The sequence below is a fragment of the Eumetopias jubatus genome, unplaced genomic scaffold (genome assembly GCF_037043125.1).
Source record: "Eumetopias jubatus isolate StellerSeaLion01/CBP00866 unplaced genomic scaffold, mEumJub1_p1.0 scaffold_4, whole genome shotgun sequence".
NCBI lineage: Eukaryota > Metazoa > Chordata > Mammalia > Carnivora > Otariidae > Eumetopias > Eumetopias jubatus.
The window spans coordinates 189,095,847-189,167,935 of record NW_028274810.1 but is presented as its reverse complement, the minus strand read 5'-3'; the positions used below and the strand labels follow the sequence as shown (position 1 = coordinate 189,167,935).

Sequence of the window (72,089 nt, the reverse complement as noted above, 5' to 3'; positions counted from 1 at the left end):
CAGAACAGTCTGGTTAGTAGGAAGCACTGTCTCTTATTATTTGAGTTCTGGATTTTAGGGCTTTCCAATTTTGGTGTTCTAAGAGGGTGTCTGTGAAGAGGATTGCTTTCATATTTCAATTGTATAGTTAAACATTGCTGTACATTATTACTTACAGATCTCTGACTTTCCTTTCTTTATTATTTTTCTACTTTTGAAAATAAGATTTAAAAATATCTAAAGATGAGGATTTCATACTGGCAGGGTCCACTGAGATTACTTGAGATCTCAGTATAGGTGAGGAATTGAAGCTAATTTTCAAAGTTAACAGAGTTGTATGTGTGTATGTATAATATAATGTTTGAGTTGTTGCCTTGTCCCTTTTATGGGTCATATTTACTGAGGCTGTTAAAAATGTGTAAATATTTGTCATGTAATAAAGCTGAATTCAAATGCATGAAATGAAAATGTTATAATATACTGAAGTCTGGGACCGATAAACAGTCAACAAGAAAGAAAATAACTAGAGTTCAGAGTTATAAAACAAACATACAGCAGAAGAATAACCTTTTGAAATGGTGTGAGAGAAACCATTTTGAAAAACATTGTGGTACTTCTGGATCGCATCCCCAAACCTTCTGTCTCCTTGCACCATCTCTATTCAGCACATGTATATCTCTGTGTATAAAAGTATATATGCATAATGTTCCCCAACAGTTTTTTTCTGTAATAAAACTGCATTAAATTTCATCATATTCTAGATCTTTCGTAGGCATACCTACATCTTTCTCTTCAAATTCTTGAAAACTTGTGTATGTTCAAGAACATCTTTGATGGGGCTGTTAGTCTGTTAAGATCTCTCATATTAAAGCAAAAAATTCATCTGAGAAAGGAAGTTTGGATGAAAGGTGAAGCGGGGGCCATTTCCACCTACTATTCATGTTTTCTGACATCTGTGGTCTTATTTTGCAAATGCAAAACTTATGCTGTCTCAGAAACTTCAGGGAAGGGAATATAAGTAGGTTTCAACTTCTGGTTAGGACCCTCCAAAGCCTGAAAACCAAGACAAATTCCTGAAAACACTACAGAAAAATGTGCTCTTCTCTCAGAAACGTGCCCCTCCCTTGGTCTGGGTCTTGCTTTTTCCTCTCTGGACTTATTCCTGCCTTCACTCCTCTTATTGTAGGATTGGTTCATCTCGTTAGCAAGGGAGCTTCGTCTCCTCCTGCCCACCCCATGTTCTCTCTCTGAAGGATTGTCTTGCTATGGCTTTAATTCTCACTTGCAAGATTTCCATATTGCTATCACATATACCTGGAACCCCTCATCCTCATTCACATCTGGTTGAACATTTCTGTTTCAATTATTTTCTGTGCCTCAAATTGAACACATTCAAATTCTGACATTATTGTTCCCACCAAGCTCTTTAGGCTTGAGGATTTGTCTGGATGTTTCAAATGTGCCTTGTTCCTTATCCATGCCAGCCCTACTATTCCATACCCTGCAGTCTCCTGCCCTCTCAGCCAGGCTTCATTGCCTGCAACCTCTCACTCAGCCTGCTGATCACTTGCTCCTCCCTCAGTAAATCTTCCCATTCACCTGTGCATCAGCCCTGTGGGTGCCAGGAATATAGCAGTGGGTTGTCCCTGCCCAGTCATGGAACTTGCTCCTGCAGTACCATTCCCCCAGGGTCTCCTGCCAGACCAACACTGCTGTACCACCCAAGATGACATACCTCACACTTATAGTCGTACTCTGCAGTGTGTGAAATGACAATGTATCTATTGTTTATTTCTTGGTCATGGAAAAATAATTTTTTTTTCAGGAAGGCCTTGACATTTCTTATTTGACTATATGAGCAAATTAATTTTTGTCTTTTATGCCCAAGACTATATTTTTTTTTAGGTAAAGTTTTTAATCAGAGATGATAGTTTGTCTCTTCGCTTTGACACTTGAGACTTGAGAAGTATACACATATTTTTCAAGGATGTAACCATGATAAGAAGACTAGTTAAATGCACAATTAATGCTAGGAAGAAAAAGATAGGAAAACACTATACATTTGTTAATTGTTTTTGGTGACATGGGTCTAATGAGCTCTTTTTAGCCTTGGGTTATTTCATTACATTTGATTTGCTTAAGGTTGAGTTCTTAGCCCAACCCAAACTGAAAGACAAAAAAGCCCAAAACAACCCCCCCTCCAAAAATCACTGCAAAACACAGGATGAAGAAAATCATTTTTTAAAAAGTGGGCTTGAAAAAAATTTTTTTCATTGTAAGAGAAGTTTTAATGCATAATAATTTGTTTTTTACTTTGACCCATAATCTATTAACAATTAAAAAAATATAAAGTGGTTATTCCATTGTATGTTCATAATAAAGAATTCAGAGGCTACCAATGAGTAGAGAATTAACTAGGTCAAACCAAAAAGCAGTCACATGGTTCTGCTTCCCAAGGTCCAGGAAATTTGAGAGAACCACTTATAACAGCTTTCCATTTTGTGGTCTTTCAACTTAACCTTAAATTACAACTCACAATAACATGGAAACTGAAGCAGGAGAAGGCTAGGAAGAGGGTATGGGGAAATCAAGAAAAACAACTATATTCTTGCAATTCATACTACTGAAAATGGTTTCTTTAATAATCTGGGAAACCATGAGAGAATTTGAAAAATTAGCATTTTTTAATATTTCTCAAAATAAGTTTTATTTTATAGATTTAGTTATCATGGCATGTTAGTTTCCCATCATTACTAGGACAAATTGCCACAAACTTAGTGGTTTAAAACAACAGAAATTTATCTTGTATTTCTATTTATCAGAAGTCCAGTGATGGTCTTGTTGGCTAAAATCAAGATTTCAGCAGCACTGTGCTCTTTTCTGAAGGCTCCAGGGGAGAGGCCTGTCTTTTCCAGCCCTTAGAGGATGTCTGCACTCGTTGGCTCATGGCCCTCATCCTCCATCTTCTAAGCCAGCAACAGAATGAGTCCTCCTCACAATGTGTCACTCTTGCATTGGTTCTTTGGCCTCCATCTTTCACATTTAAAGACCTTTGTGATTATGTTGGGACCACTCAGATAATCTGAGATAATCTCCCTATTTTAAGGTCAGCTGACTAACAACCTTGATTCAGTTCCATTTGTTACCTCAATTCCCCATTGCCACATACCATAATGTATTCCTAGGTTCTGGAAATTAGGATGTGGACATCTTTGGGGGCTATTATCCTGCCTACCTCACATGGTATTGTTCGGGCTTTCAATGTGATCTATAATTAAAAATAGAACTACAAAAGATAAATGTATTTCAGAAAACTTTAGGTATTTTTCTTTTTTCAAGATTTTAGATGACATATGTGTTTATGATGTTTTGACAGAAGTATATTATTTCAGAGGTTTTCCACCTGTGACCCAGACTAGCCATTCTATTCTGGTGGGTCTATAGAATAAAGTGAACACCTTTTTTCATTTGATTAGAATGATTAGAAAAACAGACATAATTAGGTTCTATAGAAACTCATCCATAAACAGATGCATTGAGGGTTCCTATCCAGGGGGATAAAGCAGAGGAGAGTTGGAGTCCAAGATTAGGAGACTCCCCAGCTTAGGGAAGCACTGAAAAATATATGCCTGGGACTCTGGAAGAAGCTAGCAGTATGTGCAGTGCTGCCATAGACCTATTTTCTCTCCTGAGCTCATCCTGGATTGAATATCTGATAGTAAAACTACTAGAGAAATGTCATTATTACAAAATCATGGGAAGATACTTGTGTAAGTTGAAGAAAAAAGAATTTCATATTCAAATTCTGCCTGGATCGCCTCCATTCATCAGTAAGATGATTAATTTCCTAGACAGAAGTCTGTGCTTTTTCTTTTTTAAAAAATATTTATTTATTTATTATTTATGGGGGGGGTGCAGAGGGAGAGGGAGAGAATCTCAAGCAGACTCCCTGCTGAGTGTGGAGCTTGATGTAGGGTTTGATCTCACGACCCATGAGATCATGACCTGAGCCAAAACCATGAGTTAGATGCTTAACTGAATGAGCCACCCAGGCACCCCCAAGGTCTGTGTTCTGCTATGAAATCTATCTGAGCTAAGATGGGATTAGTGATTCATTTTTATCCTGCACATTGCTTAAATCTTATTTATTTTTAAAATTCAAATTTTACTTTTTTAAAACATAGTTCACAAAAGGCACGCAGTGACAATACTCCCTTCTTTCCTTATTAAACACCTAGTTTCTCTTCCTACATGTGATCTGTTTCTGTATAATTTCCCAGAAGTATTTTATACATTTACAAACAATATGTACAAAAGATTCCAACCAACACCACTTTATTTTTATGTGTTAGCATATTTAAGATACTGCTCTGCATATTTCTTCTGTCACTTAAGAATATATTTTTGAGATTGTTACATATCAGTAAAATGTTTCCCCATTCTTTTACTTTAAAGAAATTTGAGATAGTTTTTGATTTGCATAACAGTTGAAAAAAAGAATAAAAAAAATTTCCATGCACCTTCCACAGTCCTCTCACATGCCTAATATAGTCAAAGAACAATGATCAAGAACCTGACCTTGACACAATAGTATTAACTAAAGAATTCATTTGATTTCATGAATTTTTGTACTGATGACCTTTCATTCCCTCAGAATCCAGTCCAGAATCCCACATTGTATTAGTCTTCCTGTCTCCTTTTCTTTTCCTTTCTGTCATAGTTTCTTAGTCTTGGTTTTCATGATCTTGAGGAAAGCTAGTCAGTTATTTTGTAAAATATTTTTCAATCTGTTTTTTTCTGGATTTGTTTAAAATTATGCATTTTTGAAAAGTTTACAACAGAGGTGATGTGACCTTTTCAGTGCATCATATTGGGGAATATGATATATTCATATGATGTATTAATGACAATGCTAGTTTTGATTTACCTGGCTAAGGAGGGATCTACTGGAAATCTCCATTGTAAAATTACTATTTTCCACTTTTATTTTATTTTTAAAAAGATTTTATTTATTTATTCAAGAGAGAAAGGAGAAAGCATGAGCAGGGGGAATGGGTAGAGGGAGAAGCACGTTCCCTGCTAAGCAGGGAGCCTGACTTGGGGCTTGACCCCAGAACCCTGGGATCATGACCTGAGCTGAAGACACCTCCCTGACTGAGCCACCCAGGCACCCCTATTTTCCACTTTTTAATTACTAGATATTTTGATATAAATAGTTTGAGATAATATAAATATCACTTTTTTTTTGCTTAAACCTTTTCTCAAAAATTTTAGCACTCATAAGTGGCTCTTGCATATGCATAAATGTATAATCACTATTGTGATGTTCTGGTGGTGATCTTTTATTTTTCACAATTTTGTGTTCATTCATTGAAATTATTTTTGTAGAGAATAGTTTTCCCTTTCCCTCTATTTTATAATTTAGTTATTTATTTATGTATGTGTGTATGGATACTGTATGGTGACTAACATAACATAATAAAAAAATAAAAAAATAATTCTTTGGATTTTAATCCAATAGTATTGTTTATTTTGTCACTTCAAGTTCTAACTTTTGTCTGTGGAAGCCCTTTCAGATTGACTTCTATGACTTTATGACTTTTTGTTTTCTGTTCATTCTTCATTTTTATTCTTTTCTTATTCATCATCGTATCATTGTTTTTTGCACATCTTTACTAGTTCTCATCATCAGATGTCACAGGCTCATCTTTTATTTTTGCTCTCCCAGCCCTGGAACCAACAAGTGTTATCTGATTTCTCTATTGGAAAAGGTATTTAGAAACCAAGATCTGGGTGCTAGGTGTGCTCATTGTTACTGAGGTGTTAATTTTCTTTTCTTTCTTTTTTTTTAAGATTTTATTTATTTATTTGACAGAGAAAGACAGCGAGAGAGGGAACGCAAGCAGGGGGAGAGGGAGAGGGAGAAACAGGCTCTCCCCGGAGCAGGGAGCCCAATGTAGGGCTCAATCCCAGGACCCTGGGATCATGACCTGAGCCGAAGGCAGATGTTTAATGACTGAGCCACCCAGACACCCCTGAGGTGTTACTTTTCTAATCCCTCTCAATAACAGATTATAGCTGGGACCCCTGGGTGGCTCAATTGGTTAAGCATCTGTCTTTGGCTCAGGTCATGATCCCAGAGTTCTGGGATCAAGCCCCACATTGGGCTCTCTGCTCATTTCCCTCTCTCTCTGCCTGCCCCACCCCCGCTTGTGCACTCTCTCTCTCTGACAAATAAATGAATAAAATCTTAAGAAAACCCAGATTATATCTATATCTATACACTTATGCATAGATATTTATATTTTTACATGTTAAAATGCACACATTTATTTTGATACTTTTAACTAATCCAATACTACAGGGATTATTGTAGTCTTTACTCTTTCCTTATTTGTTCAAATGAACCTGATACAGGTCAGGCAGCATTCTTCCATCTGGCTCTGGTGACCTGCAAGTTTGCCATAGTTGGAGAGAAGAGAGGTGGAAGAGGAACGCTGGTTCTTCACTGGCTTGGATTGGAATGGACATATGTCACTTCTAGTCCTAGTAATTTTACCAGAACTGGTCACATAGTCCCAACAAAACCTTGAGTGGGTCATAGAAAAGTAGTGAAGCATTGGGAATAATTAGTGGGTACCCTAACAGTTGTTTCTGCCTTTGTCCTGTTACTTGGATTGTTAATGTGCACTTGTGCTCTTTTTTACTTACTCTCTCGGCTTGTTCAATCATTTGAGATTTCTTGTTGAAAGAAAATTCAAATTTGGATATAGTCAACTTTATTACAACTATATTAACATATTATACTATATAACTTATATTAACTTTTTCTTTAGGATTTCTGCTTACTTTTTTGACTTGAGAGATACATATACCAAGAACCATAGTTTACTGGGAGCAGAAGTCCAGCAACAAAAGGCCACCACTGGAGGTATAAGATTGATGAGGTGATGGAGGTTAAGTATGGAATAGTTTCAGAGTTAAAAAGTCTGAGGCCCAATCATGGGAGGGCCTGTTGTACTTACAAACAGTTGTAAGTTTTACCTCCAAGAGCTCCACCAGGTGCTCAGGATGAAGATTGGATAAAAATCCCTATGCTTCTAGCAGGGGTAAGGGAAAAGTAACCATTTTTAAATACACCCAAAGAATTTTCTTTTCCTTAAAAACACTTTCCATCAAGGGAAAATATTTTACAGAGCCTAAGTAATCTGAGGAAAGGAAAATTTCCAATCCTAGCCCCCTCTAGACTTTAATGCGGAGGAGGAATGTACCTAAATCCAGCCCCCTCTAGCTTTCCTGCCTCATATAAGAAGAAAAAGTTGAGAAGCACTTGTGAATATTTAGGCCAGGGGCACAGACTCACTAAAAAACTGTGGCCTAATTACAGTATTAGAATTCTAATCCCTCTCCCGGGGGATTATAACTGATTAAAAACAGTAAGCCTCAGACTCTACTTAAGAAGGAGTCTCTAAGGAAATCCAAAGATAACAAAGGAGACAAAAACAAATCCACTAGAGGAAATTCCTGCCTCTGACACATAGCTACAGCAAATAGTTAATACAGCATACTTCGTAGCCTGATATACATAAAACCTTACTCTAAAGGCCTACCTACCTCAGTTCCTGTCACCTGATACATCCTCTGGCTTTCAATAAAAAATTACAAGGCTTGCTAGAAGACAAAAAAAATAGTCTCAAGAAGTAAGCTTCAGAAAAGAAAAAAAAGAGAGACAAGTTTCAGAACAAGATTCAGATATAGCAGAGATTTAGGAATTATTGGACCAGGGCTTAAAATAGCTGTGATTAATATGCTAAGTGTTCACATGGAAAAAGTAGACAACATGCAAGAACAGATGAATAATATATGCAGAGAGAAGGAAACACTAAGAAAATAAAAAAAGGAATGTTAGAAATCAGAGACATTTGATCAAAAGTGATTCATTAGGGGCACCTGGGTAGCTCACTTGGTTAAGTCACTGACTTTTGATTTTGGCTCAGGTCATGATCTCAGGGTAGTGGGACTGAGCCCTTCCCTCAGCTGGTATTCTGTTTGAGATTCTTTTCCCATCCTCTCCCTCCCCTTCTGCTTCTCTTTCTCTTTCTCTTAAATAAATATATAAATAAAATCTTAAAAAAAAAGTGATTCATCAGTAGACTGGGCACAATCAAGGAAAGAATCATTAGCTTGATTATATATCAATATTAACTTTTCTCTTTTTAAAAAGATTTTATTTATTTACCTGAGAGAGAGAAAGGGAGAGCAAGTGATAGAGAGAACACGAGGTGGGGAGGGGCAAAGGGAGAGGAAGAAGCAGGCTTCCTACTGAGCAGGGAGCCTGACTCAAGGCTCAATCTCAGGACCCTGAAATCATGACCTGAGCCGAAGGCAGACATTCAACTGACTGAGCCACCAGGCACCCCTCAATATTAACTTTTCAAACTGAAAAAAAAGAAAAAATGAATAAAAATAGCAGAGTATCCAAGAACGATAGGACAGTTACGATAGTTGTAACCTATACATAATGGAGTACTTGTGTGAAATACCAGAAGAGAGAGAGAAAGAAATAGAAGAACTATTGAAGTAATAATGGCTGGGAATTTTCCAAACCATAGATTCAGGAATCTCAGGGAATACCAAGCATGATTAAAAAAAATCAATACATAGGCATATCATAGTCAAACTACAGAAAATCAAAGGGAAAGAGAAAACCTTGAAAGAAGCTACAAAAAAAGATACCTCACTTATAGAGAGATAAGCATAAGAATTACATTAGGCTTTTCCCCAGAAACCCTGAAAGCAAGAAGATAGTGGGATGGAATATTTAAAATATTAAATGGGGAGGAGGAGCAAGATGGCAGAGGAGTAGGAGACCTAAATTTCATCTGATCCCAGGATTCAGCTAGATAGGGATCAAACCATTCTGAACACCTAGGAACTCAAAAGGAGATCAAAGAAAATAATAGGAGCAACTCACTGAACAGAAAAGTGAACACTTTCTGGAAGGTAGGTTGTGTGAAGAAGTGAATCCGAGGCGATATTTGGGAAGATAGATGGCGGGGGAGGGGGCCTCCATCAGCTGCTTCTGGCAAGTGATAGAGCAGCTGAGCACAAAATTGGAACTTTTAGAAGTCTGCTCCGCTGAGGGACGCTGCTCCAGTGGCTAAGTGGGGAGTGGAACACTTGCTGGGACAGTGTGGTCTCAAGACCCTCGGGGTCACAGAAAGACCAGGCGTGCCTGAGTGCAGCAGAGCTCCCAGGTATTGGAGTAGATAAGCCGGCTGCAAAGGTGGAGTTGAGGAGTGGGCTCTCAGCTTGGGGTTGCCATAAACTGTGATCCACAGCACAGTTGGGCCACTGCTCTTCTAGCAGGGACCCAACAAGTGGCAGATCCGGGGAGACTCCCTTTCCTCTCCTGGGAGGAGCAGTGTGGGAGCGCACCACAGGGAACTGCTGGGTTTGGAGACTCCAAATGGAGTCTTGTGCCAGAGATAGAAATTCTTGGTCACAGGCTGGGTAAGCATGGAGTGTGGAAAGAGACCAGGGAGATGGGAGTCATTGACCTCTTTTCTCTGGGGTGCACTGAGTAGTGGGGCCTCAAGTTCTCAGCTCCTCTGGGGCAGAGGTTGGGAGGCTGCCATTTTCACTCTTGTCCTTCAAAGCTGTAGGGAAAGCTTGCAGGGAACAAAAGCTCTTGAAAGCAAACCCGAGCAGATTACTTAGATTACAATTCCACCTCCAACAAAGACATTTGAGAACCAGGGCAACAGACCCCTCCCCAGAAGATCAGCAAGAACAGCCCACCAAGATCAAGTTTACTGATCAATGAGAATGGCAGAACTCCAGGGCTAGGGGAATACAGCACATAGAATTCATGGCTTTTTTCCCATGATTCTTTATTCTTTCAAAGTTAATTTTTTTAATTTTCTTTTTTGTTGAATTTTTCTTTTTCCCCTTTTCAACCAACATCTTATCAATCCCCCCTTTTTTTTGAAAGATTTTATTTATTTATTTGACAGAGAGAGACACAGTGAGAGCAGGAACACAAGCAGGGGGAGTGGGAGAGGGAGAAGCAGGCTTCCCGCTGAGCAGGGAGTCTGATGCAGGGCTCGATCCCAGGACCCTGGGATCATGACCTGAGCTGAAGGCAGACACTTAACGACTGAGCCACCCAGGCACCCCTTATCAATCCCTTTTTAAAAAAAAACTCTTTTTTATTTTTCATTTTTAGAGTCAATTTTCTATCCCTTCATAGTAGTGAACCTTATTTTTGGTATATATATATAAGTTATTCTCTCTTTAAAATTTTGGGATAGTTTCTTCTAACAGACCAAAATATACCCTAAATCTCTAGTGTATAGCTTTTTTCTAATCTCCTGCCTGATCACATTCTCTCCCTTTTTTAATTTTTAATTCCTCTTTCTTTTTTCAACCAACTTCTTATCAATTCCTTTTATAAAATATTTTATAATTTTCATCTTTACAATCATATTCCATCCCTTCATCATATTTACCCTTATTTTTGTACATATATAAGTTTTTCTTTCTTTAAAATTTTGGGAGGCACTTTCTTCTAACAGACCAAAATACATCCAAAATCTAGTGTGTGGCACTGATCTATGCACCAGCCTGATCATATTTGATCATATTCAGTTCTTTTTTTTAATCTTTTTCTTTTTTCTTTCTTTCCCTTTCTTTTCCCCTGGTTTCAGGTCTCTTCTGATTTGTTTAGTGTATATTTTTCTGGCTCGTTTTTACCTTGTTAGCATTTTGTTCTCTCATTCATCTATTCTTCTCTGGACAAAATGACAAGACGGAAAAATCACCTCAAAAAAAAAAAAAAAAAGAACAAGAGGCAGTACCAACTGCCAGAGACCTAATCAACATGGACATTAGTAAGATGTCAGACCGAGAGTTCAGAATGATGACTTTAAAGATACTAGCTAGGTTTGAAAAAAGCATGGAAGATATTAGAGAAACCCTTTCTGGAGAAATAAAAGAACTAAAATCTAACCAAGTCGAAATCAAAAAGGCTATTAATGAGGTGCAATCAAAAATGGAAGCTCTAACTGCTAGGATAAATGAGGCAGAAGAGAGAATCAGTGATATAGAAGACCAAATGATGGAAAATAAAGAAGCTGAGAAAAAGAGATAAACAACTACTGGATCACAAGGGCATAATTTGAGAGATAAGTGATACCATAAGATGAAACAATATTAGAATAACTGGGATCCCAGAAGAAGAAGAAAGAGAGAGAGGGGCAAAAGGTATACTCCAGTACTTCCTTAATTTGGGGAAGGAAACAGGTATCAAAATCCAGGAGGCACAGAGAACACCCACTCAAAGTCAATAAAAATAGGTCAACACCCCGACATCTAATAGTAAAACTTATGAGTCTCAGAGGCAAAAAGAAAACCCTGAAAGCAGCTTGGGACAAGAGATCTGTAATCTACAATGGTAGAAACATTAGATTGGCAACAGACCTATCCACAAAGACCTGGCAAGCCAGAAAGGACTGGCATGATATATTCAGAGCACTAAATGAGAAAAACATGCAGCCAAGAATACTATATCCAGCAAGGCTGTCATTGAAAATAGAAGGAGAGATAAAAAGCTTCCAGGACAAACAAAAACTAAAAGAACTTGCAAACACAAAACCAGCCCTAAAGAAATATTGAAAGGGGTCCTCTAGCAAAGAGGGAGCCTAAAAGTAACATAGATCAGAAAGGAACACAGACAATATACAGTAACAGCCAACTTATAGGCAATAAAATGCCACTAAATGCTTATCTTTCAATAGTTACCCTGAAGGCAAATGGGCTAAATTCCCCAATCAAAAGAACAGGGTATCAGATTGGATACAAAAGAAGATCCATCGATATGCTGTCTGCATGGAAAACCATTTACCATGCTAATGGACACCAAAAGAAAGCTAGGGTGGCAATCCTTATATCTGACAAATTAGATTTTAAACCAAAGACTATAATAAGAGATGAGGAAGATGAGGAAGATGAGGACACTATATCCTACTTAAAGGGTCTATCCAACACGAAGATCTAACAATTGTAAATATCTATGCCCCTAACATGGGAGCAGCCAATTATATAAGCCAATTAATAACAAAAGCAAAGAAACACATTGACAACAATACAATAACAGTGGGGGACTTTAACACCTCCCCCCTCACTGAAATGGACAGATCATCTAAGCAAAAGATCAACAAGGAAATAAAGACTTTAAATGACACACTGGACCAAATGGACTTCACAGATATATTCAGAACATTCCATCCTAAAGCAACAGAATACACATTCTTCTCTACTGCCCATGGAACATTCTCCAGAACAGATCACATCCTAGGTCACAAATCAGGTCTCAACCGGTACCAAAAGATTGGGATTATTCCCTGCATATTTTCAGACCATAGTGCTTTGAAACTAGAACTCAATCACAAGAGGAAAGTCAGAAAGAACTCAAATACATGGAAGCTAAAGAGCATTCTACTAAAGAATGAATGGGTCAACCAGGAAATTAAAGAAGAATTTAAAAAACTCATGGAAACAAATGAAAATGAAAACACAACTGTTCAAAATCTCTGGGATGCAGCAAAGGCAGTCCTAAGAGGAAAGTATATAGCAATATAAGCCTTTCTCAAGAAACAAGAAAGGTCTCAAATACACAACCTAACCCTACACCTAAAGGAGCTGGAGAAAAAACAGCAAATAAAGCCTAAACCCAGCAGGAGAAGAGAAATAATAAAGATGAGAGCAGAAATCAATGAAATAGAAACCAAAAGAACAGTAGAACAGATCAATGAAACAAGGAGCTGGTTCTTTGAAAAAATTAACAAGATTGATAAACCCCTGGCCAGACTTATCAAAAAGAAAAGAGAAAGGACCCAAATAAATAAAATCATGAAAGAAAGAGGAGAGATCACAACCAACACCAAAGAAATACAAACAATTATAAGAACATATTATGAGTGGGGCGCCTGGGTGGCTTAGTCGTTAAGTGTCTGCCTTCGGCTCAGGTCATTGTCCCAGGGTCCTGGGATCGAGCTCCGCATCAGGCTCCCTGCTTGGCGGGAAACCTGCTTCTCCCTCTCCCACTCCCCCTGCTTGTGTTCCTGCTCTCACTATCTCTCTCTCTGTCAAATAAATAAATAAAATCTTAAAAAAAAAAGAGAACATATTATGAGTGACTATTTGCCAGCAAATTAGATACTCTGGAAGATATGGATGCACTCCTAGAGAAATATCAACTCCCAAAACTGAACCAGGAAGAAATAGAAAACCTGAGTGGAACTAAAACCACTAAGGAAATTGAAGCAGTCATCAAAAATCTCCCAACAAACATAAGTTCAGGGCCCGATGGCTTCCCAGGGGAATTCTACCAAACATTTAAAAAAGAATTAATACCTATTCTTCTGAGATGTTCAAAAAAATAGAAATGGAAGGAAAACCTCCAAAATCGTTTTATGAGGCCACCATTACCTTGATCCCCAAACCAGACAAAGACCCCGTCAAAAAGGAGAATTACAGACCAATATCCTTGATGAACATGGATGCAAAAATTCTCACCAAAATACTAGCCAATAGGATCCAACAGTACAATAAAAGGACTATTCACCACGACCAAGTGGGATTTATCCCTGGGCTGCAAGTTTGGTTCAACATCTGCAAAACAATCAATGTGATACAATACATTAATAAATGAAAGAACAAGAATGGGACACTTGGGTGGCTCAGTCATTAAGCGTTTGCCTTCTGCTCAGGTCATGATCCCGGGATCCTGGTTTGAGCCCTGCACGGGGCTCCCTGCTGAGGGGGGAGGCCTGCTTCTCCCTCTCCCACTCCCCCTGCTTGTGTTCCCTCTCCTACTGTGTCTCTCTCTGTCAAATAAATAAAATTAAAAAAAAAAGAAAGAACAGAACCATATGATCCCCTCAATAGATGCAGAAAAAGCATTTGACAAAGTATAGTATCCTTTCTTGATCAAAACTCTTCAGAGTATAGGGATAGAGGGTACATACCTCAATATCATAAAAGCCATCTATGAAAAACCTACAGCGAATATCATTCTCAATGGGGAAAAACTGAGAGCTTTCCCCCTAAGGTCAGGAACGTGGCAGCGATGTCCACTATTACCACTGCTCTTCAACATAGTATTAGAAGTCCTAGCCACAGCAATCAGACAGCAAAAAGAAATAAAAAGTATCCAAATCGGCAAAGAAGTCAAACTCTCACTCTTTGCAGATGATATGATACTTTACTTGGAAAACCCAAATGACTCCACCCCAAAACTGCTAGAACTCATACAGGAATTTAATAAAGTGGCAGGATATAAAATCAAAGCACAGAAATCAGTGGCATTCCTATACACCAACATCAAGACAGAAGAAAGAGAAATTAAGGAGTCGATCCCATTTACAATTGCACCCAAAACCATAAGATCCCCAGGAATAAATCTAACCAAAGAGGCAAAGAATCTGTACTCAGTAAACTATCAAATACTCATGAAAGAAATTGAGGAAGACACAAAGAAATGGAAAAACGTTCCATGCTCATGGATTGGAAGAACAAATATTGTGAAGATATCAATACTACCTAGAGCAATCTACACATTTAATGCAATTCCTACCAAAAAATCATCCACTTTTTTCAAAGAAATGTAACAAATAATCCTAAAATTTGTATGGAACCAGAAAAAAACCTGAATAGCCAGAGGAATGTTGAAAAAGGAAAGCAAAGCTGGAGGCATCACAATTTCGGGCTTCAAGCTCTATTACAAAGCTGTCATCATCAAGACAGTATGGTACTGGCACAAAAACAGACACAGATCAATGGAACAGAATAGAGAGCCCAGAAATGGACCCTCAAGCTTATGGTCAACTAATCTTCGAGAAAGCAGGAAAGAATGTCCAATGGAAAAAAGGCAGTCTCTTCAACAAACGGTGTTGGGAAAATTGGAGAGCCACATGCAGAAGAATGAAATGACCATTTCCTTACACCACACACAAAAATAGACTCAAAATGGTTGAAAGACCTCAGTGTGAGACGGGAGTACATCAAAATCCTAGAGGAGAACACAGGCAGCAACGTCTTTGACCTCAGTCACAGCAACTTCTTCCTAGAAACATCACCAAAGGCAAGGCAAGCAAGGGTAAAAATGAACTATTGGGACCTCATCAAGATAAAAAGCTTTTGTACAGCAAAAGAAACAGTCCACAAAACCAAAAGACAACTGACAGAATGGGAGAAGATATTTGCAAATGACATATCAGATACAGGGCTAGTATCCAAAATCTATAAGGAACTTCTTAAACTCAACACCCAAAGAACAAATGATCCAATCAAGAAATGGGCAGAAGACATGAACAGACATTTTTCCAAAGAAGACATCCAAATGGCCAACAGACACATGAAAAAATGCTGAACATTGCTCAGCATCAGGGAAATCCAAATGAAAACCTCAATGAGATACCACCTCACACCAGTCAGAATGGCTAAAATTAACAAGTCAGGAAATGACAGATGTTGGCAGGGATGCGGAGAAAGGGGAACCCTCCTACACTGTTGGTAGGAATGCAAGGTGGTGCAGCCACTCTGGAAAACAGTATGGAGGTTCCTCAAAAAGTTGAAAATAGAGCTACCATACGACCCAGCAATTGCAGTACTGGGTATTTACCCCAAAGATATAAATGTAGTGATCCGAAGGAGTACATGCACCCTGATGTGTATAGCAGCAATGTCCACAATAGCCAAACTATGGAAAGAGCCAAGATGTCCATCGACAGATGAATGGATAAGGAAGAAGTGGTATATATCTATCTATCTATCTATCTATCTATCTATCTATCTATCTATCTATCTATCTATATATCTACACACACACACACACACACACACACACACACACACACACACACACACACTGGAATATTATGCAGCCATCAAAAGGAATGAAATCTTGCCATTTGCAATGATGTGGATGGAACTGGAGGGTATTATGCTGAGCAAAATAAGTCAATCAGAGAAAGACATGTACTATATGACCTCACTGATATGAGGAATTCTTAATCTCAGGAAACAAACTGAGGGTTGCTGGAGTGGTGGGGAGTGGGAGGGATGGGGTGGCTGGGTGATAGACATTGGGGAGGGTATGTGCTATGCTGAGCACTGTGAATTGTGTAAGACTGATGAATCACAGACCTGTACCTCTATAACAAATAATACATTATTTGTTAAAAAAAAAGATAGCAGGAAAGGAAGAATGAAGGGGGGTAATTGGAGGGGGAGATGAACCATGAGAGACTATGGACTGTGCGAAACAAACTGAGGGTTCTAGAGGGGAGAGGGTGGGGGATGGATTAGGCTGGTGATGGGTTTAAAGAGGGCACGTACTGCATGGAGCACTGGGTGTTATACACAAACAATGAATCATGGAACACTACATCAAAAACTAATGATGTAATGTATGTCAATTAACATAACATAATAATAAAAAAATAAAATGAAGAGTGCCTGCTTGGTGCAGTTGGTTAAGCATCTAAATCTTTTTTTGGCTCAGATCATGATCTCAGTGTTATGAGAATGAGCCCAGCATTGGACTCCACACTGCGCGTGGAGTCTGTTTGAGATTCTCTCTGTCCCTCTGCCCCTCCCCCGCTCTCTCTAAGGAAAAAAAATAATAAAAAATGAAAGCAGAAATCAATGATATTAAAAATAGGAAATTAATAGAAAAAAATCAAAATCTGATTCTTTGAAAAAATCAATAATTTGATAAACTTCTAGCCATGCTAACCACGAAAAAAGAGGGCATAAATACTAATATCAGAAATGAAAGAGGTCATCTCTACTAATTCCATGGGATAATAAAGGATAATAAAGAAGTTTCATGAACAACTCTAGGGCTACACATTTTATAACCTAGATGAATTGGACCAATTCCTTGACTTCCCAAATGAATAATAATCTTCTGTGTAGAAAGCAGCAGGCTCACATTGTTTCACTAGTGATTTCTATTAAACATTTAAGAAAGAAATTATATAAATTCTCTACACTGTCTTCCAGAAAACAGAAACAGAGGTAATACTTCCTAATTCATTCTATGAAGCCGAAATTACCCTAATACTAAAACCAGATGAAGATATTACAAGAAAGAAAAACTACAATATCTCTCATGAACATAGATATCAAATTCCTCAACAAAATACTGGTAAATTCAAACAAATAATTTTATTTTTTAAAAGTTTTTATTTAAATTCCAGTTAGTTAAACATAAAGTGTAATATTAGTTTTAGATGTATAATATAGTGATTTAACACTTCCATGTTCATTATAACAAGTGCACTCCTTAATCCCTATCTCTTATTTAACCCATCCCCTAACTCACCCCCTTTCTGGTAACCATCAGTTTGATCTCTACAGTTCAGAGTCTGTGAAACAAATAATGTCTTTAAAAAATTAAGGTATGTGGGTGACTCAGTCAGTTAAATGTCTGCATTTTGCTCAGGTCATGATCCCAGGGTCCTGGAATTGAGCCCTGCATCAGGCTCCCTGCTCAGTGAGCCTGCTTCTCCCTCTTCCTTCTGCCCCTCCCCGTGCTTGTGCTCACTCTCTTGCTCTCTCTCTCTCTGTCTCTCTCTATCTATATATATCACAACCAGGTGGGATTTATTCTGGGTATGCAAGGATGGTTGAATATTAAAAAATGCTTAATGTAATCCATAATATCAATAGGCTAAAGAAGAAAAATAGTATGATCATATTAATAGATGTAGAAAAAGCATTTGACAAAATCCAACAACTATTCATGATGAAAACTCTGAGCAAACTACAAATAGAGACGAACTTCCTCAACTTGATAAAAACACCTATAAAAAACCTTTAGGTAACATGTTTTAATGGTGAGAGACTAGAAGCTTTCCTTTTAAGATCAGGAACAAGGTAATGATGTACTTTACCACATTCCTATTCAACACAGTATTAGAAGTCCTGGATAATACCAAAAGACAAGAAAAGGAAATAAAAGTGTATAAAACAAAAGTGTATAATAATAAAAAATATATTATATAAAATAAGTGTATAATAAAAAAAGAATATGGATTGAGAAGGAGGAAATAAACTGTCTTTGCTTGCAGATAACATGATTATTTTTGTAGAGAATTCCAAAGAATTGACCAAAGAATTCCTGGAATTAATGAGTAGTTACACTTATTAGTTGACCAAAGAATTCTTGGAAGTAATAAGGTTACAAGATAAAATACTAATATGCAAATGTCAATTGCTTTCCTATATACCAGCGGTGAATAATTGGAATTTGAGATAGAAAACACAATTCCATTTACATTAGTGCCAAGAAAAAAAATACTTAGGCATAAATCTAACAAAATATGTACAAAATCTATATGAGGAAAATTATAAAACTAAGAGGAAAGAAAGAAAAGATCCAAATAAATTGAGAGATATAGCATGTTCACTGGACAGGAGACATTATTATCAGCATGTCAGATCTTCTCAACTGATCTGTAGATTCAACACAGTCCTAAACAAAATCTCAAAAAGTTATTTTGTGGATATTAAGAAACTCATTCTAGTTTGTATGGAAATGTAAAAGATCCAGAATAACCAGTACAATATTGAAGAAAAAGAACAGAATTGGAGGACTGACACTTCCCAGTGTCAAGACTTACTATAAAGATACAGTAATCAAGGGGCGCCTGGGTGTTTCAGTCAGCTGAGTGTCTGCCTTTGACTCAGGTGATGATCCCAGGCTCCTGGGATCCAGCCCTGTGGAGCAGGGAGCCTGCTGCTCCCTCTCCTCTTGCCCCTCTCCCTGCTCGTGCTCTCCTTCTCAAATAAATAAATAAAATCTAAAAAAAAAAAGATACCGTAATCAAGTCTGTGTGGTATGACAAAAGAATAAGTAAATAGATAAATGAAATGGATAGAAAGCTCCATAGTAGACTCACACAAATGAATTGATCTTTGACAAAGGAGCAAAGGCAGTTCAATGATGGAGAAAAGTGCCGGGCCAACTGAACATCCATATGCAAGAAATAATCTGAAACATTTTACCATTCACCCTATACCTCTATATACCTTATACCTTCCAAAAAATGAAACTCAAAATGATCACAGACTTCAATCTAAGATACAAAACCTAAAACTTGTAGTAGAAAGCATAAGAGAAATTTTAGGTGACCTTGGGTTTGGCAATGATCTTTCAGATTCAACACCAAAAGTACAATCTTTGAATTTCATTGATAGCCATGAATTTTCATAATTACTATTTCTTCTTGAGTAAGTTTTAGTAACTGTTCTAGTTCCTGCATAACAAATTACTCCCAAACTTAGTAGCTTAACAATAATCATTTTTATAAAATTTATTGATTCTGGCAGATTGGAATTCTTGCAAGTCACAGTGAGAATGGCTTGTCTCTGTTCTCTGATATCTGGAGCTGTATCTGGGCAGATTCATGGCTAGGCATGACCCAAAGACTAGAGACTGGAGTCATCTAGAGGCATCTTTACTCACTTATCTAGTGAATGATCCTGGCTGTCAGCTGAGGTTTCCAGCCTGGGTTTCCATACAGTTTAGTGACCACAGTGTGGGCAGACTTCTTAAAAGGTAGCTTAGGGCTCCAAAAGCAAGTGTCCCAGTGAATAAAATGAAAGATTCACTATCTTTTATGATATAGCTTTGAAAGTTGCATCAACTTCCATGAATTATATGGTTATATACATCATTAAAATCAACTGAAATTCAAGGGGAGGGGTCATGATCCTTAACTCCTAAGGGGAAGAGGTTCAAAGGATTTGTGGATTGTGGACTTATTTTAAAACTGCCTAAGTGGCTTAAATGGCCAACAGACACATGAAAAAGTGCTCAACATTGCTCGGCATCAGGGAAATCCAGATCAAAACCTCAATGAGATACCACCTCACACCAGTCAGAATGGCTAAAATTAACAAGTCAGGAAATGACAGATGTTGGCGGGGATGTGGAGAAAGGGGAACCCTCCTACACTGTTGGTGGGAATGCAAGCTGGTGCAGCCACTGTGGAAAACAGTATGGAGGTTCCTCAAACAGTTGAAAATAGAGCTACCATACGATCCAGCAATTGCACTACTGGGTATTTACCACAAAGATACAAATGTAGGGATCTGAAGGGGTACGTGCACCCCAATGTTTATAGCAGCAATGTCCACAATAGCCGAACTGTGGAAAGAGCCAAGATGTCCATCGACAGATGAATGGATAAAGAAGAGGTGGTATATATACACAATAGAATATTATGCAGCCATCAAAAGGAATGAGATGTTGCCATTTGCAAGGATGTGGATGGAACTGGAGGGTGTTATGCTGAGTGAAATAAGTCAATCAGAGAAAGACATGTATCATAGGACCTCACTGATATGAGGAATTCTTAATCTCAGGAAACAAACTGAGTGTTGCTGAGTGGTGGGGGGTGCGAGGGATGGGGTGGCTGGGTGATAGACATTGGGTAGGGTATGTGCTATGGTGAGCGCTGCGAATTGTGCAAGACTGTTGAATCACAGATCTCTGAAACAAATAATGCAAGATATGTTAAGAAAAAAGAAAAAGAAGAAGATAGCAGGAGGGGAAGAATGAAGGGGAGTAAGTTGGAGGGGGAGAGGAATCATGAGAGACGATGGTCTCTGAAAAACAAACTGAGGGTTCTGGAGGGGAGGGGGTGGGGGGATGGGTTAGCCTGGTGATGGGTATTAAAGAGGGCACGTTCTGCGTGGAGCACTGGGTGTTATGCACAAACAATGAATCATGGAACACTACATCAAAAACTAATGATGCAATGTATGGTGATTAACATAACAATAAAAATTATAAAAAAAAACCTGCCTAAGTGGCTTATATCTTTCCATAAATTTGTCCATTTTGTCTAACTTTCAAATCCTACTGGTATAAAGCTGTTGGTAGAACTATCTTTATTATCCTTTAAATCTTTGCTCAAACTATAGTTGTCTGTATTTTGTAATATTACACATTTGTGCCTTTTTTACTTTAAAGTCAAGGACTTTTCTACTTCACAGATTTTTCTAAAAAAAAGAACCAACTTGTAGATTTGTTGATTTTATTCATTGTAACTTTGTTTCCTGTTTTGTTGCTCTCTGTTCCTTTTTAAAAATTCCTTTGGGTGCATTATGTTTTTCCCTTTTTTCCCCCATATTTTTTGCAATGTATATAATTCTGGGTTAACTATTACTTTCTCTTAACACCTAGTAGTTATCATTCCACTTATCTGGTCTCTATTGTCGAAAAGTCTGCCTTTCTTTAACTGCTATTCCCTTTTAAATGATATATCCCTTCTCTCTTTATACTTTCATGATGTTCTCTTTGATTTTTTGTTCTCTAGTTTGACTACACATGACCTCTTTTTATTAATCGTTCTTAGGATTTGTACTGATTCCTGGGTCTATGGATTCATAGTTGACATAATTTCTGGAAAAGCTGCAGCCATTGTCTCTACCTTTGCCTCTTTAATGTTCCACCAAATTTCTCTTTCTGGGACTCCATTTAGGTGGATACTAGATCTTCTCATTACATCTTCCGTATTTCTTCGACTCTTTTTCATGCTTTTTATCTCCTTTTCTACATTAAATTATTTGAATATTTTCCAGTTCACTGTCTTGTCAACTGTGTCTAATATTTCTAATATTTAACACAAAATTTGATTCTTGGAGGTTAATGTGTTAAAATTGTATTTTTGTTATTAATAAGTTTTTGGTAGACTCATCTTTGTAATTTCATCCTTTATCTCTTTGAACATTTGAACATTTCATGTAAGGCTCTTTTGTATGTTGTATCTCTCACTGAGTGGCTAAACTTCTGGTGTGCATGGTAGTCTTTGTGAGGCCATACTTGAATTGAGTCTATGAGAGATGTAGTTCTAACCTGGGGACATGCTCTTCCAAAAAGGGTAGAGAGAAGGTTCCTACTCTTATAAATAGTGTGAGGGCACCCTCATTCAAGGTCTCCTCACCCCATCCTGAAGGTTTTGTCTCAATATGGGTATCTTAAACTCAGCTTCCTTCTCAGTGCTGTTCTGTTGGTCAATATTCCTGCAACCGTTTGGCCATCTAAGTCAGGACTCAGAAAGCCCCTACTATTAGCCCACACCACTTAGTTCCAATATTTACTCCCACCGCTGGGTTTGTGGCTCTGCTCATGGTCTCTGGTGTTCTTGCCCTGACATCACCCAACTGCCAAATCCTTAACTCTTTCTTTCTCCAGTCCTATCCTCTCTGCTCCGCCTCACAACAAGCTCTGGCCTTAGTTCTTATCAGTTGTCTTTTTGTTTGGGATTGTCCCTGGAGACTTCTTCTACCTTTTGGGAGGCTAACAACCCTCAAAGAGTGTGTCATATTTATCTCTGTGAGCCAGTTGTGGACAAGGAGTTTCCTCAGTGTTCCTACCTAACTCATGAAGCCAGAAATGAAAGCCTATTTTCATTGTTAGGTTTCCATTTTTCTGAACTAGAATTTCCATGTATCAAAAAATTTCAAAACTACATAGTTAAAACATATTGTCTTTTCTAAAATAAAAGGGCAGGAACTTAGTGACCCATTATGGAGCAAGATTTCATCTTTTATGGAAACTCCAGTAGATTTATCTTGGCTCCCTGTAATGCTGGTTGAGAAAAATTCTAAAGCCATATCCAGGCATAGTGGAAACAGAGATATGATTGATCAGCAATGTCCTCTAAAGATATAGAACAGTGGAATGACAGCACATGAGCTTCATCTTTGAATATCATTTAGTATCCACAAATGAGAGAAATGAAATCCAGTTCAATTAATTGACTTGCCCAGAGCTATACCATGAAATAATGGCCACTAAGATTACTAAGATGAAGGTTTTAAACTCCTTGCCCTGTGCATCTTCTTCTATACTATACACACCACATAAAAACTCTGTCCTGTTTCCCTATTTTTGTCGGTGATACTGTTGATTTTCCAGGAATCCCTGGTCAAAACCTAGAAATTGCCTTATTTATTTCAGTCTTTCATCCTTCAATAGACAAATCAGTCTCTTAAGTAAATGGCAACTTCCCTTTCTTCTATCTCTTTGCGTCACCCTAGTCTAGGACATCATCAGCTCTACCTACGTTTCTATAAACATCTCATTGCTAGTCTCATGGTCTCCAAGCCTCATCTTTCTACCCCTCATGAAACAGGCAGGATTTTATGTTACTGTTTAGTTTCTAAAGTTGTGTTTCATGTTTTTCTGACATTGGGTGTGTTAAGCAAAACATAACTCAAGAGCAGTTCACTTAAGCTGTAAGTCTTGCCATTATTGGATTCTACCACCCAGACTTGGCCCTTGCTCTTATAGGTTTTCTTTCCTTGCTCATAATCACCAGCATCCGCCAACAGGGCCAGGATTAGAAGTTGGTCATGCCAGTGCCCTGGAGGCATAAGAAAGATGGGCAGGATCTCTGGAAAAGGAAGCAGGACAACTTGTGCGTATCAGATTTATTATAGACTGGGGTAATAGAATCTGCTACCTCTTTATAGAAGGGGTTATGGTCTAAAATTAAATTTATAGGCCAATTTTTTTGATGTGGCCTTGTGAGCAGATTTTCCCAAATTTATCAGTTCAAATGAATTGCTCACACATTTTGAATAGGCACAGGAAATATGTGATTTCAGTTATTTTACTTTCACTCTTTTCCTTGTTTTTTCTGGGGGGAAAAGTGCCTCAGACTGCATAGTAATATCCTAAACAAGATAGAAGATAAAGTCCATAATGTAGGAATGTGTGATATGTTTACTTTTAAAAATAACTGAAAAGTCATATAGTTGAATTATCTGCAAAGAGAAAAAAAGTAAGGTAAGCATGCAGTTAATTTCTGAGGGAACATTCTTTAACTGAGACTCAAATGGACTTAAGAATCAGATGTGAAACACTAGAAGAATGATTGTTTTGGTTATAAGAAATAAAGTTACTTTACCAGATATCACCTGCCATGTGTGATTTGAAAACACATTTCCAGTCTCAGTCATGACTAGGTCTATTTGGGTCTAAGATATGGTGACATCCTTTCAACTACAGCTGAAGGGGGTGGAGGTGTCCCAGGGACTTATTCTTTTTCATACCCTTTGGAGTCCCAGCATCACTTCTTGGCCCAGAAAACACCCGGACTATTCACCTACCTCCTGGCCATGCATCACCATGCCCTCTGTATCCCCCTCCATTTCCTCTTACACTACAGAGCTTGGGATCTGCTTCCTATGGTGAAGTGTGGCTCAACTCTTTCCCAAGGAATAAACTATTCCTGATTTAATGGTAGGTTCATGAAGCAGTTCAGTGTTGCTTTTTTAGTTGTCTTCCCTGCGATGGCTCTCAACACACAGTGGGCTATAATGCTGTGGTACCATGTGGCTCCAAACTATACTTCACACCACTCTAAACACACCCCTCCCATATAAAGTCAGTTAAAGTCTTCAGTTGCTAGGGAGTGCTTCTTAATGAGGGTAAAGAGTACTTGAACACATCTACCACTTGGCAGGCCTTGTGCTGTTTATAAGCTACTATACACATTGCAGAAACAAGTCTTTCAAAGCCTTTTTTTTTTTTTAATAAATGAGAAATGTTTACTTAAGAACTCAGAGATGGTGCCAGTAGTCTTGTTTTGTTCCCAATCATTATTAGCCTTGTCAAAGGTCTTATACAGTCTTCTGGATATTTCTGTATTACATTCCACATAAAGTTCTTTTGGGGGGCCAAGAATTTTGGCTAGAGTGTACAGAGGAATCGTTATATGGGGGTGTGTGTGTGTGTGTGTGTGTGTGTGTGTGTGTGTGTGCCTGTTTTTGAGCTTTAGGGGTAGCCCTGTAAAAAGGTGATGTAATAATGATGAGGTTCTTGTTTTTTTCCTTATTGTTGTTGATGAAATTTACTAACTACTTTGCTGGTGGAAGAGCAGACTCTTACTTGCTTGGATGCTTGTGAAGTTTGCATTAGGAGAAAAATTGGACTTGCATTACATTCAATACCATTTTAATTAATATATGCCTTTTGGCTATAATGGGTAATATACATCTAAAGTGGATTAAAAATTATTTTCTTTGTGTTACATTTCAGAAAGAACTGTTCCTCTTTTTTTACGATTTTATTTATTTAGAGGTTTATTTATTTATTTGAAAGAGAGAGACAGCAAGCGTGTATGTAGCAGGGAGGAGCAGAGGGAAAAGGAGAAGGAGAGAAGCAGACTCCTCCCTGAGCAGGGAGCCTAGGCAGGGTGGATCCCAGGGCCCTGAGATCACTACCCTAACCCAAATCAAGAATTGGAGCTCAACCAACCGAGCCACCCAGGTGACCCTGGGACTGTTAGCTGGCTATCACTCTCATAAATCCCTGAAGGTGCTAGGAGGTTATGTGCAGAGGCCTAACTTTTTGAGTAATCTTCATAAAAGTAAAGACCTCACAGGTTTGCTGCTGTCTTATTGAGAATGGGTGTGGCTTTATGAGCATTAGTGACTATAATGATTGCCTCCAGAGTGGGCCCCAAGACCCACGGCTTCCCTCCAGTCTTCAAGCCCATGATGGGATCTATTTTCACTATCTTTACCTGAAAGTTGGTATTTTATGATCCTTTGTCTTTCATATATGCACAGCATGGCCAGCCTTTTATGACCTGGGCATTGCAGGCCTCTCAACTCTTGGTGTGGCAAATGGTGCCTGAAAAATCAGAATGATGGGGTGATGAAGGGGACTGGTACAGAACATCCATTTAGAATTATGAGCACCTATAAAACAGTTCATGTTTTAGGTGAAACAACTCTTCTCTAAGACTGTGAGTGTGTTCTATCTGCATTTTACCATGTGCCACAAGGACCTCTTATGAAGCTCTTGCATTCCTTTTGTATAGGTTTATTTCCCAACTCTTTCAAAAGTATGAGATGGCATTCTGACTATGCACATTTATTAAAAAAACAAAGATAATCAACAAATAATTAACAAATAATTTTACTCAAAAGTTTTTCTTGAAATGTTTACAATGTCCCTTAAGATAGGAAATATTTCAAAGAGGAAGAGTGGCCAAATCAGGACCTGGGATTACTTATTGAACTGAAAAATTGAGAGATGTGAATTACCTACTTCTCAGAGGTATTTGAAGGGGAAAATGAGTATCAAAGAGAAGGGCCATGAACTATTCAGAAGAAAGATACCAAGTAATCATCAGCATTATTAATGTCAATTGTCCAACCCTCTGTCTTCAGCCCTTACATCTTCAATACATACACCAAACTCCTTATTTACCTCTCTCATTGTAGGTTCAGTCAGTATCTCAAACTCAGATTGGCCAAAACAGAACTCTTGATTTGTACACCCACACCTAGTTCTATTCCAGTCTTACTCATCTCAATAAATGGTACCACCATTCATCCATCTAAATATATCTTTATTTATTTTTGTTTTTTTAAAAGATTTTGTTTATTTATTTGAAAGACAGTAAAAGTGAGAGAGATCACAGAGCTCTGGAGAGGGAGAAGCAGACTTCCTGCTGAGCAGGAGGCCCAATGTGGGGCTTGATCCCAGGACTCTGAGATCATGATCCGAGCCAGAGGCCATTGCTTAACCTACTGAGCCACCCAGGTGCCCCTAAATATATTTTTATTTTATAGCCCTTTCCTCACCATTCCCCATTATCCAAACCACTGGTAAAGCTTGCTGATTTTTCCTTCAGAATACATCTTTGATCTGTTCCCTTTTGTCTGTCCTCACCACCATCACACTAGCCAACCCACTTTTATTCCTTCACTTCTCAACTTGTCTTTCAGCTTCATCCAGTTTTCACACAGAACCTGGAGAGTCTTAGATGAAGATCAGACTATGTCATTCCAGGGTGTGAAACTCTTCTTTGGCTTTCCATTATGGTCAGGATATGTGAATTATACACTCTTTGTGGTCATGATTATCTACTTGTTTGATAATTTTTATTATTATTTCCCTTACCTACTTTATTGCTCCCTCAACATTTCGGATTGGGTCCAGTTCTGGAAGCTTTGTGCTAACTGTTCTTTCTTCCGAGAATAATTTTCTCCCTTCATCATCACCTGGCAGACTCATTTTTGTTACTCAGAGCTCAGCTTGAATGCCACCTAGATGGAGACATTTCCCTGACCATGTAGCCACTTGCTATCTCAACACCCTGTTTTGATGCTTCATATAATATTTACTATTATCTGATACTTATCTCTTTTTTCTCTATTATTTATCAGACTATCATCTTGAACCTATGAAAGCAGATAATTTTTTCTGTCTTGTTCCTTGCTTAAAACACATGATAGAACACATTAATATTTTTCAGGTAGATGAATTTCTGAATACATAAATATTTTTAGTCAGAGTGGTCATAAAGCTAGCTGGGTTTTCTTGTCATTTCAAATATTTATCATTTAAGACTTACTTTATATGCATGAACTCTGAAGTTCTTTTAACTGCAGTTTCAATAATAATTATGATGGCTATACTTATTTTCCTAATGACAGCAATGTAAAAATGAATGAGGTATTATCTCATTAATTTTCAGGGATTGGTGGGTACCTTGCAATGTCCTAAAATGGATAAATAACATTATTGGAAATGGAGAAAGTTAATGAGATTCATTTTCTTTCCCTGAATCTCTCAAATCACTTGTTATATGTTGTTAACTGTGATTGACATAACAAAAGACCTTCTAGAAATAGTCAATAATTTGGTTTCTCAAACAAAGCAAACATGATAAATAGGATTACTGGAAATGGTTTCTTAAGGGAGAGATTTTTGCATCATAAACGAGAATTGCAATGAGGGGTTAGCACGTAAAAGAAAAATTATTTTGACACTTGTTAAAAAGGTAAGGAAGACTTTCTTTAAAACTACTGCAATAGGGGAGAGAGACTGAATTCAACTCCAAACATAGCAAAGACAGCTGGGGAGTTATAGCCGGGAAGCAGAGTAAGGAGAGTCAGTGGACGGAAAATTACTAAGAGGAACTTGATTAGATATCTAGATTAAAAGGATTCTCACTAAACCATATTCTTGCTATAGGAAAAGGTGATCAGATATCAAGGGAGTGTGTGGGGTTTCTTAATAAACTGGCTTAGCAGGATTCTTTTGTAAGAGTGTGCTCAGGAGGCCAAAGTTGAGGCCTAGTTGAGAAGTGGACTCAGAGGAACCTGACTAGAGCTTGAGGAGGGAGCCTATGAAACTTTAGAGTGAATTAAAATCTTTAGGTTACCAAAATTTTTTACTAAAATAATTCTGACTTCCACCTCACTTTATCTATCTTGGGTTTCTGTATTGCTGAAAATGGTTCCATCCCTCCCTGTAGACAAAACATCTAAACTCTTTTACCTGACATTTTTTTTCCATCTTTATTGAGGTATAATTGACAAACTGTAAGTTATTTAAAGTGTACAACATGATGACATGTATACATATACATTATGAAAGGATCCCTCCATCACGTCACCATACCTCACACATTTACTTTTCTTGTGTGAGAACATTTAAGTTCTAATTTCTTAGCATATATGCATTACAATACAGTGTTACCCACCATAGTCACCATGTTATACATTAGATCCTCAGAAGTTCATCTTTGTACCTTTTTACTAACCTGTCCCATCCCTCTGTCCCTAGCAACCTCTGTTTCTATGAATTTAACTTAAAAAATTTTATTATTATTATTATTTTTAGATTCCACATATAAGTGGTACCATGTAGTATTTGTCTTTCTCTGTCTGGCTTATTTCACTTATCATGATGCCCTCCTTGTCTCAAATATGAGGATTTCTTTCTTGAATTGAATTGAATTATATTCCTTCATCCACTGATGGACATTATGTCATTTCCATATGTTGGTTATTGTGAATAAGGCTGCAATGAACATTAGAGTACAGGTATCTCTTCAATATAATGGTTTCATTTCCTTTGGAAATGTACCTAGAAATGGTACTGTTGGATCCTACAGTAGCTCTATTTTTAATTTCTTGAGGAACCTCCATATTTTCCATAGTGGTCGTACCAGTTTACATTTCCGGCAACAATGTACAAAGATTCTTTCTTTATATCCTTACTTGCATTTGTTATTTTGAATCTTTTTGATAATAGACATCCTAAGAGGTGATGTCTCATTTTGCTTTTGATTTGTATTTCCTTGATTATTAGTGATGTTGAGCACCTTCTCATGTACCTGTTGGCCAACTGTATGTGTTCTTCAGAAAAATGTCTATTCAGGTCCTTTGTACATTTGTAGTCAGGTTGTTTTTTTGCTATTGAATAGTAAGCGTTCCTTACATATTTTGAGTATTAGTCCCTTATAAAATATGTGGTTTGCACATATTTTGTCTTATTTCATGTGTTATCTTTTTTTGTTGCCTTTGTAATACAGAATTTTTTTAGTTTGATGTAGTCTCACTCATATATTTTTGCTTTTGTTGCCTTTGTTTTTGGTGTCAAATCTAATAAATCATCTCCAAGACTGATGTCAAGGAGTTTACCCACTATGTTTTCTTTTAGAAGTTTTAAGGCTTTAGGTCTTATTTTTGTGTATGGTGTAAGATAGGGCTCCAGTCTCACTCTTTTGCATGTGGCTGTCCAGTTTTCCCAGCATAATTTATTAAAGACTATTATTTCCCCATTGTGTATTCTTGGCTCCTTATAAATTACTTGGCCATATATGTGTGGGCTGGGCTCATTATTCTGTTCCATTGCTCTATGTTTCTGTTTTTACGCCAATACTATACTATTTTGATTACTATAGTTTTGTAGTGTCAGAGGGTTCAGTGCCTCTACTTTTGTTCTTTCTCAAGGTTGTTTTAACTATTTTGGGTCTTTTGTGGTTCCATACATATTTTAGGATGTTTTTCTATTTTGTGAAAAATGCCATTGGTATTTGGATCAGAATTGCATAGAATGTGTAGATTGCTTTGGGTAATATGGATATTTTAACATTGGTTTTGTAACTTGCAACTTTACTGGATTTATTACATCAGTTTTATTTTTCTGGTGACATCTTTAGGGTTTTATATATATAATATCATCTCATCTGCAAACAGAGATAATTTTACTCCTTTTTTAATCATTTGGATACCTTTCATTTCTTTTCCTTGCCTAGTTGCTCTGGCTGGAACTACCAGTACTATGTTGAATAAAAGTGACTAGTGAACAAGACTTATCTTGTTCCTGATCTTAAAGGAAAAACTTTCAGCTTTTTACCATCAAGTATGATGTCAGTTGTGGCCTTTATCATATTGAGGTATATTCCCTCTATACCCAATTTTTGAGAGTTTTTATTATAAAAAGATGCTAAATTTTGTCAGATGCTTTCTGTGCATCTATTGAGATGATCATATGATTTTTATCCTTTAATTTGCTAACGTGGTATATCACATTTATTGATTTGAATATGTTGAATCATCCTTGTATCTCAGGAATAAATCCCATTTGACCATGGTGCTTGGTCCTTTTATATATATTTCAACAATATGAACTGTTGAATTTGATTTCTTAATATTTTGTTGGGGATTTTTGCATCTATGTTTATCAAAGATATTGGTCTTTGAATTTATTTTCTTGTAGTGGGTCAAAATCATTTTTAGTCTTTTTCTTCCTATTCATTTATTAATTCATTTAACATTTATTGGATATGTACTGTGTGCCAGGCCATATCACCATGGGTACTAGGAATATTGCTTATTGATGGGAAGGGAGGGGAACGGGCATATAAACACATTTATTTCTTCAGTCAGCAAATAAACATTTGTTGAACCATTATTATATGCTAAGCTCTGTTGGGGATACAGCAGAGAACAAAACAGATAATTTTTATTTTTGCCTTCATAGAACTTATGTCCTAGGCAGTAATTGCAATATGATACCACAAGACACCACCAGGTTTCCTGCTTCTGTCAGGAAAGCTTTCACAGGGGAAGGGAAATCTCAATTGCTACTTAAACGACTGGTAGATCTAGTTTCTGTCTGTCCCTCTATATTTGCCCTTCTGGACATTTTGTATAAATGGTATTATATAATATGTGGTGTTCTGTGACTGGCTTCATACATGGAACATAACGGTTTTGATGTTGTGGCATGTATTAATACTTCATTCCTTTTTATGGCTGAATAATATTATATAGATACACTGCAATTTTGTTTGTCCATTCATCAGTTAATAAACATTTGGGTTGGTTCCATATTTTGGCTATTATGACCACAGCTGCTATAAACATTCCTGTACAACTTTTTGCGTGGATATATGTTTTCAATTCTTCTTGGTATATACCAAGGAGTGGAATTGCTGGGTCATACGGTAACTTTATGTTTAACATTTTGAAGAATTGCCAGACTGTTTTCCAAAGTGACTGCACCATTTTACTTTCCTATCAGCAACATGTGGGGATTCCAATTTCTCCACATCCTTATCAACACTTGTTATTGTCTATCTTTTGTCTATCTTATAGCCATCGTAGTAGGTGTGAAGTGGTATCTCACTGTGGTTTTGTTTTGCATTTTCTCTCCTTTTCTTTTTTTAATATTTTATTTATTTTTTTGAGAGAGAGAAAGAGAGAGAGAGAGCATGCGGGGAGGAGCAGAGGGAGAAGCAGCTGAGCTGGGACCCCGAACATGGACTCCATACCGGGACCCTGGGATCATGACCTGAGCCAAAGGCAGATGCTTAACCAACTGAGCTGCCAGCGTCCCTTGTTTTGCACTTTCTTAATGACAAATGATGTTGGACATCTTTTTGTGTGCTAACTGGCCATTTGCATAACTGCTTTAGAGAGTGGTCTATTTGAATCTTTTGCCATTTTTAAATCGGGTTATCTAACTTTTTTTTTTTTACTGTATTGTGAGTGTGTGTGTGTGTGTGTGTGTGTGTGTGTGTGTGTGTGTATGTATTTATAAAACCCAGACACACACATACACACACACATATACAGGATACATGTCCCTTATCAGATATATTTTGGCAAATATTTTCTCTCAATCTGTGGGTTCTCTTTTCACTTTCTTGGTGGTGTCTTTTGAAACACAAAATTTGTTGATTTTGATGAAGTCCAGTTTACCTATTTTCTCTTTTACCAGTTGTGCTTTTGATGTCATACCCAAGAAATTACTGCCTGATTTAAGATTATGAAGATTTTCTTCTGTGTTTTCTCTTAATAGTTTTATGGTATATCTTGAGTGAATCTTTTGCATATGGTATGAGATATGTCTTATTATTTTATACTTAGAATTTTTCATCTTCTAACATACTACATAATTTATTTGACTATCACATTTATTGTGTGTGTTTACCTGTTTGGATATATGCTTTACAAAGGTAACTGCTTTTTCCTCTTTCTTACTGTTATACGGCCAGAACATTGCTTAAAGTGTGTGCTCAGTGAACATATATTTAAAGACTAGTGAAGATCCCATGTAGTTAACAACATGGTGTTTTAGAAGAAGGGCTAGTAATTGTGCGAGAAAGGATAGCCTGGCTGTAGTAAAAGGTCCATATTAACACCTTTTGTTGCACTTTAAAAGGATTTATCTCATCCTAGAAATCAGTTCAGACAAAGCCTCAGTGGAAACCCAGATTTCTGGTGAGTAATATTGTTTGGGGCACAGGGTTTTGGTTTGTGGATTCTTTGTACCATATTTGTTTAAGTTTTTTGTTACTTGTTCAAATTTTTATGGATTCATTAATAAATAAATATGAGTAGAGAGAATAAGAGTATATATCTTATAGTTTTCTGGAAATGCTAATGATTGGCAACAACTTTAACTATAATTGACAATCCTAGCCTTGAAAAAAGCATTTTCTGAAAGGCCTAGTGGATGATGTGCAAATTTTCAGTTGTCCAGAGATGAAGGGCAATTAACAATGAATAGTTAATCAATCAATGACATTTAATGATTGTTTCTTATGTATTAAGATGTTGAACTAGAGGCTTCTTGGGATTCAGAGGTGAGTGATATATGTTCTCTGCCCTCAAAGAGCTCACAGTCTCTAGAGACAAATATATAGCGTGGTGCTGTGCAGTGTTTGGTTATGTCACAGAGGAGCAATAAAGCCTTTGTGGGATTTATAAAAAAAACTTGAGAAAGCTTTATGGAAAGTTTTTACTTGAGATGGACTTTGAAGAATGGGTAGAGTCACCTGGAAGAAGTGGTGAAGGAGGATGTTGTATGAGCCAGTGTGCAAAGCAGGAAAAGACCAAGGCCAGCCCTAAGAACTGTGAGCTGTGCAGGTGAGTGGTGAATGAAGACAGCAGGAAAAGAGGTTATGGGGGTGAATACAGTAAGTATTCAAAATTTAAAATACTGGGTGCTCAAATTTAGAGTATTAATAGAGTTCAAACTGAGGACTGAGGACACCAGGGAATTCCAGGTAAAGTAATAATTTCTTTTTGGTGGACTATCATATGAATTTCCATAGCCAGCTTCAAGGAATTATCTCAACCCTGCATTCTCCCATCAAAGACAATACTTTCCATGTAGCAGTGCAATGATTAAAAGTACGATATATACATATGTCATAAAATGTAGACCAAAGTCCCTGGCTAAAAAAATGCATGCTTCCTTAAGAAAATACATTTGAAAAAATTTAAATAAAATATTTGATGATCTTTGTAATGTTGAAATTATTGGTTTGATGCCAACTCCATTTTTACTAGACAAAAATCAGTCATTAAAAAAATGGCACCAGGGTTCTAATTGAATGCCTGCCAATAAATGTTTATAGGGGACACCACCTGAAGGGGCAATGCCTCAGTGTGATTAAGATGATGTCTCTGCTTTAGCTTTGTTGGCAGTTTGAGGGATGTTATGGGATTGTCTCTGTTTTAGCTTTTCTCCTCCCTCCCTTTCTCTCTTCTCCCATTCTCCCTCCCATCCTCCCTCCTCCCTCAATTCCTCCTTCCTCCCTCCCTCCTTCCCTCCCTCTTCTCCTTCCCTCTTGGCCTTTACTCTCTTCCTCCCTTCTTTCCTCTCTGTCTTTCTTTCACGTTTATTGAGTACTTACTGTGTACTTACTGTGTACCAGAGCAAGATAGGAAAGCCCCTGCCTTCTTGGAGCTTACATTCTATCTGGTGAGAAAGAAGATAAGTCTATAAAAAAATAAATTACATGGTTACAGAGAGTGATTGGTGTCTGATGAAAATGGAATGTAGAGAGTAAAGGGGGCCTCATTTAGGTAAGGTGGTTAGGGAACGCATTCCAGTGGAATGTCCTGGAAGGGTTTAAAAATTATCTAGGGCTGCCTCTGGATAATCTTGAGCAACATGAGTGACAGCCCACATGTTATACATGAGGGCACTCAAGAGCTCCCTCCTTCCCAGACTTCTCTATCCTTCCTACTGGACAGCCTTACTGTAGCTTCAGGTAGGTATCATGTATATGCCTCTTTCCCATATAGATGGAGGCTTCTATAGATTCCTCATTTTCAGCATTAACTGTATATAGACTCGTTTAATCCCTAGCGCAACTTTATGGGGTGGGTACAGTTATTATTCCCATTTACCTTTGAGTAAATGGAGGCACAGAGAACCTGACTCAGCCCCAGACAGCTTGGCCCTGGAGGCAGGCTCTCCATTGCTCCATGCCACCTGCCTGTCTCATTCCCCCTTCTGTCTCCTGCAGGGCTCACCTTGCATCACACCCTGTAGTCTTCCCAGCCATGATCACTTAACTCTTCAAATTCTTTAAGGAACAGTCACAAGCAACCTCTCTAAACTGCAAAATCCTCTCAACTTCCATTTATGCAGCGCTAATATGCGTGTGAACATACAAGATAGAGTGAGAATAATCAGCAAGTCCCCAAATATAAAACCACATCTGAGTCTACAGATGTTCTAATACTAATTACTCATCCCAGAAATGTATTCTGGTGCAGCTGGAACTTGATGGGTTGGAGAGGGTGGGTGATGGAGAGCTTTCATTTCAAAGGGAGATGTAGAGGGAAATCATATGGTGTCGTTTTCCATTTTGGAAGTCTGTTCATCTCTGAGTCAGCTGCAGCTGTATAGCTCTGCCCCATGTGTTCAGAATATGTGCTGGTGGATGGGCTGTGCAAGCCTCCTGTGGTGGGACTGAGTCAGATGCTGTGGGCTCTGGACATTGGAGGAAGGCTGCAGGAAGGTTCTGGGCAGGACTGAAGCAGTTCTGTGAGGTCCCAGCGTATCTCTATTAGATTTAGATTTGGCTCCTCTTGCATCATGGAACCATGTGTTTAAAGAAACCAGTTTGGGGAATCAGGATAATTAAACTTTTCAGGGTCCAGTCTTTTAACATACCAGAGGGCTCCTAGTTTTTGTTTGCATCTGGAAGTCAGCTATCAAGTCCTTGGCCACCAACTGAGAAATGTATGATTCATATTATCTCTGGAGTAACACACACTGAGGGCTATGCCACATTCTAGATAATAGTAAAAAAAAAAATAATATCTGGCTTTTAATGAATGCTTATTCTACGCCGGCTATTTCAGTAAGTGCTTTATATACATTATTTCATTTATTCCCATAAGGGACCTCTGAGGTAAGTACTATTATTAGACTTATTTTTTATAAGCGAGGAAACCAAGGTCATTTATCCAAAGGTTATATGAAACATCCCCAAAAGAAGATTGAGGTGAGACTAGAAGTCAACGGATTTTGGCAGGCCTGGTCTTATAGCTGCTGCTCTGAGTTGAGCAAACAGTAAAATTATTATTATTATTATAAAGATTTTATTTATTTATTTGACAGAGAGAAAGAGAGCGAGAGCAGGAACACAAGCAGAAGGAGTGGGAGAGGGAGAAGCAGGCTTCCCGCCGAGCAGGGAGCCCGATGTGGTACTCGATCCCAGGACGCTGGGAATCATGACCTGAGCTGAAAGCAGACGCCTAACGACTGAGCCACCCAGGCGCCCACAGTAAAATTATTTTTAAAGGCATTTTTACGTAAAAATAAAAAGCACAGGGGAGAGTCATCCACAACCTGCTATGGTAAAATGTCGCCACGCCCCGCCACGCCCCGCCCCACCACACCCCACAGAACTCAGAGTGAATTCCCATTCATGTTCAGGATGTGCGTGCCCGGTGGACAGCAATCTGCCTGCAGTTCACTTTGTGAGTGGAAGTCTAAATCCCTCAGGGTGCCTTTCCCCCCACATATATAAATGATCTTACTTACCAAGGGGAGCCTTGGAAACTACCCAGTGGAAGCACCGAATTTCAGCCTCCTACTTTTGTTTAGACCAAATTTAGTGCATCTTAGAGAAATCACTCTGATGTTGTCAGCTCTTACTTATTTATCAAATCCCTGAGAAGGTAAGATGCTTCATTCGTTTATCAATTCAATAATTATTTATTGTTTGCTCTTCATGTGTCAAATTCTGGGCATATAAAAGTGAGCAAATTTTGAGGCACCTGGCTGGCTCAGTTATAGTATGCAACGATTGATCTTTGGGTCGTGAGTTCAAGCCCCATGTTGGGCATAGAGTTTACTTAATTAAAAAAATATTAGTATTTTTAAAAAGTGAGCAAATTTTATTATGATCTCTTTATGGGAGAATTTTTTCAATTGGTGTGAGGGATTTCCAGGTTTGTTTGCATTTCAGAGCTTTTGCTTTGTTTACCTGATTTTGAATATTTACTTATTTATTTATTATTATTTTTTATTATGTTACATTAGTCACCATACAGTACTTCATTAGTTTTTGGTGTAGTGTTCCATGATTCATTGTTTGCATATAACACCCAGTGCATAGCCCAGAAAATCTTTGACCAGTCTTAACATTTAAGTAAAGAAGTTTTTCGTCTTGCAGTGACCTGGGAGAATGTAGAAGAGCCTAAATGCCTTTTAAAACAGCTTCCTAATATTATATGAAAACATGATTTCTTTTAGTAGAGGTCTTTTAGGTTAGTAATTTCCTAATTTGGCTTCTCCAAAGTAATAATTTCAAACAAAGATAAGTAAACTTATTTTTTGAACTTTTGGACATGCAAGGTTGCTGTTAAAAGTATTCCAGTGATCTAAATCAGGATCATTAGGCTCTTAGGAAAGAACAGGCTGCTGCCATGTGCCTGTTGATGACACAGCTTTGAGGAGGACATAGGCTGGTGCAGACAGGAAACCAGGAAGGTTTCAGGTCCAGGTCATAATACACAGGAGAGGCGGAGGGCTGGGGCCTGCCTCTTGCTGCTGGCTGGCTGGAGACAGGTGACAACAACCACTCTATCTGTCCTCTTTGGCTCAGGACAGCATTGAGGTATCCAAATATGGAGGGTATTCACTGGGACTCCAGTGGAAAGACCCAGCACTTTTGGGGTTTCCCTTGGGTTATTCAGTTCCAGAGCTTTTTGTTTTTTTTTTTAATTTTTAAATTCTATTTTTATTATAAGTAATAATTATTTTAATTTTATTTTTATAATAATTCTTTTAATAATTTTAGATTTTGGGGGCATCTGGGTGGCTCAGTCTGTTAGGTGTCTGCCTTCATCTTGGGTCATGATCTCAGGGTCCTGGGATCGAGCCCCGTGTTGGGCTCCCTGCTCAGTGGGGAGTCTGCTTCTCCCTCTTCCTCTAACCCTCCCCCTGCTTGTTCACACTTTCTCTCTTCCTCTCTCTCCCTCAAATAAATAAATAAAATCTTAAAAAAAATTTAGATGTATTCACATTTAAAAATAATTTTATGTTGTATAGTTCTTTTTATTGTGGTAAAGAACACATAACATTAAATTTACCATCTTAACCATTTTGAAGTATACTGTTCAGTAGTGTTAAGTATATTCACATAACTGAGCAACAGATCTCTAGGATTTTTTAATCTTGCAAAGCTGAAATTCTATACCCACTAAACACTTGCTCCCCTCCCCACACCCTCTACAATCACCTTTCTACTTCCTATTCCTACAAATTAGCAACTTTAGACACCTCATATAAATGGAATCATACAGTAATTGCCCTTTTGTGTCTGGCTTATTTCACTTAGCATAACGTCCTTAAGGTTTATCCACATTGTAATGAAAGTGAGAATTTCAGGAAGTGCTACTATTTGTAGCAGGCATGATGGCTTCAAGGCTTTCTGCAGACTTAGATCACTGGCCGTGCAGGCCCTCAGGGCCTGCCATCCCAATTGAGTTGCTGCAGTGTGCTCATGGCCTCTGAAGGTGGTGTTCCTACTGCTGACCAGCAGGCTACTGGGCTGAAGAGGGAGGTCATGATGGCTGCATGAAAGGGACTGGACCAACATAATATGCTAGGCCCAAAGGCAGCTTTGGCACCAAGGAAGATTTGAATTTAGTCTCATCTATCACCAACAAGCGAATAGCAGGCTGCATCTGTGAAGAGGACAATAGTGCCGTCATCTGGTTCTGGTGGCACAAAGGTGAGACCCAGAGATGCCCTAGCTGTGGAATGCATTATAAGCTGTTGCCCCACCAGTTGGCCCACTGAGCCTTTGTTCTAAATTATTCAAAATGTGCTGTAAAGTATCTTCTTTCCAATAAAGACTAGCTATTCCATTGGCTCCTTCTCCCATTAAAAGAAAAGTGAGAAATTCTTTCCTTTTTAAGACTGAATAATATTGCATGCATGCACCACATTTTCCGTATCGGTCTATTGATGGACATTTGGATTGCTTCCACCACTTCTAGGATGCTATGAGTAATGCTGTGATGAACATGGGTGTGCAAATATCTCTTTGAGATCCTGCTTTGAGTTATTTTGGATTTATACCCAAGTGGGAATTACTGGATCATAAGGTAATTTTATTTTTAATTTTGGGGAACAGAGTTTTTTGTTATTCAACAAAACATTTTGCTTTTTCCAGAACTGGTTTAGATTTTTAAGTTTGTACTACTGCTTTAAAAAGCTTCCATTTTGGATGCTTTTCCTTTTGGTCTTTATCCCATCATTTTGAACTTTACCTATGGGTATTTAAAGAAACACCTTCTTTTGGATACAGTTCCTCAAATATGTCTCCATTTTTCTTTGATTCTACTTCCTTCTGACTTTATACTTGTTCATTTTTCTGTAATTTGTTATAGTGACAATTCTCCATCTTCATTTGTTTTGATTATTTTCTTTTTAATAAATATCTACAGTTCTTTATTCTGTGATGTCTGTATCTTAGGGTTGACCAGCAACTTGTGCCTGCTAAAATGGTGTTTACATAGCTCAGTATTTTCCCCTCCAAAGTGAGGGGGACTCATGTTCATGAATCAATTGGCAATATGCTCAGTAAATTGTGGTTTAGTAAATTCTGTTAGTTATTTGAGGCCACTAGTTTCTACCTTTGAGCTCCAGATAAGACTTCAAATCATCCTGGGCTCTGAGTTTGCATTTGACATTCACAGGGCCTGTTTCAATCCTCCATCACATTTAGAGACCTGAAGATCCATTCAGAAATTTAAAGTGTCTAGGTCTTTCTCATCTTGCTTTTCTAGTGGCTTTGGGAACATCCAGGCAAAAGGTCCATTCAGACCCCTCCTCCCAGAGTGGAGCACTTCCTGGGTATTGTTAGAATCCAGTGACTTGTGAGATTTGAGATCTTATAGCTAAAAGCTTGTATGATTTATCTCAACACCTGAGAGTCTTAAAGCCTCAAGTTGCCCAAGGATCCAGAAAGCTAGTATGGGGTCAGAATCCTTGAAAGTAACTATCTTTCTTATAAACAACTCTACTAATTGTTGTATTATATTGGAATCCATACTCAAATGACAGTTGTCAGTCTATGCCTTTCATTGCCCAACTCAATTTTATTGCTCGGTCTTATCCAGTTATTTATTTGATCTGGAAATGCCTGGCAGAATATAAGGAGCATTATGTGCCACAATGTGGGAACAGGGTTTGTCTTGCTGCCCTAAGCCCTGTTCAGAGATCACTAGGATGGGGTACTTGGTGAGGTCTTCCCCCAAGCATGCCTGATGACAGAGTTGCTTCCCTGATTACTGAGTGATACCCCCTTTTCTCCACTGGGACCGGAACCTTCTGTGATGCTCAGCCCATTAGACTGCATATATCCCGATCAACTTGTCAGCTCCCCAACCTGCTCCCACTGTGTATCCCTAGGTCTACAGCCCTTGCATCTCAGAACTTCCATTTCAAACTGATGATTTTTTTTGTTAACACCTGCCCCACTAGAAGTATTGCCACTACATGGAGACCTGCTAACATACATTCAGCAAAAACGGTCCTTAGCTGCCAACATCAGCCTGACTGGGTCCCAATTCCACTGCCCAGCTCTCCAACCACGCCAAAACTCTTGCTATGCGGGACATAGCTGGTTAATGCTCTAGCCAAATTCCCACCTCTTCCTCTTTCCCACACGATGGATGGTTAGGTTCTGTCCTGCATCATAAATGACCTTGCTTTTATAGCCCATGGACCAAATCTGGCCACTACCTCCTGTTTTGTATGGCCTGCAAGCTATATCAATCCCTGATTCTACAATTTGATGATTCTACATCTTTATATGTTTAAGAAAATGAAAGAAGAAAACCATTTTGTGATACATGAAAGTTATATAAAATTAGAATTTCAGGTGTCTAAAAATCAAAGTTTTATTGGTACACAGCCACACTCATTTGTTTATGTACCATCTATGGTGCTTTCACTGTATAATGGCACAACTGAGCAGTTGTAGCAGAGACTGAATGGCCTATAAACCTCATATATTTACAGCGTGGCTCTTTACAAAAAATTCTACTGAATCCTGTTCTTCACAATAATAATTTTTGTAAAAACTATGGTGATTTTATTTTACTCCAGTTTTTGTTGCCACTGTATCTTTATCCTCCTCAAGTCTCTTTGTTATTCCAAATGGTTAGGAAAAAAGCCCCAAACCTGCCAGATTCTGTCATCTGTAACTATACACCAATTTAACAGAATTTTTATTCCTGTGAAATATTTGTTTTATCCCAGATTATATTCCCTCCGCCCCTCCCTTCGCCCTTTTCTCCTTCTCTCCCTTCTTTCTTGTTACATATTTCTGCATGTTAATTTAACATCCTCTTAAGCTTAGGATTTGAGCTACTATCCTATGAAAGTACTTTGTGAATGTTTTCTATGTTGTCTAAGCTTCAAGGATATTGTTTAAAAGTCACTCTTAACTTAGAAGATAGAGACATCATCAAGAGGCAACTTTATGAATTCAGTAGGAACACTAAATACCCAAATGTTAAGATTAAACAATTGTCCATAAGATTACAATCACCAAATTATTTGCAGTTGCCAATGTTTGTCAGACCCTAGAAAGTATGGAAACTTAGGAACAGGAAAGGCCAGGCAGAATTTTTGAGGTATTTTCTCTCTGTAGGAATTAGGTAACTGAGAATGACACAATGTGAACTATTCTGTTTAGTCTAGTGACAATTTAAGTGGCACTTTCAGTTCAGTTAGATATTATTAGCAAAAAAATAGATTCGTAGAGAAGATTTTGTACTGAAAGCACATTTCATGGACAGTCTAGGTCATCTAGAACACTTTTCCCCCAAAAAATCAGATCTATGTGTACATGGCAAGAAGAGCCAAAGGACAATTGGGGATTGATTTTTCAGTGATTAATAATGTGGAGTGATGGTGTGGCCTTTAAATGCTGTAGCTTTGCTTTTGTCTTGTGAGCTGCCATCAAACCAACAGATCCCTTACTGTGGTGAGAGTGTTGGCCAGTCCACTACCCACAGGATATCTTGCTTTGGATGCTATTGGATTTTACTTGGGCTTCCTGTAAATGATTGTTTTGTTATCCCTAGGAGCTGTTGGGTCTTACATAAATAATTCTCAGGAGTTTACTCTGGGTTTGCTTTGTATCTGTAATGACTGATCACCTCCGAGGGGATCACCCTATAGATGGAGATGATATGTTGATATAGGTAATTTGGTTACACATACTGCCAAGACCCCAAGAGCTTTAGTAATTTTTTTGCCTTTCTTTGCTTATAGCTTCCTTTCTTATAGCTCAGCTGAGTTGGTTTTTTAGTAGGTTTCTTTTTGTGGTTATCTGAATACTAAGCTGCTTATTACAGCAGAATTAAGATATGTCTAAATGTTTGCAAAGCATATTATTCTGGAAGTTTGGGGTAGGAGATGGACTTTTCTGTTTCTTTACGTAATTCAAGATTTTTCAGGCTGCATGGTCTTTGGGTAGAAATAAATCACAGAGAAGCCCAAGAATATTTTCCTGTATGTGTCTCCACACAATTAAGACTTCCATTCTAGTTTGTCCTTACTTCTCCTGGCTGTCTCTGGGGATCCTTACAGATTGTCTCCCATGCACTGGGATACGATTCTCTGAGCTACCTGATGGCTGCCATTTCCCTATTTTCTGCCCTGGTTTTCAGGAAAATTTCTCCTTTGGTTGCCAGAGCTGTGTGAGTCCTAATGTCTTGGGGTTTAGTAGTCTCTGGGTCCCTGCATCCAGGCTGCTGTAACAATTGTGGCTCACATATGACATGTGTAATATTGAAAGTTATAATTCAAACTAATAAACAGTTAACAAATCCTTATATTCTATCATTCTATCTTCATAAATGTCTTCATAATTACAAAATAAAAATATATATGAAACTAGAATTTTTTTATATGACTAAAAGCAAAATATCAAAGATGAATTTAATTATTATTCCACATATCTGGTTGTTCTGTAGATGTCTTAATAAATAATAAAATAAAATATACACAATTAATAAATATTTATCACATAAAACTTATTTTTTCTTGCTTCACTTTAGCAAAATCACTAATTATATAGATGTAATAAAAATTTTTACATAGTTTGTGTTCAATTGAAAGTAATGATCTAAATGATTAAAATGGAAATATTTTTATAAACATATAAGTTAAAACAAGTGTAAAAGTCTTAAAAATTAACATTACTTCCATGTTTCTGAAAAATCATTTTTCTTTCAAAATATTAAAAATTTGTTGGGATATAAAATACAAATTTCAAAAAATGAATATCCAATTTTAAATCAAAATTATAGGAAAAAAGCTAAAATTTAAATTTAATTTTAAAAATCTTTTATCAGAAGTTCTTTATAGATCTTGGATACTAGCCCTTTATCTGATATGTCATTTGCAAATATCTTCTCCCATTCCATAGATTGTCTTTTAGTTTTGTTGACTGTTTCTTTTGCTGTGCAAAAGCTTTTTATCTTGATGAAGTCCCAATAGTTTATTTTTGCCCTTGCTTCCCTTGCCTTTGGCAATGTTTCTAGGAAGAATTTGCTGCAGCTGAGGTCAAAGAGGTTGCTGCCTGTGTTCTCCTCTAGGATTTTGATAGATTCTTGTCTCACATTGAGGTCTTTCATCCATTTTCAGTTTATCTTTGTGTATGGTATAAGAAAAAAGTCCAGTTTCATTCTTCTACATGTGGCTGTTCAATTTTTCCAACACCATTTGTTGAAGAGACTGTCTTTTTTCCATTGAATATTCTTTCCTGCTTTGTCAAAGATTAGTTGACCAAAGAGTTGAGGGTCCACTTCTGGGTTCTCTGTTCTGTTCCACTGATATATGTATCTGGTTGTATCTGGTTTTGTATCAAACTCAACAACCAAAAAACAAAATCCAGTCAAGAAATGGGCAGAAGATATGAACAGACATTTCTCCAAAGAAGACATATAAATGACCAACAGACACGTGAAAAAATGCTCCACATCACTTGGCAGCAGGGAAATACAAATCAAAATCATGATGAGATACCACCTCATACCAGTCAGAATGACTAAAATTAACAAATCAGCAAACAACAAATGTTGGTGAGGATGCGGAGAAAGGGGAACCCTCTTACATTCTTGGTGGGAATGCAAGCTGGTGCAGCCACTCCAGAAAACAGTATGGAGGTTCCTCAAGAAGTTAAAAATAGATGTAACCTATGATTCAGCAATTGCATTTGTAGATATTTATCCTAAAGATACAAATGTAATGATCCAAAGGGAGACCTGCATCCCAATGTTTATAGCAGCAATGTCCACAATAGCCAAACTGTGGAAAGAGCTGAGATGTCCATTGACAGATGAATGGATAATGAAGATGTGGTATATATATACAATGGAATATTACTCACCCATCAGAAAGGATGAATAGTTACCATTTACATCGATGTGGATGGCATTGGAGGGTATTATGCTGAGCGAAATAAGTCAATCAGAGAAAGACAATTATATGGTTTCACTCATATGTGGAACATAAGAAACAGCACAGAAGATCATAGGGGAAGGGAGGGAAAACTGAATGAGAAGTCATCAGAGAGGGAGAAAAACCATGAGAGACTCAACTATAGGAAACAAACTGAGGATTGCTGGAGAGGAGGTGGATGGAGGGATGGGGTAACTGGGTGATGAGCATTAAGGAAGGCACATGATGTGATGAGCACTGGGTGTTATAAGCAACTGATGAATTATTGAACTTTACATCTGAAACTAATGATGTACTACATGTTGGCTAATTGAATTTAAATAAAAATAAAAAAATCTTATATCATATAATTTTCATTATACTTACATTTTTGTAAACATAAAACAATTCACAGTGCCCATGTAGTTGCTGATGTAAAGAATTGGTATTGTGCTTCATGCATGTTTAGGTCTAGACTAAAGTACATAGATTTAAGAGTAATGCAAATTGTTTAATGTTGCAAAATATTTCTCAGCCACCATGTAGTTTCTCAGTAATTGTGGTGAATACTGTGCTGATATGTGGATCCCTTAGGAACCATGAATAGGCAAAAAAAGAAAAGCAAGAATATGGACTCTCAGAAATATGGGGTGCCACTGGGAATTGATCTCACTATGCAAGAATCAGTTGTATTTATGCTAAAGAAGAACTGAAAAGGTAAATTAACTTTTTAAAATACATTCTTTATCATACTTAAGCATTCTTCTTATTAATTTCTCCCTGCATGCAAAGGCAGTGTTGGACCCAGCCGTGGGCAGTAATACAATCCACAGGTCTTCACAGCATTTGGACATGGCCACCTTTTGTGTTGAGGGTGTTGGGCAGGAGATGGAGAAAAGTGTGCCTTTGCTTGGGTGGCGTCACGTCATGAGTGGGGTCATGTTCTGCCAGAAAGGCACCAGATCACAGGTAAAAGGTGTACCTTTGGGCATTGCACTATTTTTTAGTTTGTTGTTTGTTGTTTGTGATGAGCAAGATCCAGTGCAAGTGCCCCTCTTGCCTATGTCTAATTCCTAAGCTGCCAGTCTTACATTGTGACAACATGGGTCAGAATTTCTCTCCTTAACTTGCATTTTATTATGTTTACTCAAGTATAAAACATAGTGGGCTTGTGTCCTTGATGTCCCAAAGAAATTTAGTGAAATAGCTCTTATTTCTACTTTCCTTTTATTTCATTCTTCTCTCCCTAAGAGTAGAGGGAGCTGGGTGGAGGACAACCTGAGTAGCATATATCATTATGTTATACTCAAAGAAACCCTTACTCTCTGACTTGTACTCATTAAATTTGGGCCACATATTTAGATATTAACTCCCTCTTCCCTTATGAAAAAATATTTATTTATTTATTTATAACATATAATGTATTATTTGTTTCAGGGGTACAGGTCTGTGATTCATCAATGAAGAAATCTTTCTAAGAAGCTTCTTGACCCCTCATGCGAATATCTTCCTAGTGGGGTTCCTCCATCCATCTTCCAAAAATACCCTGTTATATCACACTTAAATCATGTTATAGCATATGAAAATGAGAAAGCAATATAAACCAACAGTTTGGCCTCCGTGTAATACCTCTTTAATAAATTAGTAGTTTTGGGGGAAAAGTTCATAGACTAGGTTATATTCTTTTTTTTTCTAGTGAAAGGAACTTTTTATTCAGTATAATGATTTAATATGTTCTCTTTTATTTAATTTTCATGGTATCCCCTGCAAGGCAGTTGTTATTTTCTTCTTTTTTTTTTTTTCAGATGAGGAAACAGAATTTAATACCAGTTAAGTAATTTGCTTAATTTGTAAGTGTTAACTTGAATATTGGTCTGTTTGATTTCAAAGCTTTCACGTTTTCTAATAAACCATCTCCTGGTTTTCAGTGCTACAAGTAAAATTCCATTTAAGACATTAAATGGGATCCAAAATTCTTCCTTAAATGGAATTTGGGGAATGAATGAGTCTATGTCACTTAAAAAGCCATCAGTAATTATCTTCTTTGACTTTTAAAGGCTTCTAGCATCTGCAAGACATCTGTCGACTGCATTCCCTGAGGAGATTTCATGGCTTGGGAACTTTAATTTATGATTTATTAAAAACCAAAATAGCTATAATACATGGTTTTGATTCTTGGATAGATGCTGGTGAGACCATTAAGAGGACAGGACAGAGACTGGGAGAACACTGATTAATCATGCTATTCTTTTAAAACTTTAAATAGAGAATTGAAGAACAGTGAAGGGTTTTATTGGATTGTGGGTGACAGGAAGCTGGTGGGAATATAGAACATGTTGGATGATATCATCTGAAAGCTAGAGTGATGAAAATCCAATAAACTAAAATAAGTAAATTGGCAAATTTCTGTATTTAGTTTAAAAAATCACTGTACTAGAAGTTCAAGAAATGTGAATGAAAGCAGTAAAATTTAAAAAGAATTGGGAGAAGGATTGATATTAGCAAAATGGTGAACAACGAAGCTCCAAACTCTTATTCCCCCGTAGAAATATTGAAACAGACAAACAAAAATTGTCTCAATCAACTTTGTCAGAGCCTTGGAAATTAGCCACTTTTGCAGCCACGAAGTAAACATCCATTCAAGAAAAAGCCATATTCAAAATGAAAAAATTTTGTGTCATTTTTACTTACTCTTATCCAAACCCTTCCACAGCATGGTGGCAGTCTTTGTCTTGAAGCAGCAGTAACCCAGTTCCCAGTTCCTTCTCTTAAACTGGATGGATCAGCACAGACTTTATTAACAAATTATTGTGCATGTCTATTCTAAACTACCTGGGGGGATACTCAAAAGGCTAATGCAAGGTGCTCATGTCTGTTTTGCTTAACTCAGAACTCAGGAGGAAAAACTGTGGGCAGTGCTCCTCATAATGAAAAGGTGACTACAGATCTACAGATTGATTCTAAGGGTAACAGATCATGGGGAGGAGACATACAATAGACAGTCTAAGGCATGGGGGGAGGCTAGGTGAGACTCTTTGGAAATTAGGCATTCAAAAACAGCTGTGTATACAAGGAAAACCAGAAATTCAAATGCATGCTTAGGCAAGACACAGACTCAGAAAAGACTTGAGAAGACATTAAACTTTGAACTTGGGCTGATTCTTATGCTCAAAGCAAGCATAACTAGGTGTTGAAGAATTTCCCCATCACAGAGCTAACTGTCAAAGACTGGGAGAATTCTTGACATTCAAGTCTCTGTCACAACACTAGCTGGACACATCTAAAAGGACAGAGACTTCAATGATCACATGGGAAAAAGACTATTCTTTGCAAAAATAGTTTGGAAGTCTCAAAACCAGTGGGCTAATACAGTTTTTAACAATCACAAACAAAGAAGGAACTCTTGGAGCAGGGCAATCTGATATCTAGAGATATTACATTGTAATATTCAAAGCCTCAATTTTCAAGAAAACTATCACAAGGCATACAAAGAAACAAGGAAACATGACACGTTCAAAGAAAAGAAATGGACAGAAACTGTCCCTGAAGAAGCTCAAAATAAGATTTGCTGGAGAGAGATTTCAAAACAACTGTCTTAAGTATCTCAAAGACCTAAAGGAAAACATGAGCAAAGAATTGAAAGAAATCAGGAAAACAATGTATGAACAAAATGAGAATAATAACAAGAGATAGAAGGTGGAAGTGAAAAATACTTTACTGAAGTGAAAAATTCCTTAGAGGAGTTCAACCGGAAATTTGAGCAGGCAGAAGAATCAGTGAATTTGAAGATAGGACAATTGAAATTATGGGTATAAGGAACAAAAAAAAAAAGTAAAGAAAAGTGACTGAATCTAAGGAACCATCAAGCTGACAGATGTTTGCATTATAGGAGTCTCACAAAAAGAGAGTGAAAAAGAGACAGAGATTATTTGAAGAAATGATGGTCAAACTCCCCAAATGTGATGAAAGACGTGAATGTACAAATAAAGGAAGCTCAATAATTCTAAGTAATAGAAACTCAAAGAGACCCACATGGAGATACATTCTAATCGAACTGTTTAAAATGCAAGGACAAAAGGAGAATATTGAAAGCAAGAAGAATAAAACTGATTCATCGTGTATTATATATCCTGAATGAGATTACTGGCCTATTTCTCAGCAGAAGGAGGTCAGAGGCAGTGGAATGATATATTTAAAAGGCTGAAAGTAAAAACTGTCATCCAAGAATTCCATATCTAGTAAAACTGTACTTCAAAAATGAAAAAGAAATTAAGATAGTCCAGATAAACAAAAGCTGAGGGTTTGACCTCACCTATAAGAAATGCTAAAAGGAGTCCCTCAGGTTGAAATGCAAGTATGCTTGACAGTAAATAGTAGTCAGATGAAGGTATGACTTTGTACATATAAATACATGGCAGATCTAAGCATGAATATTATTGTAATTTTAACTTACAACTTTGCCTTTTATTTTCTTCAAGATTTAAAAGACAAATACATAAAATAATTAATAATCCATGTCAATTTGGCACACAATGTGTAAAGATGTAATTTGTGACACCAATAATGTGGAACTGTAGAGGAGTAGAATTTTTATATGTGACTGACATTAAATTGATATGAATTCAAATTTGATTGTCATAACTTCAGGATATCATATGTAATCCCCAAGGTAACCACAAACAAAATATGTATAAAATATACACAAAAGGAAGTGAGAAAAGATTAAAATATGTCACTACAAAAAATCATCTAAACAGAAGACAATAATGGAGGAAATGGGGGACAAAAAATGATATGAAAAAAATAGAAAAAAATAAAATGGCAGAAGTAACTTTTTTCTTACAAATAATTTCTTTAAATTTAAATGGACTAAACTTTCCAACCAAAAGGTGGAGATTGGCAGAATGGATTAAAAAACCATGATCCAACTACATGTTCCCTACAAGAGCCTCACTTCAGATTTAAGGACACAAATAGGTTTAAAGTGAAAGAATAGAGGAGTGACATCAGCATCGTGGTGATATCTTTTGTTTCTCACCTTTGATTTACAACTAATTGGGCATCCATAAGGAACCTAAATACTTCTGCACATTATACCAGGGCACCTGGAGTTTTTCTCACTATGCATCTGAAAGCAAGCAGACAGGACTCAGTGGGGGCTGTGGATCCAAGGGAGTTGGTAAGCCTGCCCTACCCCCACCTCCTTCTGTGGGGGAAAGGGGAACTTGGACAGTGCAAAACTGGGCAGATATCCATGGCCTACAGAGAATTTATGGAGATCCAGACTGCCTGGCAAGAGAATCTGGCATACCATCAGAGCAGAATAGAGATAAGTTTTGAATCAGAGGAGATGGAAGGACTCACTAGGTTGGCTCCCCTCCTTAGGGCAAACACTGCAAAATGCTGGACTTTTGGTGGCTTCAGAAGCAACCTCTCCAGGAGAAGAGGTAGGAAGTAAAAGTAGTGAGTGACTGCCTAGCTAACCAGTTGTGCAGGTGGCAGCTGGAGGGACCTGTTTATCTCCAGCAGCACCTGAATTTCTGAGGAGGGACATCTGACTGGGGGTAGGGAGAGGAAGGAGAAGAAAGCAGACAGAATATCAAGGGGGCATCAGAGGAAATCATTTCCTGCTGTTCTGTATGGTATTTCAGCAGAAGGTCCACCCACAGACCTCTGGGAGTACCCTAGTGGAGGATCTGTCTATTGGGCCCATGGGCCTCTCCCAAAGCCCCAGGTGCTAGGTCCACATCTCCCCCCATTCTACTGCCAGCTCCTTGTGAAGACTTCAAAATTTATCTAGGTGTACCAGCTCCCTTAGGAGAAACCACAAACTTAAGCGATAGCGCCACCTTCTGGGATACAAAAGAAAGGTTTCTAATTGCCAGGCTGTTGAACTCTAACAAAGTAAACATCAATTCTTAATTAAGGAAAAGTGTCTGTTACTTCAAATGCAAAAGTAGAAGCACACGTCAAACACTATGAAAAACCAAGGGAATACAGTATCACAAAAGGAAAATGATAATTCTTCAACAACCAAACTAAAAGGTGTGGAATATTGTGATTGAATTGACAAAAAATTCAAAATAGCTGTTATGAAGAAATTCAACAAGCTACAAGGAGACTCAGAAAGGCAATTCAATGAACTCTGGAATAAAATTAATGAACAGAAAAGTTCTTTACCAAAGAGATTGAAATCATAAAATGAAACCAAATCCTGGAGCTGAAGAATTCAATGAAAGAGGTGAAGAATGCAATACAGAGCATCAGTTACAAAGCAGACCAGATGGAAGAAAGAATAAATGACTTGGAGGATAGGAAGAGAGAAATAATTCAGAAGAGGATAGAAATTTTAGACTTAAGTGAAGGAACCCTTATGAGAACTATCAGATATGACCAGAAAGGCAAATGTAATAATTGGCATACCAGAAGGAGAAAAGAGGGAGGGGGGCAAAAAGTTATTTAAAGAAATAATATATGAGAATTTCCAAAACTTGGGGAGGGACTCGGACAGACAAGTCTGTTTCAAGACAGACAAGTCCATGAAGCTAATAGATCACTCCATTATCTCAAGGCAAAAAGACCCTATCCAAGACACATTATAATGAAACTTAAAAATCAATGACAAGAAAAAAAATCTTAAAAGGCAACTGGGGCAAAAGAAAGAAACTTACAAAGGAACCCCCATTAGGCTATCGGCAGATTTCTCAGCAGAAACTCTACAGGCCAGTAGAGATTGGAATAATTTATTTGAAGTGTTGAAAGATAAAAATTACCAGCTAAGAATACTTTTCTGTCAAAGTTATCTTTCAGATATGATGGAGAACCAAAGGCTTATCCATGCAAACAAAGGCTGAGGGAATTCACCACAACTAACCCTGCCTTGCAAGAAATGCTGAAAGGAGATCTTCAAGTTGAAATGAAAAGGTGCTAATCAGTGGCATAAAAATATATGAAAGTACACAACCTTCTGGTAAAATGATAGAATTGAAAACCTGTAATTCTAAATTAGAATGGCATGTAAACCACTTAACTATTGTATAATGGTTAAAAGAAGCATAAAAAATAACTATGACTACTATAATTTGTTAATGAATTCACAGCATAAAAAAAGCAAATTGTGACATTAAAAATATAAAAGGGGTGGAGTAAAAAGGTGGAGCCTTTATAGACAATTGAGGTAAGTTGTTAACAGCATAAAATGGAGTGTTTTATCTCTGAGGTGTTTTATGTAACCACAAAACAAAAATCTAGAGTAGATTTACAAAACATAAAGAAAGGGACACTGAGCATACCATCATGGAAAACTACCACTTTACAAAGATAGGCAGAAATGGAAAACAAAGCAAAACAAAATAAAACAAAACAAAAAAACCACAATGGAGATACAAAACAACAAGAAAGCAAACAATAAGATGGCAGTAATAAGTCCTTACATATCAATAATCACTCTAAATATAAATGGATTGAATTCACCAATCAAAAGGCACAGAGTCGATAGATGGATAAAAAGAGAGGGCCCAACTATTTGCTGCTTACAGGAGATTCATTCAGCTCTAAAAATACACATAGGCTCAAAGTGAAGGTGGAAAGGATTCCACATAAGTAGCAACCAAAGATAACAGGGATAGCCATACTTATATCAGGCAAAATAGACTTCACGCCAGAAATGGCAACAGGAAACCAAAAAGGTCATTATACAATGATAAAGGTTTCAAGAAGAGAGAATAATTATAAATATATATATATCCAACATTGAGGCACCTAGATTTATTAAGCAAATAGTAACAGATTTGAAGGGAGAAGTTGACAACTATACAACAATAGCAGGGGATTTCAATACATCACTGTCAGCAATGGATAGATCATCCAAAAATCAGCAAGGAAACATTGGAACTGAACCATACTTTAGATCAATTGGACTTAATAGATATATATAGAACATTCCATCCAATAACAGAGAATACACATTCTTCTCCAGTGCACATGAAACATTATCCAGAATAGATCTTATGATAGGACACAGAACAAATCTTAGCAAATTTAAGAATATTGAAATCATATCAACATCTTTTCTGACCACAATGATACAAAATTAAAAATCAACCCCAAAAGTCTGAAAATCTATAAGTACATGGAAACTAAAATACACACTTTTCAACAAACATTTAGTCAAGGAAGCAATAGAAAGGGAAATAAAAAAATCTCAAGCAAATAAAATATAAATACAACATATCAAAACTTGTGTGATGCGCAAAAGCAGTTTTGAGAGGAAAGTTTATAGTGATAAATGTGCATATTAAGAAATTAGAAAGAGCTCAAATAAACAATCTAACTTTACACTTTAAGGAACTAGAAAAAGAAGAGTAAATCAAGCCCAAAGTTAGCAGAAGGAAGGAAATAATACATATCAGAGTGGAAATAAATGAAAAATCAAAAAAAAAAAAAACAAACCCCACAAGACAGGATCAAAGAAACTAAAAGTTCATTTTTTAAAAGATAAAATTGATAGAACTTTAGACTAACTAAGAAAAAGAGAAGACCCAAATAAAATTAGAGATGAAAAAGGAAACATTACAAATGACATTACAAAATATGTAGGATCATAAGAAACTACTTTGAACAATTATATGCCCACAAATTACATAACTTAGAAAAGTGGATAATGTCTAGAAACACACAATCTACAAAGACCAAAATCAGGAGCAAATAGAAAATCGGAACCAAACAATAATGAGTAAAGAGATTGAATCCCTAATCAAAAATCTCATAACAGAGAAAACCCTAGGACCAGATGGTTTCACTGGAGGATTCTACCAATTAAAGAAAAATTAATGCCAATATTTCTCAAACTCTTCCAAAAAGTTGAAGAAGGAACATTTCTACACTCATTCTACAAAGCCAGAATTACTCTGATATTAAAACGAAATGAGAACACCGTAAGAAAAAAAACAAAAACAAACGTGTAGTGTAATATTCCTGATTAATATAGGTAGAAAAATTCTCAACAAAATATTAGCAAACTGAATTTAAGTGGGTTTTATCCCTAAGATGCAAGCATGGTTAAACAGATGCAAATCAATAAATGTAACACACCACATTAATAGAATGAAAGATGAAAATACATGATCATCTCAATAGATGTAGAAAAAGAATTTGACAAAATACAGTATTCTCACATGATAAAAATCCTTGACAGATTGGGCACAGGAGGAACATTCCTCAACATAATAAGGGCCATGTATGACAAACCCACAGTTAACATCATACTCAATAGAAAAAAATTAAAAAATTTTCCGCTAAGATCAGGAGCAAGACAAGGATGTTTTCTGTCATTACTCTTATTCAATATAGTATTGGAAGTTTTAGCTAGGGCAACTAGACAAGACAAAGACATAAAAGACATCCAAACGGAAGGAAGAAATAAAGTTGTTGCTATTTGCATAGGATATAATTTTGTATAGAAAATCCCCAAAACTCAACTAAAAATACTGTTAGAATTAATCAATAATTTAATGAAAGTTGTAGGACACAAAATCAACATACAGAAATCAGTTGCATTTGTATACACCAATAATGAAACGCGTGAAAAAGAAATAAAGAGAACAATCCTATTCATGATAGCACCAAAAACAATTAAAGTGCTCATTATTGCTACAATGGCGATCATATTACAATAGATAAACATATCAGATCAACATGTTTATACAATTTAAATTTTCAGAAAGTAATGTACAAAATATATTTCCATAATAAATATATAAAATCACATATAATTAAAAAAAGAAAGTGAGATGATGGAAAGGATATTATTATTTTTTAAGATTTTATTTATTTATGTGGCAGAGAGAGAGGGAGAGAGAGACAGAGAGCAAGCACAAGCAGGGGGAGCAGCAGGTAGAGGGAGAAGCAGGCTCCCCGTGTAGCAAGGAGTGGATGCGGGACTCGATCCCAGGACCCTGGGATCATGAACTGAGCCAAAGGCAGCCGCTTAACTGGCTGAGCCACTCAGGCGTCCCTGGAAAGGATATTCTATACAAATTGTAAGCAATAGGGAGCTGAGGCAGCTATACTAATACCAGACAAAATAAATTTCAAGTCAGAAAGTGTTCTGAAAGACAAAGAAGGACATTGATATTGATAAAAGGGTCAATTCATCAAGAAAATATAAAAATTATAAACATATATGCATTAACATCAGAGCCCCAAAATATATGAAGCCACCTGCCAAAATTGAAGGGAGTAATAAACAGCTACAGTAATCATTGTAGACTTGAATACCCTACTTCCAATAGTAGAGAGAATAGTTAAGACATAAAATCAATAAGGTAATAGAGGGCTTGAACAACACTATAGACAAATTAGACCCAATAGGGTGTAATAAAATGATACAGGTCATTTTCCTCAACAACAGCAGAATATACATTTTTCTCAAGTACATTTGGAACACTCTCCAGGATAGACGATATTTTAGGTCACAAAACAAGTCTTAGAAAATTTAAAAAGATTCAAATCATACAATGTATCTTTTCTGTTTGTAAAGAAACAAAACTAGATATTAATAGAAGGAAAAGTGGAAAATTCACAAATATGTGGAAATTAAATAACACACTCTTACATAACCAATAAATCAAACAAGAAGTCACAAGGGAAATTAGAAAATGTCTTGAAACAAACAAAATGAAAACGCAACATATCAAAACTTACGGGATGAGCAAAAGCATCCGGTAGTTATAGTTATATGGGATGTTATTCCATGAGTATCTCAAACTTATAGCTGTAAGAGTTTACATCAAACAGAAGAAATATTCCAAATCAACAAGTTAAATAACTAGATGAAAGGGACAAATTCTTAGATACACAAAACCTACCAAAAGTGATTCATGAAAAAAAAAAAAAAGGAAAGTAGAATAGTCCTAGAACTAATAAGCAGATTGAATAGGTACTCTAAAACCTTCCAACAAAGAAAAGTCCTGGATCAGATGGTTTCACTGGTGAATTGTACCAAGCATTTAAAGAAAAACTAATACCAGTTTTTCCCAAATTCTTCCAAAAAAGTGAAGAAAGAACACTTAACACATTCCATGAGGTCGAATTGCCTTGATTCCAAAGCCTGACAGAGATACTACAAGAAAGAGCTACTTTATGACCCAGCAAATGCACTACTGGGTATGTACCCCAAAGATACAGATGTAGTGAAATAAAGGGGCACCTGCACCCCAATGTTCATAGCAGCAATGTCCACAATACCCAAAGTGGAAAGAGCTGAGATGTCCTTCAGTGGATGAATGGATAAAGAAGATGTGGTTCATATATACAATGGAATATTACTCAGCCATCAGAAAGGATGAATATCTACATCGACATGGATGGAACTGGAGGGTATTGTGCTAAGTGAAATAAGTCAATCAGAGAAACACAATTATCATATGGTTTCACTCATATGTGGAACATAAGGAATAGTGCAGAGGACAATAGAGGAAGGGAGGGAAGACTTTGAGGGAGACCATCAAATGAGAGACTCTTGACTCTGGGAAACAAACTGAGGGTTGCAGAAAGGAAAGTGGGTGGGGGGATGAGGTAACTGGGTGATGGGCATTAAAGAGGGCATGTGATATCATCATATGGCCCTGGGTGTTATATTCAACTAATGAATCATTGAACATTATATCAAAAACAAATGACTAATGACAAAAACTAATACCTTGGTATTAAGTAATTTAGTACAGAACAACATCCCTTATGAATACTGATACAAAAATCCTTATTAAAATATTAGCATACCAAATTTGGGTATTCCTGAGTTCATTCCTGGAATGTAAAAATGGTCCAATATACGAAAATCAATCAGTGTAATGTACTACATTAACAAAATGAAGGAGAAAGACACATGATTATTGCAATTGATTGGAAAAAAACATTTAACAATATTCAATACCTTTCACAATAGAAACATTCAACAACTATAAATAGAAGGAAAATACCTCAGCATAATAAAGGCCTTATATGAAAAACCCATATCTAACATCATATTTGATTGTGAAAGACTGAAAGCTTTTCCCCAAATCAGAAAGAAGAGAAGGATGTCTGGTTTTGTCACTTCTTTTTTAAAAAAAATTTATAAAAGATTTTATTTGTTTACTTGAGAGAGAGAGAGAGAGCACAACCTGGGGGAAGTGGGAGAGGGAGAAGCAGGTTCCCCGCTGAGCAGGGAACCCGATGTGGGACTTGATCTCAGGATCCTGGGATCATGACCTGAGCTGAAGGCAGATACTTACTTGACTGAGCCACCCAGGTGTCCCCCCCTTTTTTAAATTTAAATTCAATTAGCCAACATCATTAGTTTCAGATGTAGAGTTCAATAATTCATCAGTTGCATATAACACCCAGTGCTCATCACATCATGTGCCCTCCTTAATGCCTATCACCCAGATACTCCATCCCCCTCCACACCTCCCTTCCAACAACCCTCAGTTTGTTTCCTATAGTAAAGAGTCTCTCATGGTTTTTCTCCCTCTCTGATTACTCCCCATTCAGGTTTTGTCACTTCTATTTAACATAATACTGGAAGTTCTAGCCAGAGCAAGAAAAGGCAAGAAAAAAAAATGGCAGCCAAACTGGAAAGGAAGAAGTAAAATTATATCTGTTTGCAATAGCATGATATTATATGTAGAAAATCATAATGATTCCACAAAATACAGATAGAACTAATAAATGAATTCAGCAGTTGCAGGATAAAAAAAATCAACATGCCTTTCAGTTGCCTTCTGTAACAATCTGAAGAGGAAACTGAGAAAACTCTATTTTCAATAGCATCAAAAATTAAAGTTATTTAGGAATTAACTTAACCAAGTAGTTTAAAGAATCACACATGGAAAATTACAGAATATTCCTGAAAGAAATTAAAGAAGATGCAAATAAATGGAAAAACGTATCTGTTCATTGATTGGAATACTTAATATTGTTTAGATGCCAATACTGATTGAAGTGATCTACAGATTCAATGCAACTTCTATAAGATCCCTACAATGATTTTGCAGAAATATAAAAATCTTTCCTAGAATTCATATGGAATCTTACAGAGTTACAAATAGCCAAAACAATGTTGAAAAAGAACAAAATTGGGAGACTCACTAATTTCAAAACTTACTGCAGAGTTGCAGTAATCAAAACAGTGTGATCCTGGCATAATGACAGACATATAAACCAATGAAATAGAGTGTCCAGAAATAAACCTTTGCATACACAGTGAAATGATTTTTGACAAGGATACCAAAACCAAGGGGAAATGAGTCTTTTCAACAAATGGTTCTTGGAAACCTGATATGCAGAAGAATGAATTTGGCACCCTTATCCTTCACCATATGTAAACATTAACTCAAAATGGATTAAAAACTTTGCAGCTAAAACTAAAAAACTCTTAGAAGAAAACATAGGGCAAAAGCTTCATGATAATTGGATTTGGCAATGCTTTCTTGGTATGACACTAAAAGCACAGGAAACAAAAAAATCTAGGCAAATTGGACTCCATCAAAATTAAAAACTTCTGTACATCAAAGGACAGTATCAACAGAGTGAGAAGGCAACCTACAGAATGGGAGAAAACATTTGTAAATCATATCTGATAAGGGATTAATATCCATTATACATAAAGAACTCCAAAGATATGGATGTAGTGAAAAGAATGAGCACATGCACCCCAATGTTCATAACAGCAGTGTCCACAATAGCCAGACTGTGGAAGGAACAGAGACATCCTTCAATGGATGAATGGATAAAGAAGATGTGGTTCATATATACAATGGAATATTACTTAGCCATCAGAAAGGATGAATATCTACCATTTACATCGATATGGATGAAACTGGAGGATATCATACTAAGTGAAATAAGTCAATCCTTTGTTTATCATATACAACTATCATACACAATACCAACACAATTATCATATGGTTTCACTCAAGTGTGGAACATGGGGAATAGTGCAGAGGACAGTGGGGGTGGTGGTGGGGGATAGAAATTGGAGAGGGAGACAAACCATATGAGACTCTTGACTCTGGGAAGCAGACTGAGGGTTGTGGAAAGGGAAGTGGGTGGGGAGATGGGGTAACTGGGTGATGGGCATTAAGGAGGGCATGTGATATAATGAGCACTGGGTGAGATGCTCAACTGATGTATCATTGAACATTGTGTCAAGGACTGATGATATACTATACTTTGGCTAATTGAATTTAAATTAAAAAAAAAGAACTACTAAAACTCAATAACATACAAACAAAAAACCCAATAGCCCAGTTAAAAAATGGGTAAAGGACTTGAATCACTCAATGTATATCTTCCAAACAAGATATACAAATAACCAATAAGCACATAAAAAGATGCTCAGTATCCGTAATCATTACTAAATAGGATAATGCAAATTGAAAACATGAGATACCACTTCACACTCATTAGGATTGCTATGTAAACAAACAAAAACAAAAGCAGAAAATAACAATTGGTGGTGCAGATGTGGGGAAATTGGAACCCTTGTGCATTGCTGGTGGGAATGTAAAATGCAGTCTGTGTGGAAAATAGTATAGTGATTCTTCAGAAATTAAATACAGAATTACTACATGGTCTGGCAATTCCACTTCTGGGTTTATGTCCAAAAGAATTGAAAGCAGGGACTTGAAGAGATAGTTGTGTATTCATGTTCACAGCAGCATTGTTCATAATACCCAAAGGCTGAACACAAATGTTCATAAACAGATGACTGCATAAACAAAATGTGGGATGTCCATACAATGGGATATTATTTAGTTTGAAAAAGGAATGAAATTCTTATATATGCTATAACTTGGATGAACCTTGAAGACATGGGCTAAATGAAATAAACTAGACACAAAAGGACAAATATTGAATGATTCCACTTATATGAGTTACATTTTTAATTTAAATTCAATTAGCCAACATATAGTAGTACATCATTAGTTTCAGATGTGGATGGAGTTCAATAATTCATCAGTTGTGTGTAACACCCAGTGCTCATCACAACACGTGCCCTCCTTAATGCCCGTCACTGAACTTTATAGAGTAGTCAATTTTATAGAGACAGAAAGTAGAATTGTGGTTACCACAGGCTGGTGGGAATGGGGAGGGGATGGGAAATTATTATTAAACCAGAGTTACTATTTACTTATTCTTTTGTCATACCACACAGACTTGATTACTATATCTTTTTTTAAAAAGATTTTATTTATTTATTTATTTATTTGAGAGAGAGAGAGAGAGAGAGAGAGAGAGAGAGAGAGAGCATGAGCAGGGGGAGGGGAAGAGGGAGAGGGAGAAGCAGACTCCCAGCTGAGCAGGGATCCTCACATGGGGCTTGATCCCAGGACCTGGGATCATGACCTGAGCTGAAGGTAGATGCTGACCCGACTGAGTCACCCAGCTGCCCCAGCCACATTGTCTTTCAGAGTCAACTTCCTTTACTAGTTTTGGGGAAGAGGTCATTTGGCATACTTCTTTTCTTGGGTGGTACCACTGGCAGGTGCTTCACCAAGCCACATATTCTTCACTCAAGTTCTAACTGCACTGTGAGTCACTGCTTAGCTGGCCTATACTCCTGGATCACGCTTTCTTTCATAGAACATTCTCCCCTTAGCGTCAAGGGACGGGTAATTGCAGGGTGGGGAGTACTTGCATTTACTGATCCATCCCTTCAAGGAAAAAAATTTGAAGGTCCTCTTCATATTGATGTCTTTCATGGACTAATGAAAAACATGAACAAAGTCAAACTACTGAAAGTAAGGTCACTTTGGAGATTGGGTTGCTACCTTTCCTCTTCACAGCTTCAGATCCACCCCCATCTTAAGGCTTCAGATCATGATTTTGTCAGTTTCTCCCATTAGCATTGCCCTATGTATTTACTTTAACTTTAATAAAAATACCTGGGGGTGAGATGATGTATTGATAAGATTTTCTTCTTACATAAGAAGTCTAGTAGTAGGCTGTTCCAGAGGAGTCAGTGAACCACTCCCTTTCTGCTCCACCCTCCTTGGCATATTGGCTTGGTTCTTAAGTTCACTTCTCAATGAGACAGGACATATGCTGCAGTTCAGATGTCATATGTAGTTATAGTACAATTTGGACAAAGAGGAGGGCATCTTTTCCCATGCCTCTCTCATCTATTAGAAGGAAAATCATTCCCAGATTCTTACAGCAGACTTTCCCCCAGGACCTCTTGCCCAGTTGCAAGGAGGTTGGAAAATAGATATCTAGCATAACCAGCCCCTATCTTAGGAGGTAGATACAACTAGCAATGAATAAGAGAGTAGGAAATAGCTTTTGGGTAGAATAGCAACAATACTAAAAAGGAAGAACATTTTTTTCACTGCTGTTTATGAATGAATATAGAGTTTAATTCTCCAAAAACTGTTTCAGAAAATTGAAGAGGAGGAATAGCTACCAACTCATTGTATGTACTACTCTGTGCTATTCAGAACTAGTCTGATACTAAAAATAGACAAAAACATGGAAGAGAACACTAACATTAGGATATTAAATAGTAACACCATAGCAACTTTAATGATACTCATCTTATTGATATGATAGTACTATTTGCTTCTGGATGAAAACAAGTATGAAGTATAATTTGTGATTAAAGATGGAAATTATAGTGAGTTCTGAGAGGAGGATAGAAAACATTGCATTTGGACTAGGAGGGAATTTAGGTTCAACCATTATGACAGTGATCTTGAACAAGAATGTAAAAAAGTTAGAAATCAACAATGAAAATATAGCCAAACACTGTAAGTTTGGAACATTAAGATAAATCTAAAAAAAATCTAAAAATTCATAAGTTAAAGGAGAAATAACAATGAAAAATATAAAATATTTAGAAATTAACAACAACAAAAGCATTATACTTCAAAACTAAAGGCGTATTTAAAGGGAAATTTATACTCCTGAGTGAATTTTTTGGACAAAGATAAAAACAAAGAATCTATAAAAGAAGAGCAGAACAAACCCAAAAAGTTCAAGATAAAGAAATAATAATGACAAAATTATAAACTAACAAAATATGAAATAATAAAAAGACATGATTAATGAAGTCATAATATGATTATTTGAAAGACTAAAATATTGACAAACTTTGACAGTGACTGAGAAAATGAAGAACTTAAATAATATTAGGAATGAAATAAAGGATATTACTACAAATACTATAGAAGTTTAAAAATCCTAACAAATTTTATGAATATCCTTATATAAAAAATTTGGAAATTTAGATAAAGTAGACAATTTTCTATCCAACTCATTCTTTGTACTATTGTATGTACTACTCTGTACTACCAAGAAATACTCTGGTACTAACACTGGAGAAAAACATTACAAGGAAAGAAAACAGATCAATATCTCTCATGAACATAGATGCAAACATTCTTAACAAAATTTTAGCAAATTGAATACTGTCATATATTAAAAAGATTGTGATCAAGTGGGATTTACCCCTGTATGCAATGTTGGGTTAATGTTAGAAAAATTAATCATTATCAGTTCATCATATTAACAAATGGACTTAAACCCACCTATATTTTAATCCCAGATGTAGGAAAAGCAGCTGGCAAAATCTGACATCATTCCTGATAAAAAACTCTTAGCAAACTAGGAATAGAGGGAAATTTCCTCAGCCTAATAGAATATACATAAAAAATCCCTACAGCTAGTACCATCCTTAATTCTGAAGGAATGAATGGTTCCTTCTCAGATAAAGATTTTTACTTCACCATTTCTATTCAACATTGAACTAGAGCCAGTGTGGTCAGGTAAGGAAAAGAAATAAATCCATCGAGATAAGAAAGGAAGAAGAAAGGCTGCTTTATTCACAATGTGATCATCTACATAAAAATCATAATAAATCTGTTAAAATAGCTACTAAAACCAGTAAGAGAGTGTAGCAAGCTTGTAGGGTACAACATCAATATAGAGAAATCAATTGTACTTCTATATACTAGCAACAGAAATTGTTTAAAATAGCACAAAATATGAAATATTTCGATATAAAACTGAGAAAAGTTATATAAGACTGTACATTGAAAACTGTAAAATATTGCTGAGAAAAATTTAAAAGGACATAATAGATATATGTAAATTTATGAATTGGAAGACACAAAATTGTTATGACATCAACTCTCTCAAAATTGATCTAAAAATTCAGTGTAACTCTAAACAAAATCCCAGCGAGCTTTTTTTGTTGTTGTTGAAATTGATAAACAGATTTTAAAATTCATAAGGGAATGCAAAGTACCTAGAAGAGCCAAAGTACCTAGAAGAACCTTAAAAAAAGAACAATGTTGGAGGACTTCTACTACCTGAGTTCAAAATCTATTATAAGGCACCTGGGTGGCTCAGTCAGTTAAGCGTCTGCCTTTGGCTTAGGTCATGATCCCAGGGTCCTGGAATCGAGCCCCACATTGAGCTCCCTGCTCAGTGGGGAGTCCGCTTCTCCCTCTCCCTCTGCTGCTCCCTCTGCTTGTGCTCACTCTCTCTCTCTCTCTCTGTGTCAAATAAATAAATAAAATCTAAAAAAAGACCCAAAATCTATTATAAATTAATCAAGACAGTGTAGTGCTGGAATAAAGATAGACATATTGGTCACTAGAACAGAACAAGGGATCCAGAAAGAGAACTACATATAGATAGTCAATTGATTTTTCACAAAGGTGCAAAGGTGGTTTAATGGAGACAGGATAATTTTTTTTCAGCAATCAGTCCTAGAACATTTGGCTATCCATATAGTAAAGAAATGAATTTTGATCCCTATCTCACACTATATTAAAAATTAACTGAAGGAGGATCATAGATAGACCTAAATATAAAACCCAGAACTCTAAAACTTATACAACAATATATAGGAGAAATTATTTGTGACCTTGGATTAGTCAAAGAATTCTTGTATACAACAGCAAAAGCAAAATTCATAAAATAAAAAAATGATAAATTTGATTTCATTGAAATTAAGAATTTTTCTCTCTAAAGACACTGTAAGACAATGAAAAGAGGCACAGATTGGGAGAAATATTTGCAAATCACATATCTGATAAAGAGCTTGTATCTAGAATATATAAAGAACACTCAACACTTAATAAGTAAACAAACAACCCAATATAAAGGGGCAAAATTTGAATGGACACTTCTCTGGAGAAGGCATATGGATAACAGACACACAAAAAGATGTTTAATATCACTAGTTGTTAGGAAAATGGTAGTAAAAACCACAATGTAATACATACTACAGTACCCATTAGAATGGCTAAAATGAAAAAAACTGACTATATCAAAGGGTAGTAATGATGTAGGACAAATGGAAACCTCATACACTGTTGGTAGGATGTACAATCATTTCAGAAAACAGTTTGGCAGTTTCCTGAAAAGTTAAAGACACATCTACCCTCTGACCTAGACATCCCACTCCTAGGTATTTACCCTCTTCTGGGTGGGCTTGGAAAGTAGGAAAATATTGATATTTTGATGTTGCTGAAGCTGAAAGAAAAATAGTATAAAAGATAATTGAAGATGTGGTATATGTGTACACACACACACACACACACACACACTGGAATATTACTCAGCCATCAATAATGAAATCTTGCTATTTGCAACAATGTGGATGGAACTAGAGGATATTATGCTAAGTGAAATAAGTCAACCAGAGAAAGGAAATTATCATATGATTTCACCTGTATGTGGAATTTAAGAAAAAAAACAGAGGAGCATAGAGGAAGGGAGGGAAAAATAAAACAAGAAGTAGTCAGAGAGGGAGACAAACCATAAGAGACTCTTAACTATAGGAAAAAAACTGAGGGTTGGTGGAGGGGAGAGGGTGGGGGGATGGGGTAACTGGGTGATGGGCATTAAGGAGGGCATGTGATATGATGAGCACTGGGTGTTATATACAACTGATGAATCGCTGAACTCTACCTCTGAAACTAATAGTACACTATATGTTAATTAATTGAATTTAAATAAAAAGAAGATAGTTGAAATTTCATATTGTCCTTTGTGGATTTAACTATGTCCCTTTCCCCACCCTCATCATTTCCCAACTGGATGGAACTGCAGTATGGGATAGAGGAGGTCCAGGGAAACTGTGGAATGGTTGGTCACAGGTCAGCAGGCACTAATAAGCTATAATGTGGCTGTGTTCCCAAATCTTTCTGGCCATGGTAGCTGAGGCTTTCACCATCAGGAGCAGTCCTTTGGAGACCAAATATGATGTCACAGTTACTTCTTGAAATTTTGGAACAGGTTCTAAAACTTGCTTTTCATTTTGTCTCTGGAGGTTTCCCTTGGTTCTCGTTTTGCCATCAACTGGCTTGTGGGCCTTTACGTTAAAATGTCTTTGCAAATACAATTTCAGTATTGAAAAATGGAGAACATGAAAGAAAAGTCAGAGTAATTCACATGCAAAAAACAGGGAAATATTTATTTGTAATAAAACTTAAATTAGTAGATGCATTCATTCAACATAAATAGATTCAGAAGGAAAATATAAGGACAGCAAGAATAAAAATTGTCCTAGGGTACCATGTCTCTTCTTAGTTTGTTCACTGTTAAGTGTACTCTGATTCTCTTTTTAGCCACTTTAAACTATCCTTTCATGAAGAAAAGAAGAGAGCCCTTCAGGAACAAGGAAGGTTAATCTGTGTTGACTATTGCTTAGAGGCCAGGGAAGATGACTAACAAAAACTACCCATTGACTTGTGCCCACGGGGGGGTCATAGACAGGGATATTAGTGGGTGATGATTTTGTGAGAGCAGAATCTGTATTTGGAGTGGGTTGAACAGTGAGCTGGAAATGAAAGAAGATAGCAAATGTAGGCATTCTTCAAACATTTTGTGGAGAAGGTAGATGGTGGAGGGGATAAGTTGGGTATGGACTGATTTCTTGAAAGCATATTTAGAGATCAATGCTAAGGAGCTAGCAGGGAGTGGGATTTTGAAGCATTAGAAGAGAGGAGATTATTGATAATATAAGACATAGGGGGAAATGAGATCCAGAGCATAAATGGAAGATGACAGCTTTGACAGGAGAAAAGATGAGGAAAGTGTGAGGACAGATGAGGACAGGGTTTGGGTTTGGTGATGGGAAATAGAGTTCTCATATGATGGTGATTTTTCTCTGAGGAACAGGTTGTGTGGACATCTGAATGGGCAGGAAGTTGGCAGTGAGGGGTTAAGAGGGATGGAGAAGATTGAGAGAATTATTGTGAAATGCAGGAAAGTAGGTTTCCCAAAGAAACAGAGTAATCTTTCCAGGCAATATTGACAGAGAATAGGTCATTACTGATTGCTGAGTTTGGGGAAGTACTGGGTAGCTGCATCTACTCCTTTATCCTATATCACAAATCCTACTAGAGTACTTGTTTCTGGTTTGGTCATAAAACTAACACACTGAAACTTAGACCCAGTGCAAGTCTTCATTCTTACTAATCTTCAAATATAGAATGGACCTTGTGAGCTTACCTAGCTCATGAAACATAAGTTGCAAAGGAAGAAGAGAAGAAGGTGGAGAGAGACTTGAGATGTCTCTGATGAGAAATTTCTATGAGAAAAACAGCTGTGGAAATAGCTGAAGAAGCAAGCAGAAGTGAATATAGGATTCGGTTAGAGGGAAGTCCTCCTGAATTGGTCATTTTAGAGGAGAAGCAGTTTTGGGTAATGACAGGGACCAAGGTGTGACCTTGTGAGAGGGTGGCTGGGTGGGGTGGAAGAGAAGGTCAAGGAGCTGAGAGGCTAGGGTTCTGCTTGGATACTGCTGACTCTTTCAGGGAGATACAGGAATTAGGGTGAAGAGGAAGACTGTAAGCCCAGCACCAAATAAGGAAGGTGAGGAGGACAGAAGTGTGTGCTAGAGCCTGTTCATACAGAGAAGTGGTTCTGAGTATTTTGCAACTCCACGGACACTGGCAATGCTACAGATCAGGGCTTTTTGTTTTCTTTTGAAAGCCAATTTACCTGCATGTTCTTGATAGTATAGAAAAATGGAAGTAGTCTCAATCTTTCCATGTATATTGTCTTGTTTAAACCTCATGATAACAACACATTGAAATTTAGAGAGATAAAGTGACTTCCTTAGGTCACAAAGTGAATAAATGCCAAATAAATGCATGATTCAAACTCAGGTCCAGTTGAAAACAAGGTGCACAATTTGCACTATACAATCAGGAGTGTATATGAATGAACACTGTCAAAATCTATCAATGTGATGGAGGGGCAGAGCAAGACAGCTGAGGTGTAGAAGACTTGGGTTTTGTCTGGTCCCAGGAATTCAGCTGGATAGAGAATCAAACCATTCTGAACACCTACGAACTCAACAGGAGATCGAAGAAAAGAATAGCAGCAATGCTCTGAATAGAAAAGCGACCACTTTCTGGAAGGTAGGACGTGTGGAGAAGTGAATCCAAGGCGATATTTGGGAGGGTGGATGGCAGGGAGGGGGCTTTCATCAGCCACTTCTGGCAAGTGATAGAGCAGCTGAGCACAAAACTGGAACTTTTAGAAGTTGGCTCTGCTGAGGGACGTCGCTCCAGTGGCTAAGTGGGGGAGTGGAACACTCGCTGGGAGGGTGTGGTCTCAGGACCCTCAGGGTCACAGAAGGACTGGGGATGCCTGAGTGTGGCAGAGCTCCCAGGTATCAGAGCAGGGAAGCCGGCTCAGAGACAGAGCCGAGGAGTGGGCTCTCAGCTCACGGTTGCCATAAACTGAGATCCGCGGCACAGTCGGGCCACAGCTCCTCCAGCAGGGACCCAGCAAGCAGCAGATCCAGGGAGACTCCCCTTCCTCCCCCAGGAGGAGTGGTGTGGGAGCACACAGCAGGAATCTACTGGGTTTGGGGACACCACACGGGGTCGTGTGCCAGAGATAGAAATGCTCGGTCACAGGCCGGGTGAGCATGGAGTGCAGCCGGAGACTGGGGAGAAGGGAGTGACTGACTGCTTTTCTCTGGGGGCGCACTGAGGAGTGGGGCCCCGAGTTCTTGGCTCCTCCAGGGTAGAGATTGGGAGGCCGCCATTTTCACTCTCGTTCTCCAAAGCTGGATGGAAAGCTTGCAGGGAACAAAAGCTCCTGAGAGCAAACCAGAGCAGATTACTTAGCCTGACCCAGCAAGGGTGGGGCAATTCCGCCTCCAGCAAAGACATTTGGGAACCATGGCAACAGGCCCCTCCCCCAGAAGATCAGCAAGAACAGATAGCCAAGACCAAGTTTACCTAGCAATGAGAAAAGCAGAATTCCAGCGCTAGGGGAATACTGCACATAGAATTCATGGTTTTTTTTACCATGATTCTTTAGTCTTTCAAAGTTAATTTTTTTAACTGTCTTTTCTTTTCTTTTTTTGAATTTTTTTCCCTTTTTCAACCAACATTTTATCAATACCTTTTTTATAAAAATATTTTTTATTTTTCATTTTTAGAGTCATATTCTATCCCCTCATACTAGTTATCCTTATTTTTGGTATACATATATACATATATATATATATATATATATATATATATATATATATATAATTATTCTATCTTTAAAATTTTGGGATACAGTTTTTTTCTAACAGGTAAAAATATACCCTAAATGTCAAGTGTATGGCTTTGTTCTAGTCTTCTGCTTGATCACATTCTCTCCCTTTTTTTCAAATCCTCTTCTTTCATTTTTCACACAAATTCTTATCAATTCCTTTTATAAAATCTTTTATAATTTTCATCTTTTATAATTTCCATCCCTTCATTGGATTAACCCTTATTTTGTACATTTGTTTTTCTTTCTTTAAAATTTTGAGAGGCACTTTCTTCTAACACCAAAATATGCCCAAAATCTAGTGTGTGGCACTGATCTATGCACCAGCCTGATCATATATTTTTTAAAGATTTTATTTATTTATTTGAGAGAGAGAGGGAATGAGAGATAGAAAGCACGAGAGGGAAGAGGGTCAGAGGGAGAAGCAGACTCCCCGCTGAGCAGGAAGCCCGATGCGGGACTCGATCCCGGGACTCCAGGATCATGACCTGAGCCGAAGGCAGTCGCTTAACCAACTGAGCCACCCAGGCGCCCGAGCCTGATCATATTTGATCATATTGTGTTTTGTTTTGTTTTTGTTTGTTTTTATCTCTTTTCTTTTTTATTTTTCTTCTTTCTTTCTTTCCCTTTCTTTTACCCAGGTTTCAGGCCTTTTCTGATTTGTTTAGTATATATTTTCTGGGGATGTTGTTACCCTGTTAGCATTTTATTCTTTCATTCATCTATTCTCTGGACAAAATGACAAGACAGAAAAAAAATCACCTCAACAAAAGAACAAGAGGCAGTACCACTGCCAGGGACCTAATCAATACGGACATTAGTAAGATGTCAGAACTAGAGTTCAGAATGATGATTTTAAAGATACTAGCTGGGCTTGAAGAAAGCATGGAAGTTATTAGAGAAACCCTTTCTGGACAAATAAGAGAACTAAAATCTAACCAAGTCGAAATCAAAAAGGCTATTAATGAGGTGCAATCAAAAATGGAAGCTCTAACTGCTAGGATAAATGAGACAGAAGAGAGAATTAGTGATATAGAAGACCAAATGATGGAAAATAAAGAAGCTGAGAAAAAGAGAGATAAACAACTACTGAATCACGAGGGCAGAATTTGAGAGATAAGCGATACCATAAGATGAAACAACATTAGAATAATTAGGATCCCAGAAGAAGAAGAAAGAGAGAGAGGGGCAGAAGGTATTTTGGAGCAAATTATAGCAGAGAACTTCCCTAATTTGGGGAAGGAAACAGGCATCAAAATCCAGGAGGCACAGAGAACCCCTCTCAAAATCAATAAAAATAGGTCAACACCCCGACATCTAATAGTAAAACCACGAGTCTCAGAGACAAAGAGAAAATCCTGAAAGCAGATCAGGAGAAGAGATATGTAACCTACAATGGTAGAAACATTAGATTGGCAACAGACCTATCCACAGAGACCTGGCAGGCCAGAAAGGACTGGCATGATATATTCAGAGCACTAAATGAGAAAAATATGCAGCCAAGAATACTATATCCAGCTAGGCTGTCATTGAAAATAGGAGAGATAAAAAGCTTCCAGGACAAACTAAAACTAACGGAATTTGCAAACACAAAACCAGCCCTACAGGAAATATTGAAAGGGGTCCTCTAAGCAAAGAAAGAACCTAAAAGTAACATAGACCAGAAAGGAACACAGACAATACACAGTAAGAGTCACTTTACAGGCAATACAATCGCACTAAATTCATATCTTTTAATAGTTACCCTGAATGTAAATGGGTTAAATGCCCCAATCAAAAGACACAGGGTATCAGATTGGATTAAAAAACAAGACCTATTGATATGCTGTCTGCAAGAGACTCATTTAGACCCAAAGACACCCCCAGATTGAAAGTGAAGGCGTGGAAAACCATTTCCTATGCTAATGGACACCAGAAGAAAGCTGGGGTGGCAATCCTTCTATCAGACAAATTAGATTTTAAACCAAAGACTGTAATAAGAGATGAGGACACTATATCCTACTTAAAGGGTCTATCCATCAAGAAGATCTAACAATTGTAAATATCTATGCCCCCAACATGGGAGCAGCCAATTATATAAGCCCATTAATAACAAAAGCAAAGAAACACATCAACAACAATACAATAATAGTGGGGGACTTTAACATGCCCCCTCACTGAAATGGACAGATCATTTAAGCAATAGATCAACAAAGAAATAAAGACTTTAAATGAAACACTGGATCAAATGGACTTCATAGATATATTCAGAACATTCCATCCCAAAGCAACAGAATGCAAATTCTTCTCTAGTGCCCATGGAACAGTCTCCAGAACAGATCACATTCTAGGTCACAAATCAGGTCTCAACCAGACTGGGATCATTCCCTGCATATTTTCAGACCACAATGCTTTGAAACTAGAACTCAATCACAAGAGGAAAGTCGGAAAGAACTCAAATACATGGAGGCTAAAGAGCATTCTATTAAAGAATGAATGGGTCAAACAGGAAATTAAAGAAGAATTAAAAATTTTCATGGAAACCAATGAAAATGAAAACACAACTGCTCAAAATCTTTGGGATGCAGCAAAGGCAGTCCTAAGAGGAAAGTATATAGCAATACAAGCCTTTCTCAAGAAACAAGAAAGGTCTCAAATACACAACCTAAACCTACACATAAAGGAGCTGGAGAAAGAACAGCAAATAAAGTGTAAACCCAACAGGAGAAGAGAAATAATAAAGAGCAGAGCAGAAATCAATGAAATAGAAACCAAAAGAACAGTAGAACAGATCAAAGAAACTAGGAGCCTGTTCTTAGAAAGAATTAACAAGATTGATAAACCCCTGGCCAGACTTATCAAAAAGAAAACAGAAATGACCCAAATCAACAAAATCATGAATGAAAGAGGAGAGATCACAACCAACATCAAAGAAATAAAAACGATTTTAAGAACATATTATGAACAACTCTATGCCAGCAAATTAGATAATCTGGAAGATATGAATGCATTCCTAGAGATGTATAAACTACCAAAACTGAACCAGGAAGAATTAGAAAACCTGAACAGATCTATAACCACTAAGGAAATTGAAGCAGTCATCAAAAATCTCCCAACAAACAAAAGCCCAGGGCCAGATGGCTTCCCAGGGGAATTCTACCAAACATTTAAAGAAGAATTAATACCTATCCTTCTGAAACTGTTCCAAAAAATAGAAATGGAAGGAAAACCTCCAAAATCGTTTTATGAGGCCACCATTACCTTGATCCCCAAACCAGACAAAGACCCCATCAAAAAGGAGAATTACAGACCAATATCCTTGATGAACATGGATGCAAAAATTCTCACCAAAATACTAGCCAATAGGATCCAACAGTACATTAAAAGGATTATTCACCACGACCAAGTGGGATTTATCCCTGGGCTGCAAGTTTGGTTCAACACTGCAAATCAATCAATGTGATACAATATATTTTAAAAGAAAGAACAAGAACCATATGGTCCCCTCAGTAGATGCAGAAAAAGCATTTGACAAAGTATAGCATCCTTTCTTGATAAAAAGTCTTCAGAGTATAGGGATAGAGGGTACCTACCTCAATATCATAAAAGCCATCTATGAAAAACCCATAGTGAATATCATTCTCAAAGGGGAAAAACTGAGAGCTTTCCCCCTAAGGTCAGGAGCACGGCAGGGATGTCCACTATCACCACTGCTCTTAAACATAGTATTAGAAGTCCTAGCCACAGCAATTAGACAACAGAAAGAAATAAAAGGCATCCAAATCAGCAAAGAAGAAGTCAAACTCTCACTCTTTGCAGATGATACGATACTTTATGTGGAAAACCCAAAGGACTCCACCCCAAAACCGCTAGAACTCATACAGGAATTCAATAAAGTGACAGGATACAAAATCAATGCACAGAAATCAGTGACATTCCTATACACCAACAGCAAGACAGAAAAAAGAGAAATTAAGGAGTCCATCCCATTTACAATTGCCCCCAAAACCATAAGGTACCTAGGAATAAATCTAACCAAAGAGGCAAAGAATCTGTACTCAGAAAACTCTAAAATACTCAAGAAAGAAATTGAGGAAGACACAAAGAAATGGAAAAACGGTCCATGCTCATGGATTGGAAGGACAAATATTGTGAAGATGTCAATGCTACCTAGAGCAATCCACACATTCAATGCAATCCCCATCAAAATACGATCCACTTTTTTCAAAGAAATGGAACGAATAATCCTAAAATTGTATGGAACCAGAAAAGACCTGAATAGCCAGAGGAATGTTGAAAAAGAAAAGCAAAGCTGGCGGCATCACAATTCCGGACTTGAAGCTCTATTACAAAGCTGTCATGACACAAAAACAGACACATAGATCAATGGAACAGAATAGAGAGCCCAGAAATGGACCCTCAACCTTATGGTCAACTCATCTTCGACAAAGCAGGAAAG

The 72,089-nt window shown here is 37.2% G+C and overlaps 1 pseudogene; it reads left to right on the top strand.

The window, feature by feature from the left end:
* Nucleotides 1–33,130: 33,130 nt before the first annotated feature.
* LOC114220914 (cytochrome c oxidase subunit 5B, mitochondrial-like) lies at nt 33,131–38,434 on the top strand (annotated as a pseudogene).
* Nucleotides 38,435–72,089: the final 33,655 nt, after the last annotated feature.